General features: G+C 38.3%; 4 protein-coding genes and 1 non-coding gene across 5 annotated transcripts; 3 read left to right on the top strand and 2 right to left on the bottom strand.

Moving 5' to 3' along the window:
* Nucleotides 1–18404: 18404 nt before the first annotated feature.
* Nucleotides 18405–18477, bottom strand: TRNAF-GAA (transfer RNA phenylalanine (anticodon GAA)). Its single transcript has one exon. It is a non-coding gene; the product is annotated as a tRNA-Phe (tRNA).
* A 37-nt stretch (nucleotides 18478–18514) lies between these two features.
* On the top strand, nucleotides 18515–22802 carry LOC107771520 (autophagy-related protein 8i). Its single transcript, XM_075237913.1, has 5 exons — nucleotides 18515–18660; nucleotides 18752–18807; nucleotides 20654–20706; nucleotides 22192–22310; nucleotides 22421–22802. Exons 1-5 carry the CDS (start codon nucleotides 18627–18629, stop codon nucleotides 22519–22521), a joined length of 363 nt encoding a protein of 120 aa, XP_075094014.1. The 5' UTR covers nucleotides 18515–18626; the 3' UTR covers nucleotides 22522–22802.
* A 977-nt stretch (nucleotides 22803–23779) lies between these two features.
* LOC107771521 (tRNA:m(4)X modification enzyme TRM13) lies at nucleotides 23780–27124 on the bottom strand. The gene is made up of 9 exons (XM_016590904.2): nucleotides 26953–27124; nucleotides 26769–26834; nucleotides 26376–26675; nucleotides 26047–26275; nucleotides 25885–25942; nucleotides 24762–24848; nucleotides 24516–24641; nucleotides 24234–24369; nucleotides 23780–24122 (listed from the first exon to the last, which is right to left on the bottom strand). Exons 1-9 carry the CDS (start codon nucleotides 27024–27026, stop codon nucleotides 23894–23896), a joined length of 1305 nt encoding a protein of 434 aa, XP_016446390.1. The 5' UTR covers nucleotides 27027–27124; the 3' UTR covers nucleotides 23780–23893.
* Nucleotides 27125–33889: 6765 nt separating this feature from the next.
* Nucleotides 33890–34597, top strand: LOC107810474 (ubiquitin-ribosomal protein eS31 fusion protein). The gene has a single exon (XM_016635263.2). The coding sequence runs from the start codon at nucleotides 33966–33968 to the stop codon at nucleotides 34434–34436; it is 471 nt and encodes a 156-aa protein (XP_016490749.2). The 5' UTR covers nucleotides 33890–33965; the 3' UTR covers nucleotides 34437–34597.
* A 6464-nt stretch (nucleotides 34598–41061) lies between these two features.
* On the top strand, nucleotides 41062–41763 carry LOC142173538 (uncharacterized). The gene is made up of 3 exons (XM_075239145.1): nucleotides 41062–41229; nucleotides 41312–41401; nucleotides 41506–41763. The coding sequence occupies exons 1-3, from the start codon at nucleotides 41062–41064 to the stop codon at nucleotides 41761–41763; spliced, it is 516 nt and encodes a 171-aa protein (XP_075095246.1).
* The last annotated feature ends 30326 nt before the right edge of the window (nucleotides 41764–72089 follow it).

Below are 72089 nucleotides of genomic sequence, written 5' to 3'. Positions count from 1 at the left end.
ATCGATACACATCCTCAACGAGCCATCTTTCTTCCACACAAAGAGTACCGGTGCACCCCAAGGTGAGGTACTGGGCCTGATGAAACCTTTCTCCAGCAAATCTTTTAACTGCTCCTTCAACTCCTTTAATTCGACAGGTGCCATTCTATATGGAGGGATGGATATTGGTTGAGTTCCTGGAAGCAAATCAATGCTAAAATTAATCTCTCGCTCTGGAGGAATACCTGGAAGCTCATCTGGAAACACATCTGCATACTCTTTGACTATGGGAATAGACTGAAGTGTAGTTATCTCAGCATCTGCATCTCTAACTCGCACAATATGATAAATGCACCCTTTTGCAATCATTTTCCTCGCCTTCAGATAGGAAATAAACCTACGTCTGGGTGTCACTGTATTACCTACCCATTCAAGGACTGCCTCACCCGGAAAATGAAATCTGGCTGCCTTTGCTCGGCAATCAACTGTGGCATAGCAAGCTGCCAACCAGTCCATGCCCATGATAGCATCAAAATCCATCATCTCTAGCTCAACTAGGTCGGCTGAGGTCTGACGACTACAAACTGTCACCGTACAACCTCGGTAAACCCGTCTAGAAATAGTCGATTCTCCGACCGGTGTAGATACCGCAAAAGGATCACTTAGTATTTCAGGAACTATACCAAACTTCCCCGCGATAAATGGGGTAATATATGATAAAGTAGATAATGGGTCTATCAAGGTATAAGCATCGTGAGAGCAAATGGTCAATATACCTGTCACAACGTCTGGTGAAGACTCCTGGTCTTGTCGACCCGCTAAAGCATAGATACGGTTATGATTAACACCTGAACCGAAACCTCTACCTCTGCCTCGACCTCTACCATCCGAAGATTGAGACTCGCACCCAGAAGGATGCACAGACATAGATGATTCTGTCGCTGAACTTGCTGGTTGTGCCATATCCCCAGAATCTCTATTTGGGCAATCTCGCATCAAATGCCCCGGACGCCCACATGTATAACAAGCATCAGAACCTGCTCGGCATTGGCCCAAGTGTCCTCTACCACAGATGTCACACCGTGGCAAAAATGACCATGTCTGCCTTGAACCTCGTTGTCGTTGCAAAACCGACGCCCGTGAGCTCTCACCTGGTCCTGACTGAGTATAGCGGTCATACCTGTAGCCCTGTAACTGAGGTGGCGGAGGCCTAGGTGGTCATCCGAAGTACTGGGGCCTATAACTACCTTGAGACTGCTCCTGAGACCTAGGAAATCTCATCCTCTTACGCTGCCCTTGCTCAGTCCTCTCTGTACCCTGCTGTCGACGCCTACCCCTTTCTATATTCTGAGCGAATGCCTGAATCCGAGAGATATCCATATTATCATGCAATGCAACGGTGGCACATGCCTCGGTCAACTCTAGGGCTAACCCTGCTATAAACATGTGGATCCTGTCACGCATAGTAGCAACTATGGATGGTGCATATCTGGCTAATGAGTCAAAACGGAGACTATACTCTCGAACACTCATATTGCCCTACTTAAGGGCTAGAAACTGATCGACTCGAGCCTATCGGATCTCCCGCGGTAAGTACTTGTCAAGGAAAGCATCTGAAAAATTCTCCTAACTAGCTGGAGGTGCATCACGTGCCCTGGATCTCTCCCATCCCTCGTACTAAAGCATGGCTATATCTCGGAGTTAAAAAGCTGCTAGCTCAACTCTTCTTTCTCTGTGGCATGCATAACCCGAAAGATCCTGTGAAGCTAATCTATGAAATCCTGTGGGTCCTCCCTATAATCTGACCCCATAAACTCTGGGGGACTCAAAGCAATAAACTCTCGGACCCTTGAACTCCCAGACCCCTCAGAAGATACCCCACTAGCTGATGCCCTAGCTTGTTGTTGGGTAGCTACCAATTGTGTCAACAAATGCACTGCACTCCTCAAGTCCTTATCTGGTGGAAGTGGAGGGGGAACTGGATGTGCGGTATCCCTAGGAATCTCCTCAGGTGGTGGAGGAGCCGGTAATGGCTGAGTAGGGGTCTCGCCTTGGGCCTCAGACTGGGACCCATCTACCGGGTGTACCCTGCTGGTCCCCTCATCTGTTGTTGTATCTCCCCTCTGGCTAGGCGTAGTCTTCCTAGTCACCGTCATCTATGTATGAAAACACCAACACTTAAGTTTAACTCAAATTTCCTATAACTAAGTTCTACATCACGATTTAGATTTGAAAGAAGGGTAACCAACTCCTAAATGCCCTATAGCTCCATGATTATATAATGTGGTGCACAACACATCTATAAACAAGATCCTACTAGACACGGCTTGTAGACTCCCTAGGACAGAACTGCTCTGATACCAAGTTTGTCACGCCCCGAACCTAGGAGCGAGACCAGCACCCGGTGCTTCACCTAACCTGGCGTACCAAATTGCGACTAAGGGACTCTGAACATATAATGTTATAATTTGGCCATGGGTCCACCTTGCAAGACAATTTGCGAAGCAAAATATAAAATTGAATGGAAACTAGCGCTAACTAAACATCAATATAAAGCTAGGCCGACAAGGCCGTCAAAACTACTATAGCTGACAAACCACCAAAATATACATACCAGGCCTACAAACCCAACATACTGCACTAACCAACAGGATTTGTCTACAAGTCTCTACTGATAGATATATTGTGATCGGAACAGGGCCCCGACCTACCCATAATATATATACATATATACAGAAGATGTACATGAAAACCTAGACCCGATAACTCTGAAGGATGTGGAGCTTACCGATCAAGCTGAACTCTGGAAACACCTACTGATGAGGTCTACCCGTCTGTCTATCTGAACCTGCATGCATGAAATGCAGCGTCTCGAGAAAAGGGACGTCAGTACGAAATAATGTACCGAGTATATAAGGCAATAACATAACTGAAAACTGAAACTGAACTAATAATATAATAACTGGAAGTAACTAGGAGTCAAAGATGATATGGAGATATACTTACCTGCTGATACTGACTCAACTCCTTCAATATATTAAGTAAGATAAATGTCCGGCCCTATAAGGCTCGGTACATGTAACTGCTCGGCCGTAGTAGGCTCGCTCATAGGCGCTCGGCCATACTAGGCTCTGTATCTTGACCATCCTGGGCTCACTCATAAGCGCTCGGCCACAGTAGGCTCGGTATATAACTTACCATCTGATCAGAGGTTGCCCAATAGGGGCCTGCCCATCGATTATAGCTCGATGGTGGTGAAAATACTGTAATACTGTATATATATATAGACCCTCTACTCTCTTGACTTGAAGAAGACAATACTAAATTGAATATAGAGACCCGATAAGGAAGAATACTGTAACTTATGAGACTAGGATAATGTATATAAATTCATGAATACGAACTTCCCTTTATGTCTCGTTGTCAAACATATGTAGTTACGGGATCATGCCAAAATGAAGGAAAGGTTTAGCCTTAACATACCTTATCACAATCTTTCCAATCACCAAGTTGAACTCGCCTCTTCTCACCTTAATCTACAACAACGATAATAATACTATCATTAAGTTACGAAACGTATAACTATCGCACAACAAACGACATGCTTATTTTGTATTAAAACGGACAGCATTTCCCCTATAATCCTTACTTCCTCCAAATTCAAGATAACACCAACAACACCAAAAACAACAATAACAACATATATACATTATTTTCCAACATTATGTACAACACACAATACTACAAAACAGCCCAACACACTCCAATCTTTTCATACACAAAACGACCACCGTAGTAGTGTTAATAACCCGAAAATGTTACGACAAAAGACCAGCCCAACATCCTGCATTTTATGTGGTGTTTCTCCACACCCTTCATCCTCCAAAACTCCACAAAATAATAGTAAATCACGCAGCCCAACAACAACAACAAACAGTCCACAAAACAGTCCACTACAAGTGAATAACTCGAACTCACGGCTTCCGATCACCGTCCCGTGAGTTCTTACAAATATAGAACAACTTACCATGCATCTACAACTGTAAAGAATGGATTAAAGAGAGCAGTAAACTTACCTTATTTGTGGGATAACTCAGCTCCTATCTTGGTTCTTCAAAACTCTAGGCTTTACCTCCAATTAGAACTTGAAAGGGAGAGAAAATCAATTGGGGTTTGTGGGGAATTTTTGGGAGGATTTTTGCAGAGATTAAGTCTGGTTATTTTGCCCTATTATCATACTAATATATGAAGGGGATATGACTTTAAAAAGGCCTCTTTGAACAACCCGAATTGGCCCAATTTTGGACGACCCGAATTGGCCCAGTTTTGTATTCTCGTTTAAGCAAGTAGGTGACAGTCTGTGCAGTCTTGCAAAAATACCCATATCTCTCTACTCCGATATTGTATTAACAAACGGTTTAATGCGTTGGCAAAATAGATTCATAGATCTTTAATTTGATGGGTGGAACACCCCATAACTCTAAGTATATTGGGAGAAAATCGCAGTTACATTTGACCCAAAGTTTCAGTAAAACGTATGAACGTAACTTGTGATGACTTTCATCGACTTTTGATCCACCACTCGCTTGACTTCAAAATATAACACACGACTATCATACGAATAAAATAACTTATAACATAACCTCCTTATCATGTTAAACACCCTGGTCTCACCCCAAAAGTACATGCTATAGTATTCCCAACTTGTCGGCTTTCGACGAAATATTATTTTCTTCAATTCCTTTAGCTTCTGAACCTTCCAACCATCTTTGTACTTGTTATTCATGATCTTCAATATTTTTAACTTCCAAGGTAACATGATTAACTTGCTTTATATATTTTCAAAGATGATCTCATTTTTTTGGGTCCTACATTAGTTTGCTCACGACGCAATTTTATGTACGAAAATATAGGGTGTAACAGATCGCAGAAGCAGATTTTGGACCGCATGTGTGGTTTAACTGGGCAGAACATATAAACATAAGGGTTCGCGATTTTCTTTATTTTCAAATATTTTGAGCTCGGACTAAGGCGATTTTTGAGAGGGTTTTCGAGGGGATTCTTGAGGTAAGTCCCTTGTGCTTGTTTTTTTATCAATAATCTTGTATCCCCATTTATTTTCCCACCTAGTTTGGGTTTTTAGAAATGTAATTTGGGAGTTTGAGGCTAGGGATTTGGAGAGTTGATTTGGGGGATTTGGGTGACGATTGGGTGTTGGATTGTGATAAAAATTGTATGATTGGACTCGTGGTTGAATGAATTTTCGGATTTTATGACTTTTGTTGAAATTCGAGATGTGGGCCCGAGGGCCAAGTTTTTAACCAATTTCGGATTTTTGAGTTATAACTTAGTAATTTATTGTGAATTTGATTCTTTTAGCCCGTATTGATTGTATTGTACTGTTTGTGGCTAGATTTGGGTTATATGGAGGCCGATTTGCGAGGCAAAGACATATTGGAGTAGGGATTTGCTCGGTTTGAGAGAAGTAACACTTCTAAACTTGGCTCTGAGGGTTCGAAACCCCGAAACATGTGTTATATGATTGGTGTTGAGGTGACGCACATGCCAAGTGACTGGCGTGCGGGCGTGCACCGTGAAAATTATGATCTGGTCGATTCCATGGCACTATATAGTGGACTTATCTTCTTGATGTCCGTGTTTTCATCATGTGATAAAGTAATTAAGATGTTAATCATGCTAGAGATCATGTTTAGGCTATATGCCGGTACTGTTGGGACCCATAGTGGTCGTTTCTTGCTGTTGTCTTACTGATATCATTGATATTTCGTACTTAGTCATATTCATTCATTTCACATCATATCTCAGTCTCTATTGTTATTTATTGATGCATCATATCATTATTTTCGGGCTAGTTTCATTGACATAGTGAGCATGTGAGAGAGACTAGAGAGATTGATGACTGAGTGAGGCCGAGGGCCTCATTATGAGTGACATTTATGGGATCAGGTTGCATGCCGCAATATTTATACTGATTATGATAGCGCTTGGGACCCATAGTGGTCGTTTCTTGCTGTTGTCTTACTGATATCATTGATATTTCGTACTTAGTCCTATTCATTCATTTCACATCATATCTCAGTCTCTATTGTTATTTATTGATGCATCATATCATTATTTTCGGGCTAGTTTCATTGACATGGTGAGCATGTGAGAGAGACTAGAGAGATTGATGACTGAGTGAGGCCGAGGGCCTGATTATGAGTGACATTTATGGGATCGGGTTGCATGCCGCAACATTTATACTGATTATGATAGCGCTTGGGTTGAAGGAGCCCCTCCAGAGTCTGCACACACACCCCAGTGAGCACGATTGATTATATTGAGGGATAGATCTTCCTTGGACATGGATCTTGTCCGAAGCATTATATACATGGGGATGGATCTTCCCCACGTGTTGGATTGCCCTACTCAGTACTAGGTGACTGATGGTCAATCTGTGTATATATTCCGGGATGGATCTTTCCTGGGCTGGAATGGCCATATACAATACTGAGTGATTGAGCAAATGAGAGTGTGAGCACATGAGGCTGTCAGCATGGTGCATCGCATACAACATGTGCATTGGCATGTAGAGGTAGAGAAGTTATATTCTTTTTATCATTCAGATTTGATCTATTTTACTGTTTTGAGTTTATCTGTTGAACTTGAAAGCATGCCTACATTTCTGCACTGTTATTTCCATATTGAACTGTGCCGGTTGGGTTCATCACTAATTTTAGTCCAAAGTTTGGATTTGTTACTTATTTAGTTTGTTGTACTCACGCTACACCCTGCACCTTGTGTGCAGATCCAGGTGCTTACGGTCATGGCGGCTGCTGAGTGTGCAGTCAAGATCTCTGGAGACTATCGAGGTAGTTGCATAACGTTCGCAAACCTTGACCCTCCTTCGTTATCTTTACTTGTATTTCAGTTTTTTTACTTTTTAGACATTGTGTTAGACTATCTTCCGTAGTAGATGCTCATGTACTCGATGACACCCCGATTTTGGGAGAGATTGTATTGAGTTGCGTATTAAATTATGTTTTCAAAAGGTTTTTCCTTAAATACTAATTGTTTCCATACTTTTCAAAGATTTTGGTTATGTTGAAAAAGTTGAGTAATTGGCTTGCCTAGTTCCACGATAGGCGCCATCACGACGGTTGGTTTGGGGTCGCCCAAATTTTTTACCTATACGTATCGACTCCATTTTCCTTTAGGTTTCACTAGTTTCTTGAACTTCCAACTTGCATCCCTGTTCTATATCTCTTCTCTAATTTCTTCCAAACACAGAACTTTTTCTTCCCTTCTTCCAATGGCTTCTTCATCTAAATGTTCTGGTTCTTCGAAGCATAAGAACAAAAACGAAGGTTCTGCTCCTCCTATAGTAAGTTCCATAATCCCCAAAAGGCTCAGTACTTTGAAAGATTTGGAGGAGAAATTTCCCACTGATAACCCCCATACATGGGCAGTTAACAGGTATCCATCTTCCATTCGTCCTTCCAGTATCTCTACTGTGAAGGAAGACTGTTGCTGCCCGAATTTGGATATCATCGCTCCCGAACTATCGGAACGAGTGACCCTTCCCAGAGAGGGGTTCACATATTTTTACACGTACAATTTTACCTTGGGTACGTTCTTTTTGATTTAGTGATAGCGAAATTTTGTCTTCGCTACCAGGTATGTTTGGCACGGGTAAGCCCTTCTATGTGGAGGACGGTTGCCTGTCTTCGATACTTGTACTTTGAAACCAGAGAAGAGCTGACCCTAACTCACATGATGAATTTGTACTCCCCTAAGATCTCCCGCAGAGGGATGATAAATCTTTGTAAGCGTGGTCACCATGCTTTGATTTCCAGCATGGATGATGACAATGACCGAGGGTGGATGGAACGGTTTGTTGCAGCTGCCTCCGGTGACATTATTCCAATAACGGCCTCATCATTTCCGATTGCTTGGAACCGTTCCCGTAAGTTTCTGTCAATACGTTCTCCCCTCCTAAGTGTTTTTTATGCTTGTAGTGATCTTTCAACTTCTATATGTTATAGCGACCCGATGGCCCCCATCGGTGGTAAAAGGCTTGGACCGGTGGGTTCAAAATATTTTGGACATTACCACGCCCGAAATTCGCTTGTGGAAAGAACTGTCCATAAAATACGGGTGGAAGGCCAAGAATCATGGTAACTATGATTTACTTTGCTTTAGTTTTTGCATATTTGGATTTTGGCTAAATCTCCTGACTTGTTTGTCAAATTAGGTCTACCCTTGGGCTCAGTCGAGATCCCCGAAGAGGATGTTTTGGCCGACCCTGCTGATGCGGCAAGGCTACTCCAGGCGGCGCTTGCTCGAACGGGTGCCTCCGGGTCTACTCCGGGCACAAATATTTCTTCACAGAGTCCCCGGCCAGAGAACAAGCAACCAAAAAGAAGACGTTCCTTTGCATCCGGGGAGAAGAATAAGAGGGCAAAGGTTAATGCCCTCGAATCATCCCAGGTGGCAATGTTGGCCGGTCCTCCCTCCGGGCCGATCATAGACACCGTAGTGATTGATGATGAAGAAACTAGTGATGAGGGAGCTTCTCTTCATAGAAGACAACGATCCTTATCCTCTCAACAGAATGATCAACCTGTTGATGCAGTCACACCCGCCGAGGATGATGTCTCGGCACTTTGGGGAGAGTTTGATTTGGTGGAAAATGCCAACTCTCGTTCTTGGGCCCCAATCGATGTGCCCAATACTGCGAGGAAGAGTACCGGATCCTTGCCGTCCTCGGTTGATGAGCACCCAACAATCAATGCTGCCTTCGGTGCAACTACTTCACATTCTTCTCCTTTACCAACTTTATCACCGCCTTCTTTGCCACCAACAACTGCTACCTCTTTTCCATCTTCATCCTTGCTTCTCCTAACAACACCATCTCCAACGGCCGCACCTGACCGTGCTGAAGGCGTTTCTCTTCTCCAGTCTCTTGTTCATGGGAATTTGGGACAAAATTATGCTGCCCTTTCTGAAGATCCTCAGAGGAGGAGGAATGTTACCCTCTCGGTCTCTACCGGGTGCAACCTTCTTTCTCGGCCGGTGGAGCTTGCAAATTATCTGAAGCCCTTGGATTCAGAGAAGGATTGGGAAAAAATTCAGACACTCTCGGGAGAGTGTTTGTTGAACAATGCCATGCATAATGCTGTATCAGTATGCTTCTTTCTTTCTCTGCTATTTTGTCCAACTTCTGAATGAGTGCATTTTAAGCTTTACCTCTTTTTTTCTCGCAGGCCAATTTTCTTACTTCCGAGGGCCTACAAAGTTTAATCCGCGATAAGGTGGAACTTTCTTCTGAATGGGATCAGCTTTTAGCGGAACGGTGCCGGACTGTTCTTCGCCTCTTGGAACTGGAAACCAGGGCCACTGAGGTCGATGTTTTGGAAGCCCGTTTGCAGCAAAGTGAGCAAGAAGTGGTAACCCTCAGTCAGGAAGTTGGGCCGCTGAGGGCCGACTTTGATGAAGTCAAGGCTAAATGGGTTGAGGTCCAAAATGCCATTCTTGCTGCCAATGATTGTGAGGCTGCTGCTGCTGAAAGGGTAACTAATTTAGAAGCAGACTTGAATTCTAAGGCCGAAGAACTTGCTGCCGCGGGGGCGAGACATGCCCGGTTGGAGGAAAAGTATAAGAAAACTATCGAGCACAACATGCTCTATAGTTCAACTGTCCATGATCTCGATGTTAGTCTTCAATCTGCTAGGTCCACCCGGGACAATCTTTTTGCCGTGATCACTCAGCTCAAAGAAGAACTCAGGCACCGAGAGACTTCCCTCGTTGTTGAAAAGACTTGCGCCATGTACAACATGAAGAGAAAAACCTTGGAAGCAGCCAAAGCTGGCATTATTGATATTGATGCCGAAATTGCTAAGGCACGCGAGCTTGAGTTGGCTGCAAAGAATGGACTCCTGGCGCGATCTGATGCTCCTAGTTCTTCTGATTCTGGTTCCGATATTTCTGATACTAAAGAGGAATCGGAAGGCGATGATGTCGAAGACCCAGTTGGAGAAGATGTTAAGCCATCGGTGGCACCACCTACTGCTCCCAGGGATATGGATACTTTTCTTGATCTCGATTCCAGTTATGTTGTAGCTTAGCTCTTTCTTTCCCTATTTTGTATTTCCTTTTGGTACATCCTTGTAAATAAATACGTATTGTTGCTCAACTATTTGGCTGAGTCTTACCTTGCTTGGATATCTGTGCAAGTTTTTTAACCCTTATGCATGTCTTCCTATTTTTCTGCATGTGGTCTCGGGTGTATTTTTTTCGTTGCACTTTTGTTACGAGAATTATCCCTTTTACATGAGGGTTTTAATAAATATTTGCGCAACTTTGATTTCTGCGTCTTTTTCATATATGGCTTCGGGTGTATTTTTTCCTGATAGCATTTTTGGTTCCGGGCATATATTCTTCCGGAACAAACCCTTTAACATGAGGGTTTTAATAAGAGGGGGGCCCTCTTATGTTTACGGTGCTCTTGAAGAGGACGTCTCTTGTTCATTACGGTACTAACATTTGAAGTACTTGTTTAACTTTAAAATGACAAAATTAGCTCATCATTCAGTCAAGAAATAAGATAAAAGCAAAAGGATTTCATTTCATTCCTTCTGTTTTCATAGTTTACATAGGCATTTTGCTACGTAGAAAAGAAGTTGCCATGACTTGTGGCTATCTTGTACAACTTATTTCTACGGGGTTGTTTGTGCAGTCCCCGGTCCCGACGGCGTGTGGCATTCAGTGTTGCCTTGACGGATTTTTGCTCCTGGTTGACGTGGCATTCAGAGCTGCCTTGTCGGATTTTCGTTCCCGGTTGACGTGGCATTTAGAGTTGCCTTGTCAGATTTTTGTTCCCAGTTGACGCGGCATTCAGAGTTGCCTTGTAATTATATCATTATCCCCAGTGTTCTAATGCAAATAATGCGAGTTGGAACACTGGAAGTCTTGTAGCTTCGAAGATTCCAACGATGAATTTCTACGTAACCCTTCGCTCGGTAACATATTTTGCTTTCCCCTTAGGAATTCGTGCTGTCGAGCAAAAGAATACCTGGCAAATCCCTAGTGGTTTGTGCTCGTGAATGATCGTGTAACCCTTGTTTGGTAGCAAACTTAACTTCCTGGTGGGAATTTCCTACTGAAGCAAAGATTACCTTATCGTCCTTGAGTCGAGACTTGTTTGTTTTGCCTTGTCATAAAAAAAATCTTATTACTATTGTTTTTGTAGTATGCTTGTGGTCGTTGCCTCGTTAAAAAAACTTGCCTGAAAAAACCCAATTGGGATAAAAAGTAGAACGAAAGATAAAAGAGTGCAGCACATATTTTCCGTCTGACTGTTGTTTGTCAGCAGTAATATTTTTTGAGATATGCCACGTTCCAGTTGCTGGGCAACTTGTCTCCATTGTGGTTTTCCAACTCGCATGACCCTTTACCGGTGATAGCTGCAACCCGGTAAGGGCCTTCCCATGTAGAGGTTAACTTGCCGGTGTTGAGTTCTCGGGTGTTTTGAGTCACCTTCCTCAAGACCAAGTCTCCTATTTTGAATTAACGAAGGTTGGTTCTTCGATTATAATATCACTCTATTCCCTGCTTTTGGACTGCCAGTCTGACATACGCAAATTCCCTGCGTTCCTCGAGCAGTTCCAAGTTGACTAACATCGCCTCATTGTTTGATTCTTCATTTGCCTGGAAATACCTTAAGGTTGGCTCCCCTATTTCCGCCGATATTAAAGCTTCTGCTCCGTACACAAGGGAAAAATGGGTTTCTCCTGTGCTTGATTTGGCCGTTGTCTGGTTGGCGTAGGACCATAACACTCCGATAACTCTTCGGGCCAGATGCCTTTTGCTGCTTCTAGCCTTTTCTTTAGATTTTGCACAATTGTTTTGTTTGTTGATTCCGCTTGTCCGTTTGCGCTCGGATGGTAAGGTGAAGAGGTAATCCTTTTTATCTTCAAATCTTCAAGGAATTTTGTAACTTTTGAGCTGATAAATTGTGGCTCGTTGTCACATACAATATCTTTCGGTATTCCGAACCTGCTTGTGGCTCGTTTTCCCATAAAATCAAATTGTGGCTCATTTTCCCATAGGAAGTCGACCACTTCGCGTTCTCCGATCTTTTGATAAGGACCTGCTTCCACCCATTTTGAAAAATAGTCAGTCAGAATCAAAAGAAACCTTACCTTTCCAGGAGCATGTGGTAATGGTCCAATGATATCCATTCCTCATTTCATGAACGGCCACGGGGACAAAACCGAATGCAGTGGTTCCGCCGGCTGATGTACTAGTGGTGCGTGGCGTTGACACTTATCATATTTTTGTACAAAGTTTTTGGCTTCTTGTTCCATACGGGGCTAGTAATATCCTGGTCGGACTAACTTCAGCACCAGAGAATCTGCACTCGAGTGGTTTCTGCATATACCTTCATGGACTTCTCTCATGACATAATTGGCTTCTGTTGCTCCTAGGCACCGGGCCAACTGGCCTTGAAAGGATTTCCTGTACAACTGGCCTTTCCTGAAGCTATACTGCGTAGCTTTGGTGCGCAATGCTCTTGATGCTTTGGGGTCTTCGATCAATTTTCCATGCTTGAGATAATCGATTATCTCATTTTTCCAGTCGCAGACCAGACTAGTAGAATTTACCTCATAATAACCATCTGTGTCCAAGGCTAAGTTCATCAGTTGTACAACCGTAGCTGATTCTGGTCCTTGGATTTCTGTTGATGAGCCCAGATTTGCTCATGCATTCGCCTCCGTGTTTTCTTCCCTCGTGATGTGGTTTATTGACCACTCCTGGAATCTTGTCAGTAAAGCCTGAACCCTTACTACGTAATGTTGCATACACTCTTCATTGGTGTCAAAAATTCCGTAGACCTGATTTACCACCAACTGTGAATCACATTTCACTTTGATGGCTTCGGAGTCAAGTCCCCGGGATAATTCAAGCCATGTAATCAAAGCTTCATACTCTGCCTCATTGTTAGTTAGAAGGATCGTTCTGATGGCTTGCCTTAAGGTTTTCCCCGAAGGCATGATCAAGACTATTCCGAGTTCGGACCCTTTCACATTTGCAGCTCCATCCATGAATAAGGTCCAGACTCCTGGTGCCGGTTCTGACACCATTGTTGCCTCTTTGGAAGCCAGAGGCAATAGTCCAGGGCTGAAATCAACCACGAAGTCAGCCAGGACTTGTGATTTAATCGTTGTCCTCTGTTTATACTCTATGTCGAACTCGCTCATTTGAACGGCCCATTTGGCCAATCTGCCCGAGAGTTCGGGTTTATGGAGTATATTCCTTAAAAGGAAAAGCAGTCACTACCGTTATCGGGTGGCATTGGAAGTAGGGCCTTAGCTTACAGGCGGTTACCACGAGAGCTAAGGCCAGCTTTTCCAGATATGGGTAGCGTGTTTCTGCTTCCGTTAAAATTTTGCTAACGTAATATGTGGGGAATTGTGTACCTTTTTCCTCATGGACTAAAACTATGCTTACCGCAACTTCCGAGACCGCCAGGTAGACCAGCAATGATTCTCCTTCTTTAGGTTTTCGAGAGCAACGGAGGGCTTGACAAGTATTTCTTCAATTCCTTCAAGGCTTACCGACACTCTGGTGTCCACTCGAAGTTGTTTTTCTTTTTGAGAAGCGCGAAGAAGCGATGACACTTCTCCGATGATCGGGAAATGAACCTGCTCAAAGCCGTTAATCTACCTGCGAGTCTCTGTACTTCCTTTACGTTGAATAGTTGATCCGGGATGTCCTCTATGGCCTTGATTTTGTCGGGATTCACCTCAATTCCTCTTTGTGAGACCAGGAATCCTAAGAATTTACCTGATCCGACCCCTAACACACACTTCTCGGGGTTAAGCTTCATATTGTGCTCCCTCAGTGTGTCAAACATTTCTTGCAGATGTCTCAGATGATTACCTACATGCAAAGACTTAACGAGCATATCGTCTATATATACTTCCATAGTTCTTCCTATTTATTTTTCGAACATCTTATTTACGAGTCGTTGGTAAGTAGCTCCGGCGTTTTTTAGTCCGAAGGGCATTACGTTGTAACAATATGTACCAAAATTTGTTGTAAACGAAGTCTTTTCTCGGTCTTCCGGGTTCATCTTGATCTAATTGTACCCGGAATATGCATCGAGGAAACTCATTAACTCGTGCCCGGCCGTAGCGTCGATCATTTGATCGATATTTGGTAATGGGAACGAGTCCTTTGGACATGCCTTATTAAGATCTTTATAATCTATGCACATGCTAAATTGATTGTTCTTCTTAGGAACTACTACCACATTAGCTAGCCAGTCCGGATATCTTACCTCTCGGATTGAACCAGTCTTAAGTAGACGGGTTACCTTTTCTCTGACGAATTTATTCCTTGCTTCGGCAATAGAGCGCTTCTTTTGCCTTATCAGAGGTATGCTCGGGTCCAAGCTTAACTTGTGCACGGCTATCTTTGTTGGGATTCCTGTCATATCCTCGTGCGACCATGCAAAACAATCAGCGTTAATTTTAAGGAATTCAATAAAATCTTACCTGAGCTCTGGGTGTAGTCCTGTTCCCAACTGGAATTTCCTTTCCGGGAATTTTTCAAACAGTGCAACCTGCTCTAGTTCTTCTGTCGTGGATTTCGTTGCGTCTGTTTCTTCCGGTACTTGAAAATACCTTGGTATATGATATTGCTCTGACTTTCCTACCCCCGGGGAAACTTCCTCTAGGTCGGGGTCGGAAGTTGGTCCCGATAACTGCTATGTCGCATGTTCCTTTCCTTTGATATGAGAGACTGAGATCGCATTGATATGTCTCGCTATCGGTTGATCACCTCTTATCCGCTTGATCCCCTCGGGTGTTGGGAATTTCAACAATTGGTGGTACTCGAAGGCACAACTTTCATCTCGTGCATCCATGGCCTTCCCAGGATGATATTATAGCCCATGTCCCCATCTACTACTTCGAAGAGAGTTGTCTTTGTTACGCCCTCGGCATCCGTAAGCAGTAAAAATTCCCCTCGAGTTGTCACGCTTGCGAGGTTGAATCCGGCAAGGAGCTTTGTTATCGGGACGATGTTCCTGGTGAGTTAAGCTTGATCTATAACTCTCCATTATATGATATTGGCGAAACTTCCTGGATCCACTAAAACACGTTTAATTTTAAAATTTAACACATTTAAAGAAATTACCAGTGCGTCATTGTGTGGTAGTAGTAATCCGTCCGCGTCTTGATTCGTGAACGTGATATCATCTTCCCGGAATCTCTTACTATAGGTTGTCGATGCTTTATTCTTCTTTGCGGTTGAGAAGGTGAACCCATTAATCTCGTTCCCTTCGAAGATCATGTTGATCATTTGACGTGGAGGTTCTTCTCCCGCCTTTGAGGTTTGCACGTCGCCCCTGTCCCGGCCATAATCATTTTTGGCTCGGTCACTCAATAGTTCACTGAGGTGACCATTCTTCAACAGCGTTGCCACTTCTTCCCGGAGGTGCCGACAGTTCCTAGTCCGATGGCCATTAGTGTCGTGGTATTCACACCATAGATTTGGGTCCCTCTGGTTGGGATCAGACCTCATAGGTCTCGGGAATCATGCCTTTTTGATATCTCTCATGGTCGAAACTAACTCCACAATGCCGACGTTAAAATTATCCTCTAATAACTTTAGAAAAGAAGAACCTCGTAGTCCCGAGATTTTTCTATCCTGCAGCGATCTGTTGTTCCACCCACGATCGGTCCTCTTGTCAACGGTGAGCTTGTCCGATGTTCGGAAGCTCGTGTTACGATCTTCCGTCCGCTCGTAAGGCAGAAATCGGCCCCTTGAAACTTGTCTATGTGAGTCGACATCGTCCTCTATTTTTTCTTTGTTCTTCTCACGTCCCTTTGCTGATGACGGGAAGTCAACCCGATCGTCTTCGATCCTTATCTTTGACTTGTACCGGTTGTGGACAACCGCTCAAGTTGTTGCTTAAAACTCGAGCAGACTTTCCTTCAACATTCGGGAAGCATCTGAACTCCTTGGTTTCAAACCCTTAGTGAACACTTCAGCTACCTATTCGTCCGGGACGGCCGGTAACAACATCCTTTCCTTCTGGAACCAACTAACGAACCTTCATAATAACTCGGATTCTCCCTGTGCGATCCAGAATATGTTGGTCTTTCGGGCTTGTACGTTTCTGGCATCGGCATGGGCCTTGATGAACGAATCCGCGAGCATTTCGAAAGAATCTATGGAATGTTCGGGCAATAATGAGTACCAAGTCAAGGCTCTCCTTGTGAAAGTCTCACCAAATTTCTTCAATAACACGGACTCAATTTCGTGAGGAGCCAGATTATTTTCTTTCACCGTCGTTGTGTAGGTGATGATGTGTTCATGTGGATCTGAGGTCCCATTGTATTTTGGCACTTCAGGCATTCTGAATCGCTTTGGGATTAATTCCGGGGCCGCACTTGGTTTGTACGGTAACTGGATGTACTTCTTCGAGCTTGGGCCTTTCAATACCGAGGGTGCTCCCGAGTTTTGGTCCATGCGGGCGTTTACTTCCTTCATGAACCGCAAGAGTTCCTTCTTGAATGGATCGTTATATCGCTGTTGAGGCCAGATCTACTCCTCCCAGCCCCGTCGGACCCAACTTCGCCCCTAGGAGTGTTGTTGTTGACTCTCTGCATCGTTTGGTTCGTTGGAACAATGAGAGGAACTGGATCTCGTCTGTTTGCATTATTTGAAGCGCCTGATAGCGTCCGCTTTAACTCTGTCATAATCTGATTCTGCCGCGTGAGGTGGCCTAGAATGAGTGTCTGTTGCTCTTGCAGGATCCTTACTGCGTCTACTACGTGCCCCTGGTCAGCATCATCAGGAGTGGCCTCCCGTACTTGCCTAGGGTACCGCCCGTTATATACCGGCGTGGCATCTTCTCCCTCATTGCGGGTGTCGCTGATTGAGTCCTCAAAATAGGGATGTTCCCCATGAACCTCAGGATCGCGAGTGTTAATAACGGTATTGATTGCCATTTTTTGGTGATTTTTTGCAAAGATAGAAAACGATCAAAGCTTGTCTATGGAGAAAAAGCAAGGACTAATTTTAATCGCAACGACTGTCTAGGCCTCACGGTGGGCATCAAACTGTTTACCCGAAAAATGGTACAGTTGAATTTGTTCGTGGTTTCTAGACAGATGAATCAATTTAATCCCAAAAGATAATAAACTAATCAATTTTCGTGTAAAATACTTAGCTCAAATGTAGATAAAATGATAGATTTGGAGAGCCCAGGAACAGGGTTTCTAAGCACGATGATGATGAGAACAACAAGCTTGAGAGAGAAATAATATCTAGATGCTGTATTAGAATCTATTTTTTGATGCCCAGAAAATCATGTATTACAATGATAGTTGAGCCTATTATTTATAGCTCAGTGGGCATAATGGTCGGGCCCACCACTAATGACAATTTTAAAGTACGATAATGAAAATCTAACGGTAAACATAAATGCTCAAATTCCTGTAATGAGCCGTTATTCTTTAGTGCTATAGAATATTCTTCATTGAATGCTATCAGGCGCAACATGCTCAATGCTTTTATGGACTTGCCTTTCTCGGTGACACACGAGGTAGATGTGCCCGATTTTTCGTTCTCCCGACTTTGATTCCACGTGTTCCCTTCTTTAATGGCCACGTACCATGACATATTTTACCCAACAGAGGGGCCTCTCTACTTGCATAGTTTTATTTGATCATGGATCTAAACGGGAAAGCTCGTATTAGGAAAATACCTGAGCTAGAAACCAAAATTTACCATACTCTTCGATATGCTAGTTTGCCTTTATCGAGTTGATTAAAAAGTCTTTTGCCGTTGAACTAGTCTAGGAAATAACTGTTGTGGACATATTAAAAACATGTAAGCTACTTTAACAAGAGTCATTGATTAGTATTCCTTCATGTTCATCTTTTGAGAACTCAACATCTAATTAATTAAAATCTATAATGACATATAACAGAATATGATCATAATGATATTTTTGCATTTCACCAACCAAATTAAATTAAAATCATTTTTCAAACGTAACTCGTTTTATGTTCGTAACACAATAGAAAATGAAAATCATATTGAGACCTTCTGTCAGTATTACTCCAACACAAAGTCACAAAAGGCGACAAGTGAGACTTGCTTATTTGTTAAAAGTACCTCCACCCATTACGTGAAAACACTATACATCCTCCTAATTTGGGAGGAATTTTTTTTTAAAAAAAAAGTCACAAAAGGCATTATCTCTTGAGAAGAACTATCATGCACTGGATTTATTACGCCTGCCTTGTTTGGATGGTTCTACTTTAAATACAATATTTATTTTGATTGTTACCTTAATTTTATAAATTATTAACAGCCATAATAAGAAGGTATGAGGAAAAAAGGAATGCGGTGAAAGTGGATCGAACACGTGACCTTCAGATCTTCAGTCTGACGCTCTCCCAACTGAGCTATCCCCGCATGTGGTTGTGAACGGTCTTATAATATTAATTGAACATTCATTAATTAAGTTAATCAACGTGTTTTTCACGTATTCTTCTTATGATCTTATCTGTAAGGACAGAAAAATCATCCATAGACGGCTCGGTTGTGATTTGTGAAGCAGAGAGATGGGGAAGGCTTTCAAAAAAGAATTTTCACACGGTGCTGTTTCAATCCTGTATCAAATCCCATTTTTGTTTATCAAACTGATTATCCTTACAATTTATTTCCTTATTTATCGATTAAACTGCAGATGAGAGACTCGCAGAATCACAAGATATAATCGCCAAATATCCTGATCGACTGCCGGTGTGTCTCTATACTTTTGTATTCAGCTTCCACTTTTTCGTTGACTTAAATTCGATTTTTTTTATGTATATGATTCTTTTCGCATTCAACCACTACGTTTTGTACTTTTCTCTAATTTGAAATATGTTAGACAATTAGGTTATGGCTAAGTAGATGATCACTGGGTTTAAAGTTAAAAAATTTAGCTGAAAAGACTTTAGCCATTTTATAGCTTCACTGTGCAAAAAAAAATATGTACTCCATATATTAGTGTTTTATAATATCATAAGCTGCTGGTTCAATTTAATTTGCTTCTTCCTACCAATTAGCTTTCTTATCTCAACTGATTCAAACTGTTTCCTAGCCTCATCCTCCTTATCTCCAATTTTTAGCCCCTAAAATTCCTCCAAAGTTTTGCATTTACTCAAAAGTCATAATATGACTTTTGATGTTAATTAAAGGTATTAGTGTTGATATCTGACTCTAAGTGGCAGGAGAGGTTCCTTCACCTTGGTAGCTTCAACATTCTATCCTGACAATGCTTTAGCATCTCTAGTGGTTCCACAGCTCGCATGATTAGCAAATTCTTAGTCTGAAATTGAAAGTATACACCCCCCCCCCCCCACACACACACACACACACATTTTTTTTTTAAAAAAAAAAACTTTGGAACATCTTTCATTAGTGGTTGGCACTTGTCAGGAGCTTTTGTTCTTGGATCCGTCATCACTAGACTGATTTGGTTTATAAGTTTCATGGTTCTTCCAAAGCAAATTCTGACTAATTTTATTCCAACCAATAAGAGATGATGTCTACTTGAATTTTGAGGACAACCCTGAAGCTTGATAATGTGGTACTTGCTTCTTCTTTCTCTTTCACAAAATCGGACAAATATTGAGATGTGATAATCACCTCAGGTTCAAAGCTCAAAGGTGAAGGAGATCTATTGCCAAATAAAATTGTAGACGTGAATGAAGGTAGAATAGAGAGAGACTGGATGCTGATACTTCAGCAATTTAAGGCTTTTCGAGAAATTTAAGAGTGAAAATGATGACGATGAAGAGAAAGGTTGGACTTGATCAAGTTAATCGAAAGTTAAAGGTAGACTTAAGTGAGAATTAAAGGGGGAAGATGATTAACATATTGATGGCAAAATGAAATATTACCTTATATGGAAGTACATACAGTTATGCGTATCTGTAATTATATGTAAGATTGGTGCTCTGTGATTTATGGGCTTAGCATTAGGTTTTGGGTCTTCGTATACTAGTACATAGGTTATATCCCCTTTGGATTTTTTTTTTAAAAAGTTTTACTTAACAAAAAAATTGAAAATTTTGCATATGTAGCCCATGTGTTTCTTTCGGAATCATAAGGATTGAAGTCCCATCTTATCAACCATTAGGAGTTTAAGTGGTAATTGCCTGTTGTTACAGCTTCTGTTGAATAATGCACACACCAAAGTTTGATTTGAACCCTTTGCACAAAAATTAACTATTTGTGAGTGTTGCTTACAATTGCTATAACTTTTCCTACCCTACCGACATACAGTATTTGGATGATTGCTGTTCAGAAAGAAACATACAAACAACAAAAATATATTGGATTAACCATTATGTTTTACCCTCTGGTGGTTATTGAATGCTCCTTCATGCATAGTGCATATTGTCATCAACAACAACAACAACAACAACAACCCAGTATAATCCCACTAGTGGGGTCTGGGGAGGGTAGTTTGTACGCAGATCTTACCCCTACCCTAGGGTAGAGAAGCTGTTTCCGATAGACCCTCGGCTCCCTCCCTCCCTCCCTCCAATAGTGCATATTGTCATCATGTCATGAATTTATTTGTTTTATATTTTTGCAGGTGGTGGTTGAAAGATATTCAAAGACTGACCTCCCTGAGATGGAAAAGAAGAAGTAAGCAAATATCATCTCGGTGTCATATTTCCTGCCAAAATCTAGTGTGATGTGCTTTCTTATACTACTCATAAATGTGATGTTTCTGAATCTCCTCTTGAACAGCAAATGTGAATCTCTTTCTAAGCTTCCTAGTTTTGGATGCGCTTAGAGAATTTCTTATGAATATCTAGTTAGAACTGAAAATCTGACAGCAGAGGGAAACAAAACTTTTACATAGGGAGGGAAAAGTGAAAAGAATGCTTACAGTCTCTTTCTTTCCTGTGCAGCACATGCTTAGTGCTGGATCAATAAAATTCTTACCCTTATCAAAAAGAAAAAGAAAGTAGTTTTTCCATAGAAGCACGTTCATTCCTTTCCCTTATACCACCCAACATATTTGTGTTGGAATGGCGCTCCAAATTTTCCATAGATCCTTTTTCATCTTACGATCCTCTCCAGCACCAAAAGAGGGGTTTTGACTTTCTGTGATATTACCAGTTTCACCCTAAAAATGTAAACAAAATTCAACAGTTGAATCGCAATCCAGTAATTCAAAAAGAGTAATTACTGTTTTCAACCTCCTTTTACACATGCAGCATCTACTGCAAATCTGCATAGCTCTTCTTTGATATTCTTGTCTTCTTGAGTAGACACGCTTCATTAACTATAACCTAACTGAAGCATGCAACCTTATAGGGAGCTCTAGTTTCAGGGAATAGAGATAATCCATCTCTTGTACATGTTGTGTACCATTTCGGTACTATTAATAAAATTTCTTTACTATATAAGGAGCTCTAGTTTCCCAACTAAATTTAATAGGCTATTGTGGGGGTAGTGCCACTTGCAACAGATATGTTTGATAGCAAGACTTCACATTAAATATACCATTTTCTTGGAACTGTCGATATCAAAGAATCTGGAGCCTCTCACAATGTCTGCACATCTTCCAGGTCTTTCAAAAACTGGGTCATCCTTTCGATTTCCCAATCATAGCAGTGCCTTCCGAAGCTTACTTCTCATCCGTTCTGTCATCTACGTCGAGCTATTGGAACAGCTTTGTGTAACATAGAGCTGAACAAATCTGGGATCTTCTCTTTAGTGGACAATGTACTATCCCGGCTACCTGCCAAAAAATGATTCTTCTACCATACCCTGCCTTAAATAGTATTTTAGGGCTTCACATTTATTTGTAAATGCAACGAAAACCCAATAACTGACTCTCCTCCGTAGGCCCTGTTTTGGAATTTGCTTTTAGTTTCTTGGAGGGGTTGTAGTTTAATTCACGGTTGTACATGTAGTTTCCTGTAGTTTGCTGAATGAACAGAGATGGAAAACCCACTTCTTCCCTCCCACCAAAAAAAAAAAAAAAAAAAAACCAAGACACTCCCCTACCACTGTGTAGTCCTCTACTGTTCCTCTTATAATAGTCCTATAAGGTCCTAATTAGTAATAATCCTCTTTTTTTTTTTTTTTTTTAATTCTTCTATTCGGTCTTGACCACAGATACCTGGTACCCCGTGATATGTCCGTTGGCCAATTTATCCACATTCTGAGTGGCAGACTCCATCTGGCTCCTGGGAAAGCTCTCTTCGTGTTTGTGAATAACACCTTGCCTCAAACAAGTAACTCCTAGTTTGTTCACCTTGCCTCAATTTTTTTTTACATGTTATAACACCATGACAAGGATTATTTGCCCCGTCACTGATATCGTATGGATTTTCTTTTGCTGCAGCAAGCTTGATGGAGACTGTGTATGATTCTTTCAAGGATAAAGATGGGTTCTTCTACATGTGCTACAGCAGTGAGAAAACCTTTGGTCGTGCAAATAGTTGAGCATATTGTCACTCTTAGAAAGTGTACATTGTGAACTAAAATATGTAAATGGTATCTGTATTGCATGTCTGGCATGCATGGTTCTTCTTCCTGTAAATTCTTGCACTGGAATGTCCATACTCTCAACTGAAAGGGGTTAGGCTATTGCCTTGAATAGTTGAGAAACAGTGGTCGTAGTTGGAGATAAATCATCCTAATCTGTTGATTTTGTTCTCCAAATCCTAATCTATTGAATTGAAAAGCAAAAAAAATAAAAATCCCTGTGCTAACTTTTGAGAGTGCAATTGCTAATGTAGACCCTTGGCGAGAGCCTCTTGAAACTAATGTACAATGGATACCATTCATGTGCTAATTTCAGGTCCTCTCTTTTCTAACTCAGCTTTTCACAATCTAGTTGAGGTTGGTCAAAACAATATTGAATAAAACAGTACAAATTGAATAGGTGTTTAGCACAACCATTTCGAGTCTCGTGTTTGTATAATCTAAGGCAAATGCTGTTGGACGAAACCAAATCGTGGTGTCATATTTCTCATTTGATCTACCATGGCCCATCCAATTGACCCTTCAGCTTATCTCTGGCTAGACGTCCCAAGTCCACGTTCACCATGGCTATGGAATGCCATGTTGGGGTCCCTCCTGGAAAAATGATCGACGTGCAAATCAACCCAGAAAATATTCCACCTTCTGTCTTCATCTTGTGGTTGTAAAATAAGCTTTGAGGTGAGATGGTTCCTTCTGATCAGGAGTAGTAGGCCGTTGTGAGTAAATGCCAGAACAAGTTGGTCTCACTGAAATGTAGAACATGGTCTGGTCTTCTTCGACGCAATGGCCATTATAATTGTTTCACCAAGACACCAACACAAGCTCGAATTCCCTCTTCCAAGTTTAATTCAACGTATTAGGACAATCCAAATCGAGAGCTCTTCAATATCATTGGTGAGGCGACAAAAGCAGCAGAAGAATGAAAAAAGAAGATTGATATGCTGACAGTGTAGGAAGGTTGGAGAGTGCGAGTCCATCCAAATGTTGGGTGATATATTGTTAAGGCATGATATTTCCTAAGTATTTTTTTTAGTCTGGCAAAGGAAATTGAGGTAGTAGAATTCAACAATTATTTCAAGCGTACATTGGAGGCTCCAAGCGTACTTTGGTCCTCAAGGTCAACAACAAAGAAATTACAGCCGCTTCTATTTTTTTTATTTTTTTTTGGTGCCTAAAACCGGAACAAAATGTCAAAGGATACGACCTCAAAAATCTACTCGAAAAATGTTGATATCCAGAATACATTATCAAATTGTGAATTAGACCTACAGGTTTGAGAATGCTAAATATCTAAGGGATGCAAATGCAGTGTATAGCAGCACGTTAACACTCAGCTTTTCTGCCGACCGACCAACAAACGGTTTTCTGGAGAGATATTTGACTGAACATACTTGACAAGCTCACATTCAAGTCCATGTTCCTTGAGCCACATAAACCTCCCAACATCTATAATATCCTTACACATCAACCCTACGACGGCTCTATCCACAGCCTTCATATCTTTCACCATGTCTCTGACTTCATATGTATTTAGATCAGATTCTACATGCTCATTTTCCCTGTGAACCACATGTAGAGGAAATAACTTATAACAGAGTCATTTTAGGAGCAAGAGAAGAGAAAATGTGGTAAGCGAAGAAACCTAGGTCTGAATAATAGAAAGACCATACCTGATCTGTAGATCAAAAGACCAATCAGTGCCACTAAGGTCTGAACCATGATCTGCATCGACGGCCCAGCTGGTAAACCATGTCATGGCATTGAAATCATCCTTGCTGATTCCCGAATTCAACATATATTGCTTATCTGCGGTAGGTATCATTCATGAATTTCGGTAAGTCACAAAGTTATGCTAATGAAAGAACATTTTCTAGGAGAAACTAGAACGGAGTCAAAACTGATATGTGCAACAGAAAATATCATGAGACGAGAGCCGGCAGAAGGCAGATTACTTATGTAATGCTTCCACTGACAAAGATGATGACAGCATGTAGCTATAGCTAGGCCGATCATGTGGCAAGTCGATTCAGAAGGAGAATCATCACATTGTTCCCTGATGCAACATCTTAAAGTCATATCTGCATCAAATTGCTTATTGTATTAGTTCATAAAGTAAAACTGGCCAAAAGAAGAATCAAATGCACTGTGTAAAGGCATGGTCTATGTTCTTTTTCTTATAGCAGAAAGAAAAGAAGTACCTGTAGCAGGCCCACAAAGATGTTTACCAATTGCCAGATAAGGAACTCCTTGTAAACTCTCAACATCATCCAATTTCAGGTCCTCAACTGCAAAAAGTTAAAACCCGTTAATTCAAAGTAATAGAGGAAGATGATCATCCAGTGAGTCAGGGCGACATGATTAATTTAAGTCTTTTTCATCCTTGTATGCTGATAGCTATTTTACTTTCTTGTCAGATCCATGGCTTTCATGTGGGGTTCTGAAATCTATCACTACATATTCCATTGCATAGACATATGGGAATGACCTAGTGAAGCTGGCAAGATGAGTAAATGGGTGATAGACGAGTAGTTATCTATCTGCTGACCTTAATGCGCCCCCCCCCCCCCAACACACACACACAAAGCAATATCGCAGCAGTCAATAATTTGACAGGAAATTACATAAATTTATCCTATTAGAACACGAATTATCCAGTTAACTAGCATATGAAACTGCAACAAAAATGGTTTTCTGAAGAGAAATAATTCTCTGCATGTCATATATGTATCCTACGAAACCACCCCAACTCTAAACACAAGAACCGAAATCCTTGCGGAGGATTAAATGCACCAACAACTTGAAGCAAAAATGGCATAAATACTGCAAATATAAGCTACAATTTAGTGAACCAATGATACTACATACACATCACAACTTGATGACAGCTGGACTCTTTGTTCAAGCCTAAGAACACCTCAGTGTTGCTAGCAAATCATACACATTACATCATCTTGTATACCAAAGAACGCCCACAATCATATGTATTTCTCTGTGAATCATCCAGCATAATGCAGCATAACTTTTTTTTTTGATAAGGTAAATAAACATATTGCAGCATAACAACACTCTTTTCTAGTCTAATACCTAGTAATAATAATATACCAAATCTAAGAGCTAATGATAGTGCAATCATTGCAAAAGTGGAAAGGAAAAAAAAACTCACGGCAACTTGACATCTAATCATATAGCATGACCAGCGAATCAGAAGAAAACTAACATAACATCAAAATAGAGAATCCGGAGCAAAAAAAAAAAAGCTCATAACGAAGAAAGGGTTAATTTTTTTTATCAGATAAAGTAAAGGGTTAATAAGGCCCTTACTGTCAATTCTCAACCGCTCTAGTGTAACACTCTCTTTCTGTCGCAGACTCCGATCAGCCTATACATAATTCATGAATCATAAACACCCAGGTGTCTGATAGATATAACATTCTAATGACACAACAAAAAATAAAGGCATGATTTTTATGCTTGTCGCCCGACCTTGAGCTTGTATGATTTGCGTTCAACCAACAAAATCTTCTTAATTCCATAACAGTCGGCCAAAACTTGCGTCAAGTATCCTCTCCCTGCTCCAAATTCAACAACTGCAGGAACATCATCCTCCTCCTCCACTGATGTTTCTGACTTAACTTTAAGAACCCCAAATTCTTCTAGATTCCCAAGAATTGAGGCTTGCTGCATTACATGTTTCTCTTGAAAAGGTAAAGTCCTGAAAAAAATGGGGTTGGAAAAATAAGATAACATTGGATTAAAGGGAATATAAAATGCACACAACACATACAAAAGAGTACTATGATAGTAAAGAACACCGGTCCACTTGTCGATTAGTCCAAATGTCACAAGCTTGTGGAATCTTGAAAGAATCACGGATGTCATTACATAGAGAAGCATGAACAGACTTGATTTTATTAATCAATTGGGAGAATTGAAAAGGGGTCATTGAATGAACAGCATTTCTCTTCATCTCTGAACTAAAGTTCTGGTCCCCTTGTTGTTCTTTGCCAGCATTGATCCCTTCTTGGTAATAAGGCTGAAGTAGTAAAGATTGAGCTTGTTTGTAAAATGGGCATCGCTTAAGGTGACTTTGGAGATTCTCTTCCAGCACAGAGCTATTTATAAAATGGCAAATACAACAAATAAATAAATAAAGCAAAAAGATGAATGGTAAAAACAAAGTGAGCATGAGGTTGTATTGTATATACTGAGAAGGGTGGATAGGGCAAGGAATCCATTGTCCATTAGATCTTTGGGTGTGGTTTCCGCAGAACCTGAAGCATTAAAATCAAAAGAAAGCTTTTTGTTTTTTAAATCGAAAAAATGGAAGTAAGAACTTGAGGGTGTTAGAAAGGGGAGGGGAAGTGTTATTAACTAAAGGGAGGGACTCACTCTGAATCTTTGAGAAGGGTGTTTGCGCAAAATCTCTTCTTCTTCGGAAGCCAAAAGTTGCAGCGTGTTTCCATTATCCCTTATTAGTCGCGGCTTAAACCCTGCTGCCACACTTACAATCAAATTAGTAAAACAGTGAGATTTAAGGCTAAGGGAGCAGAGAGAAAAGGGAAAACATTCACGCTTTATTTTATTTTGTTTATCTTTTTTACTACCTCTACTCTATATTGACTTCTAAAATTTTACATTACGCCCTTAATTATTTTTTTTCTTCAAAAGCTTGTTTGAGTGTCTCTAACATGCTGTATTGTATCGTATTGTTACTTTAAATACAATTATTATTTTGGTTGTTATTTAAAGTTTATTGTAACGTATTGTTAAATTCATCGATACATAACGATGAAAAGTGTCACTTTATAGAATAATCGATTTGGTGTAGTCACATCGTTACTTTATTTTTTTCTTATCTTGTCCGTCATTATTATTAAATAATTTTATTTTATCCTTTACCCTACCTTTTTATTATGATAATTCTACCTCGTACCTTATTTTTAAAAATAATATTACAAGTTTCTTTTTCATATTGTTGGTGCATGACATCATGTAACGAGGACAAACAATACAATCTATCCAAACATCGCATGCATCAAAACGATACAATACAATACAATATTATACGATACATTATAAAACGATACATAACAACCATCCAAACAATGGATTAAATAATTGTTTTTAAATAATTTTTTAGTCGAGTCAACAAATTTCGCACATCAGATGATTAAACAATTTTTTTAAATGAAGTAAAAAATGCGAGACTATGGGTAACACATTGAAGATAAAGTATTCAAAAAATGGAACTTTTTTTTAAGTGCTTCAACACTAAATTGCTAATAATAATTATTTTCTTTTCTTTTATTTTCCAAATCCAAACTAAAATTCATACCATTCACAAGTCTTTCAGAAAATTATACCGAAATGAATGTGTTGGGATTTTAAGCTTGTGTAGTTTAAAGATGGTGAATGAAAAATGGAGGGAAATGAAATATTTGAGTTTAAAATTCATCAGTGTATTGAAATTCATAAAACGATTTGAAGAACATAAAAACTTCATCGTTTTTCTGTGAAACAGTATATAAAAACTTCGGTGTTTATTTATTATACATACTGTTTTTGTTAATAATAGTATTGTTTACTGTTCTGATTTTGCCATTAATTGAACTCTTTTGTTGCTTACAGTGAGAAATGGCAATTGATAATGGAAATTCTTCTGCGACTATTGCGGCAACGACGATAGCCTCGTCAAGCCGGACTGTTGTTCCACCGGCAGAGAAACCGGGAAAATTTTCCGGAGCCAACTTCAAAGGATGGCAGCAAAGGATGTTCTTCTGGCTTACCACGCTTAGTATGCAGAAATTCACTAGTGAAGAACCTCCAGTGCATGTTGCGGACATGCCGGATAATGAGAAATTCATGATTGTTGAGGCGTGGAAGCAGGCAGATTTTCTTTGCAAAGGCTATATCTTAAGCGCTTTAGAGGATGACTTGTACGATGTGTACAGTGCGATGAATACTTCGAAAGAATTATGGGACGCACTTGAGAAGAAGTACAAGACTGAAGATGCATGCTTGAAGAAGTTCGTGGTTGTCAAATTTCTAGACTATAAAATGATAGACAGTAAAACTGTTGGAACCCAAGTTCAGGAGCTTCAACTTATTTTTCATGACCTTATTGCTGAAGGTATGGTCGTGAATGAAGCATTTCAAGTGGCTTCAATGATTGAAAAATTGCCTCCTTCGTGGAGAGATTTCGAGAACTATCTTAAACACAAGTGCAAAGAAATGAAGTTGGAAGATCTTGTGATTCGTCTCAAGATTGAGGAAGACAACAAAACAGCCGAGAAGAAGTCTCGTGAAAATTCAACGATCATGGGAGCTAATATCGTTGAGGAGACTGCTCCAAAAAGTAAGAAGAGAAAGAGGTCTTCTGGACAGACTAAGGAGCAGAACAAAAAGAAATTCAAGGGCAGCTGCTACAATTGTGGAAAAATCGGTCACAAAGCCCCTGATTGCCGTCTCCCGAAAAAGTATAAGAAGAAGGGACAGGCCAACATAGTGGAGAAGAATGATGACATTGATGATCTGTGTGCAATGCTTTCGGAATGCAACCTAGTTGAAAATCCGAAGGAGTGGTGGATTGACTCTGGAGCCACTCGACATGTTGGTGCTGTCAAGGAAGCATTTGCGACGTACTCTACTGCTGGTCCCGAAGAAGAGCTTTCCATGGGAAATACTGTAATAGCCAAGATTGAAGGTTATGGGAAGATATTCCTGAAGATGACTTCCGACAAGGTGTTAACGCTCAACAACGTTCTTCATGTTCCTACTATTAGGAAGAATTTAGTTTCTACTTCTTTGCTTGTTAAGAATGGATTCAAATGTGTATTTGTTTCTGATAAAGTTGTTGTAAGCAAGAATGAAATGTATGTTGGAAAGGGCTTACCTCACAGAGGGCCTCTTCAAACTAAATGTAATGGTTGTTGACAGTATGAATAAAATTACAGCTTCTTCTTATTTATTGGAGTCAAATGATTTATGGCATATTCGTTTAGGACATGTCAATTACAAAACCTTGCGGAAGTTAATTAATTTAGAAGTGTTGCCTAAATTCGAGTGTAATAAATTAAAATGTCAAATATGTGTTGAGTCTAAGTTTGTAAAACATCCTTATAAGTCTATTGAAAGGAATTCAAATCATTTAGACTTAAGTCATACTGACATTTGTGATATGAAGTCGACACCATCTCGAGGTAGAAAAAAGTATTTTATTACTTTTATTGACAACTGCACTCGATATTGTTATGTTTATTTGCTTAATAGTAAGGATGAAGCAATTGAAGCATTTAAGCAATACAAGAATGAAGTGGATAATCAATTGAATAAAAAGATCAAAATGATTAGAAGTGATAGGGGTGGAGAATATGAATTTCCATTTGCAGAAATATGTTCGGAATATAGAATTATTCATCAAACTACTGCACCTTACACACCTCAATCCAATGGAATTACGGAAAGGAAAAATCGGACATTAAAGGAAATGATGAATTCTTTATTAATAAGTTCCGGATTACCGCAGAGTTTGTGGGGCGAAGCTATACTTACAGCTAATCGAATACTCAACAGAGTACCCCACAGCAAAACGCAATCTATTCCATATGAAAAATGGAAAGGAAGAAAACCCAACTTGAAATATTTCAAAGTGTGAGGGTATCTAGCAAATGTACAAGTTCCTTTACCTAAAAAGGTTAAAATCGGACCAAAAACTGTTGATTGCGTTTTCATTGGATATGCTACAAACAGTAAAGCATGTCGGTTTTTGGTTCATAAATCTGATAATCCCAAAATTCACGTTAATACGGTAATGGAATCAGATAATGCTGAATTCTTTGAAAGCATCTATCCGTATAAAACTGAATGTGAGTCATTAAGTGAAAGACCTAAACAACCTCGGGAAGAACCAAAGGAAAATACTCCAAGTATAGAAGATCCAAGGTGTAGCAAACGTCAAAGAACATCTACTTTCTTTGGACCAGATTTTGTGACATTCTTGCTTGAAAATGAGCCTCAAACTTTTAAAGCAGCTATGTCATCTTCTGATTCAGCGTTTTGGAAAGAGGCAGTCAATAGTGAGATTCAATCAATTTTGGATAACCATACATGGGAATTGGTAGATCTTCCTCCGGGAAATAAGCCTTTAGGTTCAAAATGGTTCTTTAAATGGAAAGTGAAAGCTGATGGCACTATTGACAAATATAAGGCAAGACTTGTTGTCAAAGGTTATAGACAAAAGGAAGGCCTTGATTACTTTGACACTTACTCGCCAGTAACGAGGATAACATCTATTAGGGTGTTAGTGGCACTAGCGGCCGTGTATGGTCTTGAAATCCATCAAATGGATGTTAAAACAGCTTTCTTAAATGGAGAATTAGAGGAAGAGATTTACATGGAACAACCTGAGGGTTTTGTGGTAACTGGTAAAGAAAAGAAAGTGTGCAAACTTGTTAAGTCACTTTATGGACTTAAACAAGCACCCAAACAATGGCATGCCAAATTTGACCAAACAATGTTGGCAAGTGGGTTTAAAATCAACGAGTGCGACAAATGTGTTTACATTAAAAACACTCCAGGTCATGAAGTCATTGTTTGTTTATATGTTGATGACATGTTGATAATGAGCAAAAACATGGCAGATATAAATGCTACTAAGCGCATGTTGGCTAGCAAATTCGATATGAAAGACTTAGGAGTTGCTGATGTGATCTTAGGAATCAGAATTCACAAGACTCCACAAGGTCTAGCATTATCACAGTCTCACTACATTGAAAAGGTACTTGACATGTTCAAGTATTTGGATTTCAAAATTGATAAGACTCCAATTGACGTGAGTTATGCACTTCAAAAGAATGAAGGTGAAGTGACTCACAACTGGATTATGCAAGAGTACTGGAAAGTTTGATGTATATCATGAATTGTACACGACCAGATATAGCATGTGCTATTAGTAAACTGAGTCGGTTTATAAGTAATCACAATCACATACATTAGATGACAATAAAACGAGTTTTGGGGTATCTCAAACATACCCAAAATTATGCTTTGCATTATAACAAATATCCCTCCGTGATCGAGGGATATAGTGATGCAAATTGAATCACTGGATCATTTGAAGTTAAATCCACGAGTGGATATGTTTTCACAATTGGGGGTGGAGCAGTGTCTTGGAGATCATCCAAAAAACATGCATCGCCCGTTCTACAATGGAATCTGAATTCATAGCTTTAGATAAGGCCGGTGAAGAAGCTGAATGGCTCCGGAATTTCTTGGAAGATATTCCATTTTGGCCCAAACCTTTGGCACCTATTTGTATACATTGTGATAGTCAAGCGGCAATAGGCAGGGCAGGGAGCGTTATGTATAACGGAAAATCTCGTCATATACGACGGAGACACAATACCGTTAGACAACTACTCTCTAGTGGTGTTATTACAATTGACTACATAAAGTCAAGAGATAACGTGTCGGATCCGCTTACAAAAGGCCTATCTAAAGAGGTAGTTGAAAGATCATCAAAGGGAATGGGGTTAAGGTCTAGGACAAGTCATCATGACAGTAACTCTACCTAGCAGACTGGAGATCCCACGAGCTAGGTTCAAAGAGATCAAACAAAGTTATGAATGACGGTTCAACATTGTCAAATAACTTTACCCATTCTCGTGATGAAGACAATGTTCAGAAATCGAGGTAAAGCATTAAGGCTTTTTGATGAGTCAACAAAGCTTAAAGGTTTTTAATGATTTGCTAAGTCTGACAGGATATGACCAGATAGTGTGTCTACAAGATTACACGTTTAGAAATCACCTATGTGAGTATGAAGTGTAAGCCGCTTCAAGGGGAATGAAAGTAAACGCCCATTCTCTAAACACTCATGAAACCAGGCGGTATTCATGGCTGAAACGAACACAACCGTGAGAACCATAGATGGTTAAGGATTGATTGTGTGACTTATGCTGTCTAGGTATACAACAAAGCTCGACGGTTCAAAGATATCAAATCTACCGATTGACCGAGTATATCTGATATAAGTTCACAACGGAAAGTTCAAAGGGAAACCTACTTATCCAGATGCAATTAATTCTTGCATGTAAAACACACACGCGTCCATGCATTCCTTTATTTTATAGCCATTCCCCATTCATGTGGGGGATTGTTGGGATTTTAAGCTTGTGTAGCTTAAAAGGGTGAATGAGAAATGGAGAAAAAATGAAATATTTGAGTTTCCCTTGGCAAAGGGACATTGTCCCATATCGGAGGAAGAAAAGGTTTTTGATGAGTATATATATAATTGCTCTTCTTCTAGCTCTTAAAGAGTTAAGAAAAAGGCAAGCCTCGCGTCGTCGTCGTCGTCGCTCGCTCGCTCGGCTCGGCTCGGCTTCGGATTTGGATTCAGATTTTGTCAAAGATCGATTGATTGATTAATCTTTTTAGACAAAATTTCTTTCAATTATTTATTTAATTAATTAAATAATTAACGAAAAATTCAATTCGAAATAACCCATGACCCGCGACCCGATTCAGTCAGGCCCGTTTTCTTTTCCGAATTATTTTAAATATATTTTTCCCGCATTATTTCAAATCCAACAGCCATGGCTGTTTCTGAAAGGTTGCAAACCTTTTCGGAAAACAATGCCAGCAACTCTATAAATAGAGTTTGAATCCCAGAATCTTTCCTTACGATTTCTGAGCTTCTTCTTCTTCTGCAATAAAAATTTCAGTGTGTTTTACAGCCTTTGAGTGGCTCGCTGTTCACCGGCGTTTTGGTACCAACACTCTGGTGAGTTAAATCGTTCTATCCTGGGAGGATATATTTCAGTACCTCGGGTACTTGAGGGGAATAATTTCCTTAAGGACACATTGTGTATTCTGTGGGCTCGATTTATTCATATACTGTTTTCCAGAATTTATTTCGTTAAACAAATATTACTAACTTTCTGTTTTGTTTTTCCAAAAAGTTTAATTGTTTATTACAGCAATACAGAATTATAACAGAATGGTCTTGATTTTTTGACCCCCGCTCGCTCCATGGGTAACCTTCAAGGTCAAAAGTCAAAAGTATTACCCTTAGGACAAGCAAATGACAATATTTATTAAACTTGAAATTCTATCCATAGGGCAAGCGGGGTTAAAAAAGCAAGAGTAATACCAAAGTGTCCTATCTATGCAAATCACCCGTCTTTTGAACAGCTCATTTGAGCACAATGAGGCCGAAGCCCAAAGGGAATAGCACCAAAGCCCAAAGGCATTTTCATCTCGAAAGGCCCGGCCTGAATTAGGAGAAATGAAGGGGTATGCAAAACCCTAATAAAGAGGCACCGAGTCACACTATCATTCCATTCACAGCAAAGAAGAAACCCTAACGCCGCAGTGCTCATCGAGTTCTTTCCTCCAAAGCGAAGATGCAGATCTTCGTCAAAACCCTAACGGGTAAAACAATCACCCTTGAGGTTGAATCTTCCGACACAATCGACAATGTGAAAGCCAAGATCCAAGACAAGGAAGGAATTCCCCCAGACCAGCAGCGTCTGATTTTCGCCGGAAAGCAGCTCGAGGACGGCCGAACCCTAGCCGATTACAACATCCAGAAGGAGTCGACTCTTCATCTCGTGCTCCGTCTACGTGGTGGTGCTAAGAAGAGGAAGAAGAAGACTTACACTAAGCCTAAGAAGATTAAGCACAAGAAGAAGAAGGTTAAGCTCGCTGTACTTCAGTTTTACAAGGTGGATGATTCTGGAAAAGTTCAGAGGCTTCGTAAGGAGTGTCCTAATGCTGAGTGTGGTGCTGGAACTTTCATGGCTAACCACTTTGACCGTCACTACTGTGGTAAGTGTGGGCTCACCTATGTTTACAACAAGGCCGGCGCCGATTGATCCCTATGTTTAGCTCTGTTTTAATGCTCTCGTCAATTTTATCTTTTTGTCGAACGGTAATTTAGTATGGATTTTCCCTTTAAAATTATGTGGCAACCTTGGGATTGTTGAGTTATTTAACAGTTTTTGCTTATTGTTAAAGTTTTAGATTATTATCTCAATTTTTATATCCTTAATTATCTACTTTATATGGGAGTGCTCCACATATTAGCGACTTTGGTGCGGTGTAAGATGCTCTCAAGGCCTTGTGTGTTAGAAAATGTATGCATTTTTAGGAGTTTGATATTTCACAGTTTTATTCATAGCCTTTTATACTCGGATGGGGTTGTAAATGAACCCAATCTAAAATAGAAAATTGGGCTCACCTATGTTTACAACTAAGCCGGTTCCGATTGAGGCTTATTTATGTTTAGCTCTGTTTTAATGTTGTAGTCAATTTTATCGTTTTATCGACCTGTAATTTAGAGTTTTTCCTATATGAGGATTATCCTTTTTAATGCACGTGGCAACTGTGGGATTATTGAGTTATTTTAACAATTTTTGCTTATTGCTCTTAAATCTTTGTCTATTAACACAATTTTTATATTCCTAATTGGTATCTACTTTATGCGGGAGTGTTTATCTTAGTATTAGCAAATGTGGTGCAGTGCAAGTATCTGGGGGTCTCAAGTCCTTGTTTGTGAAAAAAATTCAGGACTATTTTAGGAGAATTTGTGGTTTCACAATTTTGGTTATAGTGTTTTGCACCCGGATGAGGTTGAATTTCAACCCAATCTAAAATAGAAAATTGAAGCAATAGGTGTTATGGTGACTGTTAAGATTAATGTCAGCCAATGCTATGTTGTTAACTAGGCTTCATCTTGAAATATACTAACTGAAGTTGATTTATTACCTTCAATAAGCTCCAATTGCATCAGGCGGAAGCTTTTCATTCCTTTACTCTCACTTAAGCCTGTCAGATTTGTTACGAATTAGATTTATTTAGAGTCTAGATCACGTTTATCCCGAAACTTTTGGCACCTCTTACTTGCTTTTATCTGGTCTCTACCGCGAATACTATGCTCCTTTTATTGAAGTTTGACTGGGTTTATGCTCCTTTTATTAAAGCTTGTCTGGGTTTGTAGCTCTCGTTTAATTGGGATAACATGAAAGTTATGCCTTTTAGGTTTTGCTACGTTTAGTTATGTTAGTATTATAGAATGAAGATTGCTTATCTGCTTATTTCTAAGCCAATAGGAGGTGCCTGTTCGTTTTTAGTCGTGTCACCTCACCATATGGATTATGCTTGCTTCTCGGTTTAGGTTTTAGCATCCTGTTTCAGTTATTCACCATAATTGTGATATCTGAGAGTTTTGTTTGAAATTCTATTCAAGGCAATAGAAAATCTATCATGATAGTTTTAGCCTCTCGTTAAAAGGATGACTTGAAAACATTAGATTATAGGTAGTTTCGCAAGTCACTTAGGAACCAACTTGACCAGTTGGTACAGAAGCAGCACTGGATGTGTGTACCAGTTTGAATTCTCTGTCTTCTAAGTAGATTGACAAGGCTGGAGCCATAGAGGTGTTCTACTCAAAGTAAAAGGAGATTATGATCCTCCTCATACCCGAGTCCAAAGGAGATTATGATCCTCATACTCATCTGTTTCCAGATGTACTACTTTTTTGGTGTATGAGAGTACTATATTATGGATAAAGTGATCTAATCAGGACGTAAATTAGGCCTATCGGTACGGTGGATGCCTGGATGGTAGTGACACTGGACATGGAAATATGTTTTTGGCGATAATTGGTCAAGTGCCGTGCCACGAATAATTGAATATATGAGAAGGTGGGCTCAATTGAGTCAACGTAAACATTGGTCACCTTGTGTCGATTTGCGAATCAAAATTTGACAATGGTTCCTCACTATCTAGTTTTATGTTACTTTCCTATGAATTAAATAAATTGGAGTACAAATAAGATCTTGAACCAAAGTAACACAAAAGCAAGGAAGAACCAAACTAGGTATAGCGCATGCCTCCAAGGCGCTATACCTTTCTGCCAGACGCCCCAGGCTAATAGATGTTTAAATATATATATCGGAAAAGGGCCAAATATACCTGTGTACAATGAGAAAATGTTTAAATATATCTTTCGTTATACTTTGGGTTCAAATATACCCTCATCGTTATACTATTGGTTTAAATATACCCATACCCCTCTTCCGTTAAATTTGTCCTACGTGACACTGCCATTTGATGAGGTGGATGTCACGCTGCATGTTACCTCAGCGCCCCTTACCTATTTTACCCCTCTCTTCTATTTTTTTTTTCATCCCAAAATTTTTTTTCCCCTCTAAATAATATTGTATTCAAAGTTTAGTCTTTTATATATGTTTGTTTCTCCGCTCACGCTCACATTAGATTCAATATAATTACACTGCTAGCTGCTTTGAAAATTGAAAAATTGACCTGCCATTTCAAAGTCATTGGAGAATTGCAACAAAATCCAAAATAACAATAAAATATTATTGCAAAAATTCTGTTTAAAAAAAAAGTACCAAAAACAGAGTGTCATTTAAGTACCAAAAACAGCGTTTTAGCAGAGGATTCATGGTTGTTATTTCCTTGGCTTCTGAGTTTTTGCATCGCCGAGTCCACTGCTTTCTTGTACGAGTCCGCCGCTACTCCACTCGGAAATATCTTCCTACTGTAATTTCACGGTAAAAAATAATAAAATAAATAAATAAACAATAAACTATCACTATCACCGCCAAGAACATAACATAAACAAAGACACACAATCATTAACTACACCACTACACAATAAAAAGATTCAAAATTGAACATTTTACAGTTCATGTTTTTTTTAAAAAGATGTTACGAACCTGTGATCATAGATATTGTAACGGGCATTACTGTAATCAGAGAAGCAAGTACGGAGTTAAGAGTGAAGGGCAAGTTCCCAGACAGGAGAGTTCCACCATTGCTCCGTCGAATTCCTCCTTCCTTATTCTGCCACTTATCTTATCAGACGCTTCCAATATCACCATTAGAGTGAAATTCAATATTGTCCATGGAAGAAAATTTTAGTGGTGGAAAAACAAATAGAGGGGAGGGGTAAAATGGGTTAGGGGCGCTGAGGTGGCATGTCACGTGGCATCCAGCTCTTCAAATATCAGTGCCGCGTTAGATTGAATATCGAGCTTGGACAAACATAAAGGAAGAAAGTTATATTTGAACCAATACTATTACATCAGGGGTATATTTGGACCCAAAGTATAACGACCATTTATTTATTTTTTTGGCAATATATATATATATATATATATATATAGTTCATCCGTTAAGATATCGTCGGATGTTCCACTATATGTATTAAATAGCTACATGATTCTGATATTTATTCACTATAAAAGTCAAATTTTTTATAAAATTAATTTTTATGCTATATTATAATATATATTCTCTACAACAGCTATAATATCCAAAAAAATTAGAAAAAAATGATAATGTTTTCTCTCCTTTAATTTCATCTTAGACTCACTATGTCTAATGTTTCACAGAGTTTAATGCATTTAATAGAACACTATATTTGCCATTGTGTTACTGTACGTTGAGGACTTAAAACGACTAATATGAACCTCGGGCGAAAATTTTGGGGTTGCAAACTTTCAAAAGTAAGTAATTTTTCTCGATTAATATTTGTATAGCATATGAGGTTGGGTGTAGAATAAAGGGGCCAACTATTTTAGATGGCACGAGGAGTCAACGATTAACCGAGGCTCGCCGTTGAGAAGTCCCTCATCGACATTTTTACCACTACTTTACAAAATAATAAAGTTAAACACCAATATAAGCGCGAAGAAGACGAAGAGAACATGATTTTCTTAGAACACTATTGAAAGAATCATAACAAATAAGAGAACACCTAATGATAGGTTGACCAAAATTAAACACGAGATAGATCATCTGAAAAATAATTGAATGAAGATGGAAAGTAGAGGGATCATCTAAACTTGATATGTGATCTGTTGTTGTTGTTGTTTGGAAATATTGTATTGTTGATTAAATGTATCTGTGTTGTTTGTATGCTTTCTGTATCGTCGTCACAGTAGTAGTTATCGTTTCAGCAGATTGTATGTTTTGTGTTTTATTTTGTATTTTACAACTCGAATTGTTTTTATAAAGAAGCATATCATGTTATCCAAATTTATGTTATACAATAACATTGATAATGTAATTAGCTGTCATATTCAACTAAGATATTATACACTACAAAATCATAAGAATTTCACTAATCTATAGGATAGAAGCACTCAATATCGTCAATCTCATAGATAATCTTCATTTGTTAATCAACTAATGTCAAATTCCTACTAGTTGATGACGTTTGTTCCTCAGCCAACTTGAGAATATAGTACCTATCGTGTCTTAATAACTTTTCATTATTCTCTATTCTAATCCTCTTTCACTACTAAAAAACGGCCCATTTCCGTCCGAAATTTCAGACGAAATCGATCAAAAAATGCATAAAAATATATTTTTTAATTTTTAATAGTAGTTACGACTAATATTCCGTCTATATCCGTCGTAAATTTTGGCGGAAAATTCCGCGTCACTGTTAGCGACCAATTCGGTCGAAAATAATTAAATAAAAAAGTAGCGACCGGTTCGGTTGGATTTTTTTAGTAAAACGAGGGTTGACTACTTTGACCAAATGTCCGACCGAATCGATCGGAAAGTTTTTTTAAAAACCCTAGCGACCCCATTCTTTTCCTTTCCCTCTTTTCTTCCTTCTCTCTTCTCTCTCACTCAAACTTCCCCCCACCCAAACCCGCCGCTGCCATCAACCAGCATCACTCGCCGGCGCCGCTGCCCAACTGCAGGTCCGTCGGCGACCCTCTATTGCCAGGTAGGTTTCCCTCACCCTCCTTTGTTATTTTTTTTTATTTTAAAATACACTGATTTTGTTTAATTGCTCCTAGTTTGGTTTGTAAAAATTGATTGTGTTAGCTAAAGTAAATCTATGACTATTGTTAGTAGCTAAATTAAATTTATATGTTGGTTATTTAGGGCAAAGATCGTAAAAGTGTATACAATTTAGGATCGTAAAGTAAATCTATGCCCTATTGGAAGGCCAAAGTTAATAATTTTGGACTGGGTAAATTTTGAGATGCATAAATTAACTTAGAGATTCTTAGATAATGATATTTTAAGATATTTTTATATATTGCAATATAATAAAAGAGAAATGGTATTTGTTGAGTTAAATATTTATCTGATGTGCATTGTGTAATTACTTCCATGAATTAATAATTTATAAATGTCTTATATTGTGGAGATTTCCAGAAGGCATGTGAAGTAATACTGCAACACTTTTCTTAGATATTATTGATTGTGGTAACTATTCAAATCCTACTATTAGGTCAAGCAGAAACATTGTACAATAACAAATTGTATTTCCAATCTAACCTCACTTGTATAAGATTAGTTGTAATATCTACTTTCATACAAGAATAATTCATTTTCCTTTTTTGTTTCTATTGTCTTAATACCAAGGATATTTAAAAGTCTTTTTAAAAAAAAAAGAATTTAAAAAGTTGGTTTTGGGTTCACATGAACTCAAGGGAAATGATATTATATAGCCACTTTCAAATAATATCCGAAAATATATATATATATATATATATATATATATATATATATATATATATATATATATACTAATTTTAAGAGGAGAAAGTATGAAGAATCTATTAAAACTATTAGTGCTAGTTGACTACTTTTGACAATATGTCTTACTCCTAACTTTTTTAATATCTTTTGACTTTCATGGAATTAAGTTTAATTGAAATCTATTATCATTTTCATCCATTAAATTATTAAATTGTTGTTGTAGATTAGTCTATGACTTATGACAATTATGCTCTTTAAATTAAATGCGTTAATTTGTTTTATTCTATTTGAATTCTTTAATTTTTATATGTTGAAATAGTTTAAATAATTGTTAGTTACAACTATTTCTTTTGTTTGAGAAATCATTAATTAATTTGGATTATATGAACATTTAAGAATGAAATACTTTTGGGACGTTTCCTAGGGTTCAATCCGAACCAAATGATGAGGCTAAGCGTTTCTATGAACAGTTAGTGGAAGCTAGTCGTCCATTATATGAAGGCTCGGTGCATTCCAAGTTGTCTGTTGTGGTTAGATTGCTAAGTATTAAATCGGATAGTTTTATTTCCCAAGCGGGCATGGATTTTATTATTGGACTTATGAATGAACTTAATTCGAGTAACATTGACTTACCAAAAGATTTCTACACTGCTAAAAAATTGGTTTCTAAGTTGGGTCTTTCATTAGAGAGAATTGATTGTTGTAAAAAAGGTTGCATGTTATTCTATAAGGATGACGCATCTCTAGAGAACTGTAAATTTTGTAATCAACCTCGTTTTAAGGAAGTCACAAATGCCAATAGAAAAAAGAAAGTTCCAGTTAAAGCGATGCATTACTTACCTCTTATACCTAGGTTAAAGAGGTTGTATGCACCCTCAACATCAAAATGCAATAAATAGTATTTTCGAGAAGAAGGCTGCTCAACGGATTAAAGATACTATGTTCGCTGCTCGGAATACCGGTAAAATGCCAGACTGGTTAAAAAAAGATGTTTGGGATAAACTTCTTGAGAAATGGAATACCGCAGAATGGAAGGCGAAGAGTGAACAAGCAAAAGCAAACCGTGCCTCTAGTAAAGGTGGCTCGTTGCACACAGGAGGTTCGATTACTTTTGCGGCCCATAAACTAAGATTGGTAATTACTTATAAAATTTTGCTTAGTTTTACATATAGAATTTTACGTTTGTAATGTCTAACTCATACTTTTTGTTATGAAGGAAAATGAAAGAGGGCGAGATATGAGTCACGCTGAGGTGTTCGAGGAGATGCATAAGAAAAAGAAGAAGGATGGTACAAGAGAACACTGGGTGGAGACGTGTGCGTCAGACACATATGTAAAATTCTAACTTCATAATTATTTATGGTTTATTAATATTGGTTTGTTTACATAATAGTTATGTTTTCATTTCAGGAAGATTATCATAAAAGGGTGGAAGAATGTCAACAAACTCAACCTCCTTCAACTCAACCAACACTTGATGATATGGCTTCATTGTGGACAGAGGCAATAAGTGGAGTAAACAAAGGCACAGTCTACGGACTAGGAGTGCGTCGACCTACAGGTCATCCAAACCCACTCTTAGCTAATTCTTCTTCTTCTCAAAATCAAGAACAGATGGAAGATATGAGACACGAAATTCGTGATTTGAAGCAACAATTGGACTCCTAATACAGAATATTTGTTAAGATGCAGAAATTCATGAGGAAATATGGGCATGATTTATCTGATGATGAGGATGAACAAACTGAATGTGATGTGTAGTAGTTTAGTTGTGATGTTTTGGTTGATCGGTAAATTTGATTGTGAGAGACAACTTTATGTATTGTTTTTAAACTTGAATGTGGCCTACTATTTGGATGTTTTTATGCCCAAAATTGTTAGGTTTAATGGTTGGTATTGTTGGTTTATGTTTTGTTAATGTATTGTTGGTTTAGATTGTGTTAATGTATTGTTGGTTGGTATTATTGTATTGTAATAGTTTGACAGGTGGTGTAGCTCAAAATTCCAGATTTATAAAAAATTCCGACCGAATTCCGACGGGAGGAGTCGGACTGCCCGGATTTAACCATAAATTCCCATATTTTCGATCGATTCGGTCGGAATTTTAAAAAAAATAAATTAATATTCAATAGTTTTCGACGGATTCCGTCGGAAATTAAATAAAATTTATTTTTTAATTATTAATTTCCGACCGATTCGGTCCGAAATGATATATTTATATTATTTAATTTTAAATAAATAATTATTTTATTTGTATTATTACGACTGATTCGTTCGGTAGATTTCGACCACTTTGATCGGAAATGTGAAATATTTGATCGTCTGACCTTTTGAACTTTGCGATCATTTTAGTCGGAAATCATCGACGGATTCGATCGAAAATTATTTTCCGACCAACCAATTTCGATCGAAAAATAGTCGGAAATTTGTGATTTCCGTTCGAATTCCGACGATTTTGGCGGTCGGAAATCTGCCATTTTCCGGTGGTGTTTACTGTAACTCGCATGATTCTCGATCACTTCGAGGCATAGTTGTTTAGAATTTTGTCGGGATAGGAGCTGCGAGCATTTCCTAATCTCGAAGAAGACATTGTGATTCGGCGTGCCTATGTACCCGCTTGCATTGGAGTCCACAATAATACTTACGTGGGTCTGAATATTTTAGTTGACGGAAATCGTCATTCCATTCAGTCAGAAGGTGAGGCTTATTGTGTCGAACTCGATTTGTGAGTTATTACGTGGGGAATCAGTAAAATAGCTTCTTTAATTATAGCTGTCTTTATCACTAGCATTCTGGTCCTTGGAGAAGAATATTGACCAATTATTATTTTTCCCGCTTGACATGGGTGGCGATGTTTTACTTGTCTGTAAAATTTTGGGAATGAAATCATCTTTATATAGTGCAAAATAATAGAATCAAATACTAGTATGTAATGCATAACATCACTAAAACGTATAATTAATGCGTTTAATATGGTTATTAAAACGTACCTTCATGACATCTCGCAGCTAATACCCCAATAAGACGTGTCGACATAATCACCATTGCTGTTTTCAGTTCAGATGCAACTCATTTTCATACGAGTGTTTTCCTCGAAAATCTGGTTCAACGCAAAATCAAATTATTGAGTTGTACTATGCGGTATTGATCTAGCACGACCCGTTTAAGCCCAAATACCCGCAACTCTTGTTCTACTCCTGTGAGTCCGGAACCAAAATGTGATTCTTTTGGATTCAAAGAATGCATAAGGAAAAAAACTGGTGACCATTTTATATATAACGCCCTTTTAAAGGGCGCTATACCTTAACGGCTGTTTGCCCACTTAAGTATAGATTATCGCGCTATACATATTATGTGGACCCACCAATAGTTCTTCTGTGCTTAAATGACATAACAATAATTCAACTGGGTATAGCGCACTTATTTAAAGCGCTATAACTCAAAAAATACTACCCCCTGATTGATTTTCGCTTATTTAAAGACGTTAAGGATTTTGTAAAAATCAATTCATAAATATTCTCAAGTCTTGTGAAATATATTAAGTTGTATTGCATTTTGTCATAATGTCTGAAGAGCAAGAATTAGGGTTTCATTATATTGGGGAGGTGAGGTTGTGATGGCGATGGTCAAATAGTAATGTTGGGCGCAAACACTGGATACGTCAACTTGTAAGTTATTGTTTTGAAAAAAATATTTGTTAATATTTTTTTATATAAAATGTTAACTAATAGTGTTGTGTTATAATCCCCATTGGTAGGACGAAAATCAATGTAGATTTGAAGAATGGTATGATGAACCCATTAACGAGGAATACTACAAATCATGTTTGCAGTATGTTTGGAATATGACCGGTGAATACGAACTCCAGATCTTTAAAATGCAACAACAAATTGCGGCAGTGCAGGAGAAACTAAAATAAGCGGAAGAAGAAAAAAATAGGTTGGAAGAGAAATTTAAGTGGTTGAAGCAGAGAATAATGGGCGAAAGTGACTAAACAAACACATATATGTGTTGAGTGTAGTACTTTATCTTTATGTTTTTCGTGTCATGTATTTTTATTAGTTATACCGAATTTAAATTATGTTAAGTTGCTATGTTTGTGTTTGTGTTGTAGTATTAAAATAACGAAGAACCCGAGAAATAAAAACATAATACGCATATAATGTGAACAATAAAAATTGTTGCTATTATTTAATGAATGTCATATGTACATAAAATAAAAAAAAGTCAATGTGTACCACATCCTGTATGCTTTAAAGCAGCCGTTGCCCTGAGGCGCATCCCACCCCGCCCGACTACACTATCAGGATCATCCTCATCACGTCGCCTCTTTATCGGAGGATGCGCTGCATCATGATCGTCAGTGGGGCTGACATGCTCGGTAGAAGGGGTCGTCGGTCCAGCAGTAACTTACAGGATAATAAGATATTTTAGTATATAAAATATATATTAGTAATGTACGTTTTAAGTCACCAAAATTTAAATTATCTTACCATGGTCTCGGCGGGCTCCTGAATATAATCATCCGTCTCAGCCATGTCAGTATCGCACAAAGTGGCCTCCGTGACGGGCGAGGATTATGCCTTAAAAAAGGCTTTAGATATTTATGACTAATCAATGAGATAAAAACAAATATAAATAATAGTAATACATACAAACCTGTGCCTGTGAAAGATCCTCAGCATCCCTCGATGATGAGCCATAACTCAATCGGTGCCCACTATCCACATCTCGTGTCATACGATCATCAGCAACCGTCGATGGCTCTGGAGGACCAGGAAAATACTGATCCCACTCCTGTCGCGTAATGGCCGTGCCCGCGATCAACAATGGAGCTGACGGGGTCACCTGCAAAGTCCCTGGAGTAAGCTGAAGGCTTGAATGACAACATATCACTAGGAGCATGGTTTGACTCATGGTGGTCACCTGGCTGATCAACTCCAACATCCTCAACAGGTGCCTCAACGACCCCTTGCTGGGGACCACCTCCTCACCGACCCCCCAGGACCTCGTGGGATACCCCTACCTCTCTGGGCACGCCTGCCACATCGACCACGTTCAGGCTCCACTGCTGGCCCACGATGGTACTGCTCTGGCACCACATAATCAGCCTCGTATCCTAAGCGCTCATCATCTCGGGCTCGCCTCAATGTCTAGGAAGCCAGACTTGTAACCTTCCGGCCATACTCGTGCAAAGCGGCTTCTCCCTCGCCGGTATGCTGCTGCATCTGCAGCCCTAACTGGTGGAACATATGTAGGCCAATAACCTGCACAACATGTAAAATATAAATTACGGAACGCTAGGTTAACGTTATAAGTAAGTATACCAAATAACATACCAGTGCCTCGTGCCTCCCGGCGTATGGAACGTACCGACCGCCAGCGCGATGAACGGGATTCCCGATGAAAAGTCGGGTAATGCTGCGTTACCAGCCCATATAGTCATGCTCACCATCCGTCCGGTCAGGTGGTGGTGGTGGGAGGAGGGAGGGGGCGGAATCAGGTCATGTCGCTGGTCCCAAGTATCGATCTGCACCTCTAGCCATGCGACACATGTCTGGTCCACCCTGGAACGATCATCCCGTTGGTAATGAGTCATATGCCAAGCGGGCGATGGAGGTACAAGCTACGATCGACCAAACTAGCGAAGGACTCGCTCGGTGGCATGATGCTCGACAATATCGAGACACATCAACGGGATGGAAGAGCTCCACATAATTTGGCCGGTCGAGCAATAATCGGGCAAACCAGCCATTAGCTCGTCGCTATATGGCCTCCAAACGAACTATTAAGTAAAAATAAGAACCGTGAGTATACGCAACACATATAAAGCCAGGCCAAGTAAACTTAAGTATACATTTACCTGTGCGCCCTCCAGCAAATCCAACAAATCCTTGCAATAGGGGAGATTATGTTGAGCCTCGTACTCCCGTCCATATCCTCGCCTATCAACCCACCTCCTAGCTAAAGAGAGAAACGGAAGTGGTGCATCCGGAGCGAAGGGTGGTAGAGGTGGTTGCATCTGCAGGAACCGCTCCCAGGCCCAAACCTAATATATAATGTGGACGTAAAATTTAAGGTAAATTTTTTCTAGGTATGTTATAATGAAGAGAGCATTCGACTATGTTTTCACCTGCATCAACGGCAAAAATCTGGCAATGTCTCGCTGGGTGTCCATGCTCGCCTGGCACATCTACCTGTACAAACAACCGAGAACAGCAGCACCCCAGCTGTAATTATGTAAATCATCTCGCCGCTCAAGATGATGAAGAAATCTCAAGCTGACTAGGTTTCCCGAAGTGTTCGGGAACAAAACCCCTCTAAACATAAGCAGCAACAACAACCTTGTGTACCGGTTACTATGAAGCTCCGGTGTATCATCTGTGATGTCAGCATGCATCGCCTCCAGATGCAACCGGACAGGCGTCAACTGCAGATGAGTAGCCCCAATCAATGCAGCCTCATCCGCTGGCTGGAAACCGATGAGCCGCTGCAACATCTCCAAGTACTGCAAACCCGTATATTCTCTGATGGCATGCGGCAAAGCAACAGGATGTCCATTAACCGGTAGCCCATATAGGGCCTCTACCTCCTGCAGCGTGATAGTGGCCTCGCCAATGGGAAAATGGAATGTGTGCTTCTCCGGTCGCCACCGCTCTATCAGAGCCGTGATCAATGACCAATCCAGCTGCAGCCAGCCGATCTCAATAATCCTATAAAAACTCATATCCTGGAGGCGTCTGACTATACAGGGATGGAGATGGTGGGCCCTAAGAAAGTCCCACATATCATCTACTCTCCTGGCGCGGAACGTCTAGGTCGATAACTATCCCTCCCATATGTAGGAAGACCTATGTTCGACCTGTAGCAACAGTAGCTCTAGCGAGGCAGGTCCGTGATGCAAAGACGGAACCTCCATGACGACTATTGTAAATTATACAATATTAATAACATTATTTTTGTCACTCCCCAAACCTGGGGAGGCGTGGCTGGCACCCGCCGCCGCACTGGCCCGAGCGAACCACTCTGTAACTCATGATCATTCGACCAAAACTAGAACATACGTAGGTCGAGTTGGCCGAGCTCATTCCTTTTGTAACTATCATGGGCCAACATGGCCACAAATCATAATGTACAACTGTAAGTGGGCAAACACTGTATCAATAAACTATTGTTCTTAAAACATGAATACATATGGGCCGTCAAGGCCTCTGAAATACTGAACAAAATGAATCTCTGTCTACAAAGCCTCTAAGATTATTTGACATCAAATGGGACAGGGTACCGGCCTACCCATAAGTCTGTAGCAAAACTCTGACACGATGACTCATAGACTCGGCTGCACTTTGAATGAGGTGGAGTCTTACCGATCCTTCGCTGAAGCCAATCTCGTCTACTATGAGGCCTCGTCAAACTGTTTATCTATACCTGCAGGCATGAATGCAGCGTCCCCAACAAAAGGACGTTAGTACGAACAATGTACTGAGTATGTAAGGCAGAAATGAAATATAACAATAAGTCAACATTAATTAAAGACATATAAGAATCAACCTGAATCTCTGAAGTGTCACCGTATATGCATACTTATTATACTTATATATATACAATACTTCTCTTTGAGACTATTATCCATATCGTATGATGTATGACTGCCCAACTAATAAGTGGTAACTGCCCGACCGGCCGTAGCTCGGTGGTAAATGCATAACTGTCCAACTGGTGTAAAGGAATATGCATGTCTGCCCAACCGGTGGTGAATAAAAATACATAACTGCCCAATTGGTGGTAACTGCCCGACCGTCCGTAGCACGGTGGTAAAGCTTGAATATCACTTACCGAAATGAATAATATAGACATCCTTAACTGCTAAGAGTATAACCACTTATGGAATAGCATTACGTTTATGTATCATTACTTGGATCATGCCAAAATGAAGGATTAGCCTTAACATACTTGGAGTAGGGAAAAATCTGTATGATGCTCTTGAGAAAGATTGCACCGTACTCCCTTAGAATCGCAAAATCCCATTGCTATTATGCAGTATAATTTCGTATGAAATTTTTGCTTAAGATCGTTACTTTGCTGAATTCTTATCTATCTCTCTTAATTCTATACGGAATCAACATCACTACATAAATTGAAAAGAGAATATATAAACTATAACTGAATATTCCCTAGATAATGATATTCTTCATTTTTGTTCCGTTAGAGCTATAATGCCGTCTGAGACTTGTACAAGGATAACTTATTAGTGAAGTCAAAAGTCCTAAGAAAGATAGATACGTGGTAGAGGTCTTAAATGTGCCACCTTTTAAAATGATTCAAGAGTCACATAATTGGGCTTTGAGCCCTTCCACACTTGCTGCCACGTTTGGGGGGGGGGGGGATTAGCTTATCCAAAAATTATCCACCCATTTCCTGAATTAACTAGTTAATCCCTCACTAATTCAATAATTAACCAATTATCCACATAATTAAGAATTATCTCGACTTACATAAAATATTACTAGTAAAATATTAAAATCTTAATAATTTATGGAACCATATAAAATCAATACATATATTATTATTTTATTAAAACATCCATGTAAAAATGCATATATTTTCTCAATTTCTAATTTTTCTAATCTCATATAAAGAGTACAAATTCTCGTACGCTTAAATTTTAAAATGGTAAAAAGATAACCTTCTTTTCTTGTGAGAAAATAATTTTTATCTTAAAAATAAAGAAAATCTTATAAACTTTTTTATATTATGTGTATAATTTACCATATTCGAAAATAGTAATAATGGTAACTATCCAAAATTATACTTATAAAACTTTTACTAAAATACTCCACTTAAAAGAAAATACCACATTAACATAATATCTAACGGTATCAATATGGTTAAACTTACGGAGTCTTACGGTCACAAATCCTCTAGAAAAGTACGGGATGTAACATTCTTCCCCCCTTTAAAACATTCGTCCTCGAATGTTAGCTCTTTGAGATGTACAAAAATTTTCTTTAGGGTCTCCTCTGTAAACTAAACTAAAACCCAACCTCTATCTGAGCTCTGGACTATTCACAACCTTTTGTACTTGAGTATCTCGTATCTTCTTCACCTTTAACTTACTTACCTTTCAATCTCGCATCGTATATTCTATTTCTTTCATAACCTCCCTTCCATATTACTCCTTAAAGCTCTACTGTAGTACCTGCACCTCTGGTGCATACACAATCTGGCGAAAGCTTCATACTGACTTCTTACGACTAAGCTCTATGGCACGATCTGAAAACAAAAGAAGGGTAACATTTCCTAAATGCCCTATAGCCTCTAAATTATAAATGTGGCGCGCAACACACCCATAAGTGAGACTCTACTAGGAACGGCTTTGTAGACTTCATAGGATACGACCCACTATGATACCACTTTGTCACGGCCCAAACCTGGGGAGGCTTCGCTAGAACCCGGCGCCACACTGGCCCGAGCGAACCACTCTGTAACTCATGATCATTCGACCAAAACTAGAACATACATAGGCCGAGTTGGCTGAGTTCATTCCTTTTGTAACTATCATGGGCCAACATGACCACAACTCATAATGTACAACTGTAAGTGGACGAACACTGTATCAATAAACTATCGTTCTTAAAACATGAATACATATGGGCCGTCAAGGCCTCTAAAATACTATACAAAATGAACCTCTATCTATAAAGCCTCTAAGATTATTTGACATCAAATGGGACAGGGTACCGGCCTGCCCATAAGTCTGTAGAAAAATTCTGACACGATGACTCATAGACTCGGCTGCACTCCGAATGAGGTGGAGTCTTACCGATCCTTCGCTGAAGCCAATCTCATCTACTATGAGGGCTCGTCAAACTGTTTATCTATACCTGCAGGCATGAATGCAGCGTCCCCAACAAAAGGACGTCAGTACGAATAATGTACTGAGTATGTAAGGCAGAACTGAAACATAACAATAAGTCAACATTAATTAAAGACATATAAGAATCAACCCGAATCTCTGAAGTGCCACCGTATATGCATACTTATTATACTTACATATATATATATATATAATGCTTCTCTTTGAGACTTTTATCCATATCGTATGATGCATGACTGCTCAACTGATAAGTGGTAACTGCCCGACCGGTTGTAGCTCGGTGGTAAATGCATAACTGCCCAACCGGTGGTAAATGAATATGCATAACTGCCCAACCGGCGGTAAATGAATATGCATGTCTGCCCAACCGGTGGTAAGTAATAATACATAACTGCCCAACTGGTGGTAACTGCCCGACCGTCCGTAGCACGGTGGTAAATGAATATGCACGAAGATGCATGTATTACCATATTATAAACATTAACATCTCTATCATATACCTCAATAGGGAACTAGATACATACTTAGACATGCTTGAATATCACTTTACCGGAATGAATAACATAGACATCCTTAACTGCTAAGAGTAGAACCACTTATGGAATAACATTACGTTTACGTATCGTTACTTGGATCATGCCAAAAGAAAAGAAGGGATAGCCTTCACATACCTCAATTCACTCTTTTGATGATACTCTTGAGAAAGATTGCACCGTACTCCCTTAGAATCGCAAAATCCCGTTACTATTATGCAGTATAATTTCGTATGAAATTTTTGCTTAAGATCGTTACTTTGCTGAATTCTTATCCATATCTCTTAATTCTATACGGAATCAGCCTCACTATATAAGTTGAAAAGAGAATATATAAACTATAACTGAATATTCCATAGATAATGATATTCTTCATTTTTGTTCCGTTAGAGCTATAATGCCGTCTGAGACTTGTACAAGGATAACTTATTAGTGAAGTCAAAAGTCCTAAGAAAGATAGATACGTGGTAGAGGTCTTAAATATGCCACCTTTTAAAATGATTCAAGAGTCACATAATTGGGCTTTGAGCCTTTTCACACTTGCCGCCACGTTTTTTTTGGGGGGGGGGGGGGATTAGCTTATCCCAAAATTATTCACCCATTTCCTTAATTAACTAGTTAATCTCCCACTAATTTAAAAATTAATCAATTATCCACATAATTAAGAATTATTTCGACTTACATAAAATATTACTAGTAAAATATTAAAATCTTAATAATTTATGGAACCATATAAAATCAATACATACATTATTATTTTATTAAAACATCTATGTAAAAATGCATATAATTTCTCAACTTTTAATTTTTCTAATCTCATATAAAGAGTACAAATTCTCGTACGCTTAATTCTTAAAATGGTAAAAAGATAACCTTCTTTTTTTGTGAGAAAATAATTTCTATCTTTAAAATAAAGAAAATATCATAAACTTTCTTATATTATGTGTATAATTTACCGTATTCGAAAATATTAATAATGGTAACTATCCAAAATTATACTTATAAAATATTTACTAAAATACTCTACTTAAAAAAAAATACCACATTAACATAATATCTAACGGTATCAATATTGTTAAACTTACGGAGTCTTAATGTCACAAATTCTCTAGAAAAGTACGGGATGTAACATCCTTCCCTCCTTTAAAACATTCGTCCTCGAATGTTAGCTCTTTGAGATGTACAAAAATTTTCTTTAGGGTCTCCTCTGTAAACTAAACTAAAACCCAACCTCTATCTGAGCTCTGGACTATTCACAACCTTTTGTACTTGAGTATCTCGTATCTTCTTCACCTTTAACTTACTTACCTTTCAATCTCGCATCGTATATTCTATTTCTTTCATAACCTCCCTTCCATATTACTCCTTAAAGCTCTACTGTAGTACCTGCACCTCTGGTGCATACAAAATCTGGCGAAAGTTTCATACTGACTTCTTACGACTCAGCTCTATGGCACGATCTGGAAACAAAAGAAGGGTAATATTTCCTAAATGCCCTATAGCCTCTCAATTATAAATGTGGCGCGCAACACACCCATAAGTGAGACTCTACTAGGCACGACTTTGTAGACTTCTTAGGACACGACCCGCTCTGATACCAATTTATCACGACCCAAACCTGGGGAGGCGTGGCTGGCACCCGTCGCCGCACTGGCCCGAGCCAACCACTCTGTAACCCATGATCGTTCGACCAAAACTACAACATACATAGGTCGAGTTGGCTGAGCTCATTCCTTTCGTAGCTATCATGGGCCAACATGGATACAACTCATAATGTACAACTGTAAGTGGGCGAACTCTGTATCAATAAACTATCGTTCTTAAAACATGAATACATATGGGCCGTCAAGGCCTCTGAAATACTGTACAAAATGAACCTCTGTCTACAAAGTCTATAAGATTATTTGACATCAAATGGGATAGGGTACCGGCCTGCCCATAAGTCTGTAGAAAAATTCTGTCACGATGACTCATAGACTCGGCTGCACTCCGAATGAGGTGGAGTCTTACCGATCCTTCGCTGAAGCCAATCTCATCTACTATGAGGGCTCGTCAAACTGTTTATCTATACCTGCAGGCATGAATCCAACGTCCCCAACAAAAGGACGTCAGTACGAATAATGTTCTGAGTATGTAAGGCATAACTGAAACATAACAATAACTCAACATTAATTAAAGACATAAAAGAATCAACCCGAATCTCTGAAGTGCCACCGTATATGCATACTTATTATACTTACATATATACAATGCTTCTCTTTGAGACTTTTATCCATATCGTATGATGCATGACTGCCCAACTGATAAGTGGTAATTGCCCGATTGGTTGTAGTTCGGTGGTAAATGCATAACTACCCAACCGGTGGTAAATGAATATGCATGTCTGCCCAACCGGTGATAAATGAATATGCATGTCTGCCCAACCGATGGTAAATAATAATACATAACTGCCCAACTGGTGGTAACTACCCGACCGTCCGTAGCACAGTGGTAAATGAATATGCATGAAGATGCATGTATTACCATATTATAAACATTAACATCTCTATCATATACCTCAATAGGGAACTAGATACATACTTAGACATGCTTGAATATCACTTTACCGAAATGAATAACATAGACATCCTTAACTGCTAAGAGTAGAACCACTTATGTAATAGCATTACGTTTACGTATCGTTACTTGGATCATGCAAAAAGAAAGAAGGGATAACCATAACATACCTGGAGTATGGAAAAATCCGTATGATGCTCTTGAGAAAGATTGCACCGTACTCCCTTAGAAACACAAAATCCCGTTGCTATTATGTAGTATAATTTCATATGAAATTTTTGCTTAAGATCGTTACTTTGGTGAATTCTTATCCATCTCTCTTAATTCTATACGGAATTAGCATCACTACATAAGTTGAAAAGAGAGTATATAAACTATAACTGAATATTCCCTAGATAATGATATTCTTCATTTTTGTTCCGTTAGAGCTATAATGCCGTCTGAGACTTATACAAGGATAACTTATTAGTGAAGTCAAAAGTCCTAAGAAAGATAGATACGTGGTAGAGGTCCTAAATGAGCCACCTTTTAAAATGATTCAAGAGTCACATAATTGGGCTTTGAGCCCTTCCACACTTTAGCTTATCCAAAAATTATCCACCCATTTTTTTAATTTAACTAGTTTATTTCCCACTAATTCAATAATTAACTAATTATCCACATAATTAAAAATTATCTCGACTTACATAAAATACTACTAGTAAAATATTAAAATTTTAATAATTTATGGAACCATATAAAATCAATACATACATTATTATTTTATTAAAACATCCATGTAAAAATGCATATATTTTCTCAACTTCTAATTTTCCTAATCTCATATAAAGAGTACAAATTCTCGTACGCTTAATTCTTAAAATGGTAAAAAGATAGTGAGAAAATAATTTCTATCTTTAAAATAAAAAAAATCTCATAAACTTTCTTATATTACGTGTATAATTTACCATATTCGAAAATAGTAATAATGGTAACTATCCAAAATTATACTTATAAAACTTTTACTAAAATACTCCACTTAAAAGAAAATACCACATTAACATAATATCTAACGATATCAATGTTGTTAAACTTACGGAGTTTTACGATCACAAATCCTCTGTAGAAAAGCACGGTATGTAACAATTTTTCTTTTTCATTGCTTAAATATATTGCAATACCTTTAATATTAAATTTTATTCGATATTGTTACTATATTGTTAATTCGGTTGATACATTTTCAATATTATAATTTTATATTTTATATGTTACTTTAATATGTTAGTTTTATTATTTTATATGTTAGTTTTATTATTTTATATGTTTGTTTGTTACTCACCTATTTTTGACTACATTAAAATTAGATAATTAATTTTCATAACTATACATGATTTAATTATTAAATATTCACATTTTGGTTCCGGACTCGATATTTGAGGCCCAGTAGCACCAAGGTATCCTGAATTCTTGTGTTCATGATGAGAAAATATTTTTGATTTATCACTCAACAGGTCTGTTATTTTTATGTTAGTTTATTATTGTATATGTTAGTTTTATTATTTTATATGTTAGTTTTATTATTTTATATGTTTGTTTGTTACTCACTTATTTTTGACTATAATAAAATTAAATAATTAATTTTCATAACTATACATGATTTAATTATTAAATATTCATATAACAATACGTAGTTTGACAAATATTGTTGTTTTCTCATGTTATTTTCTTACGTTTGTTGACTAGAATTGGAGAGAGTTTGTGTTTGAACTATCAACTTTTTTGACGTATTTTTGGGTATAAGAGATACTTAAATGATTAATTTCAATAACTACAAGGATACTACGCTAAAGGGCACTACATTTTACTATACTAAAAGGGTACTACATTACAAATACGAGCACTATATTAGGCCACAAGATACCACTACAGGGAACTAAAGTAACAGTTTATCTATTTTGCCGGTCTTTTAGCAAATAAATAATCTAAACCGGATGAAAATAATAATAAATTTAATCACAAAACAATCACAAAAATATATATACTATAGTAAAAAGTAACTAATTAATATTTTTTTTAACAACTAATAATAATTTCTCTATTTTACTATTTTTTTAGCACACTAATACTATAGTCCGGATAAAAAAATAAAAAAATTAGTTAAATCGCAAAACAATCACAAAATAACATGGAGCACATTAAAAATAACTAATATGCATTTTTATACGAGTTTTAACAAAAAGTAAGTCGGAATACCTCGATTTAAATAGGTATAGTACCCTTTATTAAGACGCTATACTATAGCGTCTTAATAAAGGGCGCTATACCAAATATAACGCCTTTTAAAAGGGCGCTATACTTAACTGGGCAAAAAACCGTTAAGGTATAGCGCCCTTTAAAATGACGTTATATATAAAATGATCACCAAATTTTTTTCCCACACATTTTAGTTATTTGAGTCCAAAAGAATCACATTTTGGTTCCGGTCCTCCGTAACCTCATTAACACACCATTGCTACTTACATATTATTTGGTTGTTATAACTTTGATTGTAACCTCATTTGGGTTATCGAGTATTCGAACTCTTCTTCCAATGCACAAGTCCTACCCATTGCTCTAAAGATGTCTCCAGGATATAATGAAGCTTTTCGGTTTAACTGAAAGAACTAGTTTCACTCTGACATAGCTAATGGATTGCGACGTTTATTGGAACTATGGACAAACAATCTTTATACTACCCATATTTTTTCTAAATCGTACTTACTGTGAACATAGTGTATAAAGTATAAATACATAGTTACATTTTTAGTTTGGTAATACAAGACAAGGCGTGCCTCTGATTTGTATATTTTTTGACGCCCCTAAGAGAATTTTAGTAGTACAACATCGTAATTTACTTTTTTCTTTATGACAAGACAAGGCACACCTTTAATTTGTACTTCTTCATGATCCATCATCTTCGACATCTGTAAAGGATAATTCATCGTCTCTCATCAGCGCCATAGTCTCTATCATCTTCTTCACTCTGTACATTTACGATATTTTTAGTGAAATATTCTTTCAATTGTGTTAAAACATGATCATTTTGTTGATCATTTTCTCTACACAAACAATCAAATAATAAATATTTCGCAATTGTAAAATATAACTTATTTAGTTCACGGCTTGAACCTACCATTCATCATTTAATCTTTTCGAGTCTACACTCGTCAACGAGCATAGATAGGAATAGCTGTAAGGACAAATTTTAGCGAGGTGGTGCATCATGATAGATTAAGGTATTTGATTTTCCAATCTTGAAGATGACCGTTAATGTGATCAATGAAAGTATGGGGGGGTGGGGGGTGGGTGGGTGGGTGGGATGATGAATTGTTATTCGTTCTTTTCTTTAGCGAGGTAGTTGACTAATTTTCCCATTAGTCGACTAAATCTTTGATATGAGATAGATGTAACGTAAATGCAGAAAATAAATTGCAAAAAGTAAATGACATCAAATATTTTATACTGGTTCGAAACTTCGGATTCAATGTGAATCCTACTCCAGTCCCCTTGGGTTGCAAGGGAGTCCTCTTTTATGTTCCTTGAAATCTTTGGTACAAGTGTGTTTGTGAACACCTAATTTTTTACTATATTTGAATTTTTATCACTTTCTACTGTGTAAATATTTTTAGAAATTTAATATATATTTTTTAGCTTTGTTATATTTTTTCATATAGGGTAAAAATTAAAAATAATTTAAAAGGTCAATTATTACTATTAATATTATTTTTATTTTTATCTTTATTTTAAAATAAAATAAATTAAAAAACCGAAAAATATTAAATATATTTTTTTAAAATTTTTGGATGGGAATAAAAAATAGAAAAAGTGAATGTAAGGAATTAAAAATTAAAAGTAAAAGTAGGTGAAAATTGTTTAATAAAAAAGTAAAAGAAAGTGGAAAATTAAAAAAATAAAAGTAAAAGAATGTGAAATTTAAAAAATGAAAAGTAAAAGAAAGTTGTAATTAAAAAATAAAAGTACATGTAGCTGATTTTGTTTTTTAAAAAAAAGTAAAAGAAAGAGGAAATTAAAAAAAAAGAAAAGTAAAAAAGTGAGAATTTAAATATAATAAAAGTAAAAAAGTGAGATATTAAAACATAAAAATAAAGAAAGTGGGAAATTATTTTTTTTTAAAAAGAAAAAAAACGGGAAGTGAGAATTATTATTAAAAAAGTAATAAAATAATAAAATAATTAAAAAAATCTGATAAATTCCGAATTTTTTTCTATAAATAGAAGAGAAATGTGAGGAGAGAAAAAGAGAGGAAAAAAAAAAATAAGGAGGAGGGAATTGAGAGAAATTTATTTTTTTCTTCTAGGATAAGAAAATTTCTTCTCGTGTCATTCTTTCTTCATCTTTCTTTCGAAAAATCCACCAAAATCACCCCCCCAAAACAGCCTTAAACCCAACAAAAATAAGTCACTAAATCACCGGTTTTTCAAGGTCGATCGGGGTTGCAAGTCGCGATTTTTCGTTCGAGGTTCCGGGGTCAGTAAAAGCTCCAGTCAACACTCGTCGAATTGTTTAGCGCTCTTGTAATTTTAACTCTGTTAATTTATATCAAAGGTCCGTTGTTTCCCTTTTTTCACTGATTATTTTGTCCATTTACCTTCTTGTCTGATGGTGTGATTATTGGGTAGCATGAAATAGTTGTTCGCTCTATTGATATTTGGATCATTTGAATCTGATTGTTTCCTTGTTCATATGCTTATTGTACCATGATGTTAATTTTAGAGTTGCAAAATTTTGTTCTGAGTCTATTTAACCGGATAAAGAGTCTATTGAATCACTGTAATTTGGCTTGTTTACTAATTTTGTTCATGAGATTGTGGTGTCATTAGTTTTGTTTAAGAAATGTACAAAATATAGGATATTAGGTTGGATAATTTGCTTGGGCCACGATTTGTTTCTAAAGAAATTGGTTTTTGGGCTGTTGGAGAAGAAACAATTGTGGTCCAAAAGATTTAGTCTCATCAGGCCTAAAGTAATAAATAACATAGCTAACCCATCTTTCTCTAAGCTAGCCCACTTTTTTATAAATAATAAATTCAATTCTTCTACAAATAATTTTATAATTCATGACCTTACAACAATTTCAAAATAGTTTGAGTAAACAATCTTATAAACATTCATAGCTTACTTCAGGCGCGATTAATAAATCATTATGATTATGGGTACGGTTTCCGTGGCATAGTCACGATACGTAACTCCAAATTCAAGTGCGCGCTTCATACGACTTGACCCTAACTCCAAATAATAAAAATCAATATGTTGTAGATTGCAAGTGCGTTTCATGTGACGCGATTCGCAATATGTACAAAATAAGCGAGTGCGCGACTTGTTTAAATAAATTTCATAATTGTTTAAAATAATTAAAAGTGGTATAGAAGCATTAACACATAAAGGGTTCTAAAACATGTAATAAATCAGACAATTAGGCCAATTATTAATAGTTAAGTGACCATGCTAAAATCTCGGAATCCGGGAGTGCCTCACACTATCTCCTGGGTTAACAGAATTCTTACCTGGTCTTCTAGTTTTTGCAGACTTTAAAACAGAGTCAATTTCCTCGATTTGGGATTTTAAAATAAACTGGTGACTTAGGACACCATAAATATTCCAAGTGGTGACTTTGAATTAAACAAATAATTCCATTTCGAATAATGTCACTTTAATTGGAAAAACTCCCTATCCACCGGAAAAAAGAAAGTGTGACAGCTCTGGCGACTCTGCTGGGAATCGAACACAGAATCTCTAGTTCAGGGTTCAGAATTCGAGCTTAGAATAACTGTTATATTTGGCTTTTGTTTATTATCTGATTTTTTTTACGTGTTTGAGCCTAATGTACTAAATGTCGTTTTTACTGCTTTGATATTATGTGAATTGTATATAAACTGTTACGAAAACCTTCTTCTTTCTGAGTCTTCTAAATCTTTTGGGAAGCGTGAGCTTCGTGTGGCTTCTTTTCTGTTAGAGTCATACTCTAATTTTAGAACGAGGATCAGATAAGTTGCAAAGCCGGTGAAACTTCTGTATTTCCGGTATGCTGCCCCCCTTCGGCTTGAGTTGTCCGCTCGGGTAAGCCAGGTCTAGAACAATACACCTAGGATTTAAACTTAGAATGACATAACCTCATGCCAGATCCCTAGTAGGTACATTTGTTTGCATCACGTGCATTTGATTTTGGGGACTCAACACAGGGGTTAAGTCCGTCTAGGACAGGTGTACCCAAATCAAAAGACCATCATGATGCATTTTTTTGTGCTACTTGTGCATTTATTTATTTTGGCCTGCATGTTGACCGGCTTCTAGAATAGGGAAAGAAAATCAAGAAAAACCAAGAGTGAGGCAAGTGAGAGAAATTTACCCTGTTTCTAAAAATTCAGGTATTTGAAAAAAACTCTGCCAAAATTTTGAAAAAGAAAAGTCATTTCAAAATAAGCCAATATTTTCAAAAGCCATATTTTTCTGTTGTGTCAAAACTAACCGAACTACGCAGGTCTGATTCTCACCGGATGTGAGATACGTAGGCAAACCTCATCGATTCCGGCCCCAATTTTCAAAAAAATTCAAAAATAAATTTCTCTTTCCTAATTCCCTCTTTAGAATTCTTTCCTTAGAAAATCCAAAAAAAAAGAAAAAAAAACTAAATCCAAAAATATTTTCCTTCTTTTCCGAAGTTTTTCATTGATAAAAAAAAAAGAAAAAAAAATTTCAAATCAAAATTCAAAATATTTTCTTCCTTCTTTAGAATTCCTTTTTTTTTAAAAAAAATTCAAAATTCCATAAAAAGAAAACACTCCAAAAATATATATATTTAAAAGTCTTTCTAAAAAAAAAGAAAAAAGAAAAAAGAAACTGATTCATGCAGCGTCATGATATGTAGGCAATCCCCATCGGATTCGATCATTGTCATCAAATAAACTGAGTAAAAAAAAATAGAAGAAAGAAAAAGAAAGAAAAAGAGTGACAAAAAATAATAAAGAAAACAAAGAGCGAAAAAAAGAAAGAAAAGAAAGCATGAGTGAAAAAATCCAAAAAAGAGAACTCTTTGTCTAATTTGAAAAAATAAACCGCGGAAAGTTTCTGTGAATATGCTGTCAAATGATGCGAGGAAGCCACTAGGGTAAAGCCTCCAATGGACGAAGCAGAAATGGTTACGGTCATCCTACAAGCCAAGAGGCGGACTACTTTTAGAACATGATGGCCGCTATGGGTAAGCCGTTCGGTGAGGCTATCAAAATTAGGGAGATGGTAAAAAATGGTTTAAAAATAGGCTGAATCTTGAGTCATGCTGCCCTTAAGGCCACATCACAGACCGTTCAGAATGGTTCGGGGGGTTTGATGAACAGAAACAGGTGGGAAGAGGGAGCCATGATTGTTTCGAGCTCGAGGGGGCCCGTAGGTCATTCAACCAATCATATATGCTTCCTAAGGCCCACAACACTATTATCCCCATCAAGATGATGTTTATGCCATGGCACTGCCTCCCAATGTGGTGATGAACACGCAACCTTACACGCGACCACAACATTATATACAAAATCGAGCTCCACCTCCCAGAAATGCCCGTCCCTACTAAGCTCCATATAATTCCCAATCAAATGTTCCCTAATACAATCCTCGCCCAAGTTAGCCCCTCATAAGGAATCAATTCACCCCTATTGGTGAATCATATTCGAGCTTATTCCAAAAGCTAGTCAGGCTAGGTCTGCTGCAGCCAGTAACCCCGAACTGGCCAAACCCTGAGTCCCTCTCGCACCGGGCTAATGCTAGATGTGAATGCCACTCTGGAGTAGTGGGACATGATACTGAAGACTATTGGACCCTCAAGAGGGCAGTTGAAGACCTGATAGAAGCAAAAAGAATCATTCTTAGGGATGAAGAGGCTCCCAATGTGACGAACAATCCTTTGCCTACTCACAACAATGGGCCGGTCGTTGGAATGATCTGTGATGATGGGGAATTTGATCCGGCACTAAAAGCCATAGTACCCATTGCAGCGACAGAAGAGAAACCTAAAAATGAGCGCCAAACCTGAAAGTTCCCTGTCATATGGGAGTCTCGGTAGCCAGTCTTGCTATCTTTTCTGCGTCCGGATTATTTCAGGGTTTAATCGAGGTATTTTACTTTTATTGTCTTACTTTCTGATGTAAACCCTTCTATCTTTAAAAAATAAAAATCAAAATTAAAAAATAAAAATCAAATGAAATCAATATTTCATTGTCCACGAATGTCTCTTTTCTTAATCTTGTCACTTTTCTTATTCTATTTTCAGTTCTGTTAATGAAGATTTTAATGACATGACATGCTTGCGAACTTCATGCCCAGATCCTAAGGCGCTGTCAGACCCCGAAATAATGAATCAAGAAACAGAATATTTTGAAGACAAGGCTTGTAAGAAAATAAATAGAAATTGGAACGAAGTTGAGATTCCCTCTCTTCGGATCATTGTTGAAGTCGAGATTGAGGATAAAGATTGGGTCCAGAACCGATTAGAATAATTGACACTGATTAACAAAAAACGATTGACTGCAGTTTGCCATGGACAGTTGTACCAACAAAGAATGACCCGTGCCTACAACAAGAAAGTGCGGCCTAGAAAATTTGAAGTGGGACAACTCGTTCTGAGACGTATTCTCCCGCATCATGAAGAAGCCAAAGGAAAATTTGCTCTTAATTGGAAAGGTCCATACATTAAAAGAAGAGTATTGTCGAAGGGAGCACTGTATTTGGGAGACATCGAAGGAAATGATCATGATATAGCTGTCAATGCAGATGCAGTCAAAAGGTATTACGTTTGACTACTTTCACAGCTTTAAGATGCTCAGATTGGGATGACAAAAACTTTCTTTCTCACTATCCAAACACTACCAATCCTTTGCAAACCCTTTGAGCCAGTTCCCTTTCTTTGATTACCCTCTTTGGAACCTGAAAGTGTTATATAAAAAATTAAAAATAAAAAGGAAAAAGGAAAAAGGAAAATAAAAATTGAAAAAAAAATGAAAAAGAAAAAGAAACAAGGGTAAAGAAAGACAAAATAAAAAACAAAGTTCCTTGAACTATGTTTGACTTGATTCCGAAAGGATACGTAGGCAGCCTCTCTTTGGGGTTCAATCACACCAAAATAAAAATTCACATTCCCCCAAAATTTGAAACTGGAGCAGATGTTACAATGGTTCGGCGACGGTTTCGCCTGAAATGTTCCAAAGTTGTAATTCAATCCAAATCCTTTTCAAATGTTTTCAATCAATCAATGAGAATGTTTAAGAATTGGAGGATACAGTCACTTGGATCTGATATAATAAAATGAGAGAAATAAAATGAGAGAGTCTTATTGGTGAAAACCTTCACGGGCACCGTAAGGCGGCGGTGAGTAAAGAAACCAAAATAAGAGAGTCTTGTTAGTGAAAATTGACAAAGAGCACTATAAGGCGATGGTGAGAAGATAAATGAGAGAGGTCAGCTGGTGAAAACCCGCAAAGGACACTAATGATCGAAAAGAGGATCCTCACAGCCATTGGCATCCAGTCCTATGGCTGTGATAAATTTTTGAGAGTTGGACAGTTGACACAGATCAGGCATCCGGTCCAAAAGGCATGCCATGTTCATTGAAGTCCGCATGTTTTCCAAAATGGAAGTTTTCTTCAAATTCTTTCCCGCATTTACTCATTCTCTAAAAAATAATTTAAAAAAAAAATTGAAATGAAAAATAAATAAATTAAAATGATGAAAAAGAAAGAAAAGAAAGAAAGTTCCAAATCATGGTAGTATATGGTCTCCAATCTCTAGCTGCGTTTTCCAACATAGGGTCTCCACTCCCTAGTTGATTTTATTTTAGACATAGGGTCTCCACTCCCTAGTTAATTTTATTTTAGACATAGGGTCTCCACTCCCTAGTCGCCTTTCCAACATAGGGTCTCCACTCCCTAATTGATTTTATTTTTAGACATAGGGTCTCCACTCCATAGTCTCCTTTTCCAACATAGAGTCTCCACTCCCTAGTTGATGTTATTTTAGACATATGGTCTCCACTCCCTAGTCTCTTTTCCAACATAGGGTCTCCACTCCCTAGTTTATTTTATTTTAGACATAGGGTCTCCACTCCCTAGTCTCTTTTCCAACATAGAGTCTCCACTCCCTAGTTTATTTTATTTCAGACATAGGGGCTCCACTCCCTAGTCTCCTTTCCAACATAGGTTCTTCACTCCCAAGTTGATTTTTATTTTAGACATAGGGTCTCTACTCACTAGTCTCCTTTTCCAACATAGGGTCTCCACTCCCTAGTTGATGTTATTTTAGACATAGGGTCTCCATTCCCTAGTCTCTTTTCCAACATAGGGTCTCCACTCCCTAGTTAATGTTATTTTAGACATAGGGTCTCCATTCCCTAGTCTGTTTTTCCAACATAGGGTCTCCACTCCCTAGTTGATTTTATTTTAGACATAGGGTCTCCACTCCCTAGTCTCTTTTCCAACATAGGGTCTCCACTCCCTAGTTGATATTTTTAGACATAGGGTCTCCATTCCCTAGTCTCTTTTCCAACATAGGGTCTCCACTCCCTAGTTGATATTATTTTAGACATAGGGTCTCCACTCCCTAGTCCTTTCTAACATTGGGTCTTCACTTCCTGGTTGATGTTATTTTAGACATAGGGTCTCCACTCCCTAGTTTCTTTTCTAACAAAGGGTCTCCACTTCCTGGTTGAAATTATTTTAGACATAGGGTCTCCACTCCCTAGTCTTTTTTCCAACATAGGGTCTCCACTCCTTGGTTGGTTTTATTTTAGACATAGGGTCTCCACTCCCTAGTCTATTTTCCAACATAGGGTCTCTACTCCCTAGTTGATTTTATTTCAGACATAGGGTCTGCACTCCCTGGTCTCTTTCCCAACATAGGGTCTCCACTCTCTAGTTGATGTTATTTTGGACATAGGGTCTCCATTCCCTAGTTGATAATTTTATTTTAGACATAGGGTCTCCACTCTCTAGCCTCTTTTCCAATATAGGGTCTCCACTCCCTAGTTGATTTTTATTTTAGACATAGGGTCTCCACTCCCTAGTCTCTTTTCCAACATAGGGTCTCCACTTCCTAGTTGACGTTATTTTAGACATAGGGTCTCCACTCCCTAGTCTCTTTTCCAACATCGGGTCTCCAACTCCCTAGTTGATTTTATTTTAGACACAGGGTCTCCACTCCCTAGTCGTTTTTCTATCATAGGGTCTCCACTCCTTAGTTGATTTTATTTTAGATATAGGGTCTTCACTCCTTAGTCTCCTTTTCCAACATAGAGTTTCCAATCCCTAGTTGGGGTACCATTTTGACAATAAGGGTACACCATTCCCAAAGAATCATGTTTTCTCCTGGTACACCGTTCCCAACCTTTTTATCTCTTTTAATAATGAAGTAGTATAGAGGTTTTGTTACAATAACTCACGAAACTTTCCTAGTGTAAACTGGGGCAGAAGAATTTTGTTCGTTTGATTGTTTTGTTGTCTGAGTAGGTTTTACCTCGAGACACAGGGTTTGAGATGACCAAAAGAAGAAGTCTCAATTCAGAATAAAAGAAAAGAAAAAAAAGTGAATCCAAAATGCAAAAAGATGTGAAATGCTTAAGACATGACTAAAGCCACGAGCATTGGAGTCCCATTTTGATTAGAAGATGATATAGAACAATGAACTAGCACCTAAAACTAGCGAGCATCAAGGTTTAGATTAGAGTCTTCATGAAGAACCAGTCAAGATTCAAGATCAAGTGCAGAAGACTCATAGATAGAAATCTTGTAACTCATAGCTGATAGACCTATTTAGTTTCTTTTTTATTTTTGATATAATAGCAGGATTGCAGAACGGAGCCTCGACGGAACCTCACTCGACTCCTCAACTCACCATTCCACTATTCTCCTTGAACTACATGCGACATGATTCCTCTACAACTCGGGATCTGTAGGCTGTCCAAAACCAGGTGTAACGACCCAGCCGGTCGTTCTGAGAGAAATAGCCCCGATCCCCTATTTACTATTTTCCCCATATCGTTTTTTGCTTAAGTGACTTTCCGGGAGATTTTGTTTTCGTTTCGGAGTGTTTTGGGATACTTAGTCCCTAAAACGGAAGCTTAAGTCTTATGATTTTGATCGTAGTCAGAATTGTGTGAAGACGACTCCGGAATGGAGTTTCGTTGGTTCCGTTTGCTCCTTTGGGTGATTTTGGACTTAGAAGCGTGTCCGGATTTTGTTTTGGAGGCCTGTAGCTCATTTAGGCTTGAAATGGCGAAAGTCAAAATTTTGGAGATTTTGACTGGCAGGGAATTTCTATATCTTGGTCAGATTCCGATTCTGGAAGTTGGAATAGGTCCGTAATGTTAAATATGACTTGTGTGCAAAATTTGGGGTCAATAGGACGTGGTTTGATAGGTTTCAGCATCGTTTATCGAATTTGGAAAATTCTAAGTTCTTTAAGTTTGAATCGGATGATGATTCATGATTTTAGCATTATTTGGGGTCATTTGAGGGCTCGATTAAGTTCTTATGGTGTTTTAGGATTGGTTGGAATGTTTGGTTTAGGTCCCGAGGGCCTCGGGTGTGTTTCGGATGTTCAACAGATTGAAATTTGGACTTAGGCCAATTGCTGAGTTTCTGGTTCCTGATGTTTTCGCACTTGCGGAGGGGAGACCGTAGGTGCGGACTCGCAAGTGCGGAAGAGGAGGCTCAGAAGCGGAAAGGAGATGAACTGCTTAGGGTCACAGGTGCGAAGAAGGTTCCGCATCTGCGATGCCGCAGAAGCGCTCCAGGACCCGCAAAAGCGAAAAAGGATCGCAAAAGCATACAAAAGTCTGCAGGTGCGCACATGCAGGTGCAACCCCTTGATCGCAAAATCGGACTCTGAGTTTTAATTCATTTCCGCACCTGCGATGGATTTTCCGTAGGTGCGACACCGCAGATGCGAAGAAAGGTCTGCATATGCGGTTTGACTGGTAGAAAAGGGGCCAAATCGAGGGTTTGATTCATTTCTTCATTTTTGGACTTGGGATCTCGGAAATTGGCGATTCTTTGAGGGATTTTGGCTGGATTTGGGCCATTCGGAGCCGAATATTCGTGGGAAAGGTATTGTGACCGATTGATTGAGCTTGGTTTAAGATCTAGGTGCTCTTTCTAAGCCGCACTATCAGTGAGCCGGGACAACTTTGGAGACTTCAAGGTATTTTTGCCGCGTCCGCAGACTTAAGAGTCCCCTTATACTCTTCCCCATGTCCATTATCTTTTGTATTTTTCTTTTGATAGACTCTGATGTATAGAGACACTAGATTTTTCCTTTCGATAGACTTGAGCATGTTTGGTACATTGCTTCAGGCGGGGTTGATTCCGATTGTACCAGCTACTTCACAGACAAGGGAAGGGACCCAGACTCCCACCGCCCACACTCCAGAGCAGCGGGTTCACGTTGGTCAGGTTCCAGGTGTCATGGAGACACGGCCTGTAGTCCCTGTCGCGCCCCGTTTTTCTCACGAAAAGCGGGCTTTGACACGTGACAATTCCTTTTAGAATGGGAGATATAATGCTAAAGGAGAAGAGTCGCCACCTAACAATTTTTAAGGTGCGTTAGGGAACCTATTATGCAAATAACTCTGTTTGACTAGTCAACGCCACCAAAGATCGGGTAAGGGATCAAGTTACCCTAAAGAGAAGGTGTTAGGCACTCCTCGAGGTCCACAACTGTGGGATCCGACCGAACTTAAGATTATGTGGATTACGATTAAGCTAGGTGATCAAGTAAACAAAGGGAATTCAGAAGTCAAAGAACTTTATTACAACATGATTAATACAGATCTTAGTGCGAATATAGGGATATAACTATTTAGATCTAATAACAACATATAAATAGGAGGGGGTGGGGAGGGGAGGGGGGGCCAAAAGTTTTTTAGCCTAAAAGATCACCCCGTGCAACATAAATAATAATTCGTAACTCCCTCAAGATGGGGTGTTACTCATATTATTCAGCGGGCACAAACTATCATCTCCTCCTACCCGATTACTATGTTAAAGTTGTTACCTAAGTGCATTCTAATTCAATTATAGGTGGTACCCTATGCGTGCACTACTCGTCCCATACCTATGGTCCAGGAGGTATTGGACCTTTACTTTGGATGGTTCTAGACCTCGCTTAGGCTGCTCAAAAATGTCAAAAGTAGGCGACATACAAAACATATTGGACTTCACATATAGGCAGTCAAGGCTCAAGTTTGCCTCCACACTTAAGCAACAAATGCACGCAAGACAAATTGTATGTTGAGCAGTTCAGAATCAAGAACTTAGATCCCTATAGACATGATTTCTATGTGACAAGGCGTTAAGGCATGCAAGCAGTTTCAGAAACCAAGCGTCGCCCATAGACAGGATGGTACAGTTGTCACATATTGATTGTTGAAATTGCAGATTTCCAGTTATTAATCCTATAGATGTTGCGTCTAAGTGATTTATGTATTAAAGACAGTGGAATCTATCGGGAGAAACCCATAATTACTCACGCTTTTGATAGTGGTCTAAGTGAACAATAAACAATGTTGAGAGGGGCATCATTAACAGTTATTAAGGCAAATTGTGGTATCCTATAGGTAGGATCTTTAACGATTAGTACTTGAAACTGATTTTATTATTATACTTAGTCCTATAGGCATGGTTTCTAATGAACAGTGCGATAGAGTAGCAAATGAAATGATCCAAATCCTATAGGCATGATTTCTAGCAATGCAAATTGAAGGAATGTTCAACGATATTTATTTCCTATGGGCATGTTTTCTAATAACATGTAGCAACAAGGATAATTGAAGCATTTGAGATCATGCTTTTCTAGTAGACAAGTAGGGTGAGTGTGTGCTTCTCCTAATAGTATGATCTCTATAGTGTACATAGAGAGTGAACGACACATATAGCAAACACATTATTAAGTCCTATAGGCATGTTATCTAACCATCGCATGTAAATATTAAAATCTACCCCATTCCCTTTTACTAACAACCCAATTGTTTATACAAAAGGATATTATTACAGGCCCAATAATGAATAAAGTAACAATATTACATAACAGTAGACATACCTATAGTAGGCCCAAATAAAATAACTAGATACCCAGCCTTACTGGGACTTCATTACTTCTGGCATAGCATACTTTAGGCCTTCAATAATGAACCATAAGATCACTAATCCATAGGGGAGTTCATACCCCTTTCAATGAGCCACAACACCAAGTGTTGCACCACTTGGAACAACCAATATAGAACACAATACATGATAGGAAAGTAGAGTATTAGGGATAGTTTTGGAGGTTAAAGGAATGACTAGGACCAATCCCTAGTGTGTCAGAGTTCACAAGGGCCTCAATTGCACCCCGAGCAGTGCTCACACTAGGGAGGCCAACAATAGAACCTAGGTAGCCTTGGCTTTCAGCCGGCTAAGAATAGGAATATAGAATATCAGAGTAACAAGTAAGGAGAGTGGACAGAAATCACCAGACTGAGCATACAACATAACTGGTCAAGTAGCCCAAGAAATTCAGCAAGGTTCACATAGCCAAAGTACCACATAGACAACCATCATAGGAATTAGGAGAAGAAACAGGTTTGCAGACATACGTAGGCTGCATGAAGTTGAACTGGTTGAAACCTAAGGGTCTATATTAAGTTAAGTCTAACCTAATTCCATATTTATCAATACTTAGCCATGATGGAGGGATACACACATTGATAATCTCAAAAAGGATAGAATAACAAATGAACCAAGGCATACTGGAAAACAATTTGCATATGAGTAAAGTCCAGGTCAATAGAAAATAGAGTGTTTGTCTTTTAGAAAATCAGGATAGCATGAAACAAGTTTAGAGCAGATTTTAGGGCAACATTCCATAGAGTTAGGGCTAATACACAAAGAGCATTCCAATATACACAAAACTCAGTACTAAAAGGTTCATGCAAGTAAAGGGGGGATTTCCATAGAGTTAGGGTATCTAAACACAATATGCAGAAATTGGTAACTTAACAGCATACAATCACAATAGTCAAGCTCATGTTGAAGTGGACTGCTATTGAAGTCCAAAACTAAACATGTTAAGATGCTACAGGGTACAGAACCCATCTTAGAAGACAAGAGATCACAAAGTGCAAATCATAAAGAAGCATAACATAAACAGTAGGTTATCTCATACGTTTAATTAACACAGACTGACATCAAAATGTTGAACATTATCATAGTTGAATTATGCTCATGCAAGTTCAAATACATATTGCAAAAGAAGGAGGGAAATTGAACATTGCAAGAGTTTAGATACTAACCAGTAGCAGAATCAAAGAATGAAGAGTGTAATAGCAAAACCCCCAAATTCCTGATGCTTCAGAGTTCACAAGAGCCTCGAGAATGGGCTCCGGGCAGTGCTTGCACCGGAGGAGGTTGTTCAATAATTTAGAGAGTGTTTGAGTGTAACAGTAAGTGAGTGAGTGAGAGAAGAGAGTAGTGAAAAGAGTAGCAGGGATCAGGATTCAAATATCCCCCTAAGGGATTTTAGGGGAGGGGTTTATATAGTAGCATATTTCACACATAAAATAGGAAACATGGTAAAATTAAATACAAAATAAGGAAATATTCCAGAATTAATTAGAATCAATTTAGGGCAAATAATACATATAATATGAAGTTCAGTAAATTAAACAGAGAACAAGGAAAAATAACATGCAAATAACACTTAAAATAAGGGAATACAATAGATTGAACAAAGAATAAGGAAAATATCATACGAAAATCAATTAAAGTCAGTCTTAGGGCAAATAAAAATAAAAATAGGGAAATACGGTGGGTTAAACAGAACTAAGGAAAATATCAGTCAAACACGAGAAAGGGAAGAGTATCAATCAAAAATCAGTAAAGAATAAAGGAAAATCTCGAACCCTAGTTCAAAAGAAAATCACAGATGGTCGAAAGTCTCACTAAATTGGACCATATAGCCTGATAGTGAGTGCATATAGATGAAATATCATCTAAATCTCAAAGGTTGAATACGGTGGAATCCGATTTGAGGACTGGTACTTGCCAAAATTGGGTCAAGTACTATGTAACACCATAGTCTTGCAAATAGTACTTAGGTAACAAATAAAATGCAAGAGAATCATGGAAGGAATCCATGATTGAGATGGATTAGGAGAAGATTGAAAGGACGGCTAGGGTTTCGGTGGGAGAGAGGGGAGAGGATTTTATGGCGGCAGTTCAAGAGGGAATGAGGATTAGGGTTAGGGGTTAGGATAATAAAAAGAGGGGATTGATTGTGGGCCGTTGATCTTAGAGAACAACGACCAGGATTTTAAAAGAGTTGGGTCGGGTTAATGGACTTGTATAGGGTATTGGGTCGCTGGTGTTGGGCTTGGGGTAATTGGGGTGTTGGGCTAATGGTTTGGGCCAAAATATGGTCCGAAAATTAGCCTGTTTTGGGCCAGCTCTTCAAAACCTTGAAAATTAATTAAAAATAAACTATTAAAACTTCTAATAAATGGTAAAAATAATATTTATGCTCTAAAACTATTTTAAAAATAATAACTCAACCTTATAAAAATATAAAATGATACTTTTGCATAAATAATATAATAAACACAATTATTTGTAGAATATAGGCCATTATTGCAAAATTAGATAAATAGCTTAAAAAATACTAATGTAATTATATGAAATGAAATAAAATCTTTGAAACATATATTATAAGTTAAAAACAATTATTTTAGGTAACTAAGCCATCACAAAAATAATTTAAAGGATTTTATCAATAATTAGAATATAAGAAAAATTAATTAAAGCTCTAAAAATTATAAAAGAAATATAGCAAATGCTTGTATAGGTTTATAAACTAAATAATGATGCAAATATGCTATTTTGAAAGTATATATGTATTTAAAAAATATGAGGGTAAAATTGGGTATTAACAGCTGCTCCTCTTTACCCGAGAATGATGAAAGAGTTGTCAGGTAAAGAAAATGATAACCGATTTTGACCGAATTGAACGAGGGATAATATGATTTGAAAAATGGGGGCCGAACCCTGGTTCCTGAGTTGCCTACATATCCCTGGTATTACGGGAATCAGGCCGTATGTAGTTCTGGATCCATCGGTGAATTGAACCGATGGAATTGTTATAGGAATGGTCGTATGTTTCGGAAAGGGTTCTTTTGGGTAGAACAATATCACATGACTTTACGCAAAATCATAAATATGAATCTAAAAAGTTATGGATGTTTCTCAAAATGAGTATCTGAACGGTTATCAAGTAAAAGTGGGTAATTAATGGTGGTTGGCTGCGTTTGAAATAATTGCAGGATTCGAATGTTGAACCGAAACTGGAGCAAAGATTGCTCCCGTTAGGAGAACGGTTACTTTCTGGATTACCTGCAAAACTTAAAACACAATGCATGCAAGTATATATGGGTTATTGTCAGAACTTAAACATGATGCAAATTTCCTTTGGACCATGAAAGTTGTCTTTGGATGGTGAGGATGATGTCCTTAGACCATGACGTCCTGGGCCATGAATCATGTGATAAGAGATTCGTAGGCCATGAAATGATGTCCTCGGGCCATGAAAATGGTGCCTCTGAACCATGACGCCTTTGAATAATCATGTGCAATATTGAGAAATCCTCAGGCCATGGCATGGGGTCTTCCGGCTATGAGGATGATACCTTCAGACTATGACGCCTTAAGACAAATGGCGATGTTTCAGCCCATGAGATGTAGAGATATGATGCTCGGTCGTATGAGAAGTAAAACAAGACAGATCTTAGTCTTGTGTAATATTGGAGCAGTGCTTAGCCCCGGGTGAATAGAAAATAGTGCTAGGTTTTAAATAGCGTGGGGATAGCATTTGGTATTATGCAAGGACAAGGTATTGCTTAGCCTTTGGCGATTAAGGAGGCAGTGCTTAGCCTCATGCAAGAAGAAGAGACATCTCTTAGTCTCGATGCAAGGAAAGGCCGAGCTTAA

Source organism: Nicotiana tabacum, chromosome 19 (genome assembly GCF_000715075.1).
Source record: "Nicotiana tabacum cultivar K326 chromosome 19, ASM71507v2, whole genome shotgun sequence".
In the NCBI taxonomy this organism is placed as follows: Eukaryota; Viridiplantae; Streptophyta; class Magnoliopsida; order Solanales; family Solanaceae; genus Nicotiana; species Nicotiana tabacum.
Note: the sequence above shows the minus strand (reverse complement) of the source record. Positions and strands in the feature narration are given on the sequence as shown.

Excerpts from the sequence above, each read along its gene's own strand:
- LOC107771520 (XM_075237913.1), top strand. The coding sequence starts at position 18,627 with ATGGGGAAGGCTTTCAAAAAAGAATTTTCACACG. Across the intron at positions 20,707-22,191 it reads CCTGAGATGGAAAAGAAGAA|ATACCTGGTACCCCGTGATA; the intron begins GTAAGCAAATAT and ends TCTTGACCACAG. Across the intron at positions 22,311-22,420 it reads TAACACCTTGCCTCAAACAA|CAAGCTTGATGGAGACTGTG; the intron begins GTAACTCCTAGT and ends CTTTTGCTGCAG.
- LOC107771521 (XM_016590904.2), bottom strand. The coding sequence starts at position 27,026 with ATGGAAACACGCTGCAACTTTTGGCTTCCGAAGAAGAAGAGATTTTGC. Across the intron at positions 24,642-24,761 it reads TCTTTGTGGGCCTGCTACAG|ATATGACTTTAAGATGTTGC; the intron begins GTACTTCTTTTC and ends AATTTGATGCAG. Across the intron at positions 24,370-24,515 it reads TCAGTGGAAGCATTACATAA|ATAAGCAATATATGTTGAAT; the intron begins GTAATCTGCCTT and ends TACCTACCGCAG.
- LOC107810474 (XM_016635263.2), top strand. The coding sequence starts at position 33,966 with ATGCAGATCTTCGTCAAAACCCTAACGGGTAAAACAATCACCCTTGAG.
- LOC142173538 (XM_075239145.1), top strand. The coding sequence starts at position 41,062 with ATGCCAGACTGGTTAAAAAAAGATGTTTGGGATAAACTTCTTGAGAAA. Across the intron at positions 41,230-41,311 it reads CGGCCCATAAACTAAGATTG|GAAAATGAAAGAGGGCGAGA; the intron begins GTAATTACTTAT and ends TTTGTTATGAAG. Across the intron at positions 41,402-41,505 it reads ATGGTACAAGAGAACACTGG|GAAGATTATCATAAAAGGGT; the intron begins GTGGAGACGTGT and ends TTTTCATTTCAG.